This window comes from Manihot esculenta, chromosome 4 (assembly GCF_001659605.2).
Source record: "Manihot esculenta cultivar AM560-2 chromosome 4, M.esculenta_v8, whole genome shotgun sequence".
In the NCBI taxonomy this organism is placed as follows: domain Eukaryota; kingdom Viridiplantae; phylum Streptophyta; class Magnoliopsida; order Malpighiales; family Euphorbiaceae; genus Manihot; species Manihot esculenta.
In genome coordinates, this window is record NC_035164.2 from 10532990 (window position 1) to 10605078 (window position 72089).

Here is a 72089-nt window from a genome sequence, read left to right on the forward strand (position 1 = left end):
CCTGCCTAGCTTGTTGTTGGAAAGCTTGTTTGAGATGGACACTCATCTCATAGGCCTCAAGGTGCTCCAGATCCTTCTGAAGTTCTGGGCACATAGTTGCCAACATAAGACATCCAATGTCATTAGAATCATCCATATGCTTCTTATGCTTGTTCTTAACAGCATTAGTAGCATCAGCAGGAGGTGGTTCAGGGATAGCTTCATCAAGCACGTAGGACTTTTCTTTTGCTTTGAGAACAATTCTCAAATTTCTAAACCAATCAAAAAAAAATTAGTCCCATTTTCTTTCAGTTTATCCTTCTCAAGGATGGATCGCAGTGATAAGGTGGAATTGTTATTAGCAGCCATAATAATCTACAAAAATATGCAAATATAATTAATTTAATAAACAAATTAATATTGAGGTGATAATAATCTCCCACTAAAATATAACCCTCAGAATAATAATATTTTAGTGGGCTAAGATCCATATTTCACCTAATTCTAAGTCAGCTTTGGCATGACGCTTAGAATTAAGTTATTTAGGTAGGTAACCCCTTACCAATTACATCTAATGTAACTCTTAAATTATGAGGTATTGACATCATATGTCAAATGCATGTTATACCTCATCTAATGCCTTAGGCCCAAAACCGTTTTGATAGCCTAATTAAGCTCAACCAAAATTAAATAAATGAGTAACCATTACTCATCCTACCTTACTAGGATAATCCTAATGCACTTTGCTTTGGCAAAACCTGCATTTTGGTGATCTTAGTCTTGATAGGTTTTTAATATATGGGTGGCATTAAAACTTAAAATTTTAGAGTGAGGGTTTAACTTTTAATTTTAATTATTTTGTCTTGCATATATATATATTATAGTATCTCATACTAATATATGACAAAATAATAAAATTATTTTATATAGTCATTTAAATCTGATTTAAAGACTAAAATAATTTATTTTCTATTTTCTTATAATTATTTTGTCTTGCATACATATATTATAGCATCCTATATGCATATATATATATATAGACAATAATGCATAGTATCTCATACTAACACATGACAAAATATAGTCATTTAAATCTAATTTAAAGACTAAAAGAAAATAATAAAATATAGTCATTTAAATCTAATTTAAAGACTACAAATAATAATAATAAAATATAGTCTTTTAAATCTAATTTAAAGACTAAAAGAAAATAATTTTAAAATATTATTTTCTTATTATTATTATTATTATTTTTTTATTAATTATTTTCAGGGGCAAAATCGTAATTTTGGGGCATCATCTTCTTCCCCCAGCTTCTGCCCGAAGGTCCAGAAGCCCGCCGGACTTTCCGGCCGTTGCCCTCACCGTCGCGCGACTCATCGGCGGGCGATCCACAGATGCACGACCCACCGGCGCGCGAGGCACTGGTCGAGCGATCCCCGGGCGCGCTACCCCTTGGGTCGCGCGACCCACGGGAAGGCGCGACCCACTGGGAGGAGCGACCCTCCGGTCGTGCTACCCCTCGGGTTGCGCGACCCACCGGTCGCGCGACCTGCGGGGAGGCGCGATCCTCCGGGGCCGGCCTTCTCAGTCACTGCGTTCCAGGCAGTGACGCCGACTAGGCTATTGACGGCCGAAGAATCAGTCGTTCCTCGCCGGCGGCGGCAAAGAGCAGGTGGTCGCGAGCGTCACACGCCCTCCACGTCCGCCCATCAGCCTCGCCAATTTCTGGGTTCACGATGACTGTTCATCGTGAATCCAGTTGCAAATATTTTTATTTAATTAATTTAATTTTCTAACAAAATTAAAATTATTTAAATGATCTAATCATTTATCTGTAACTATCATGCCATTCTTATAAACATATATCACATATATAATATCAATCATAGCATAATTAATTTAAACGAAAAGCACAACCTGGCTCTGATACCACTGTTGGGAAATCCGGAGATTAATTGCAATCTAATTGCGCAGCGGAAAAATAAAATTTTGGATTTCCTTTCCCAGAATCCGAGTGCTCCGTTTAAATCATAAGAAAGATGTGAGACTAACCTGTTAATCTCGTAGTGAAGATACACTGGCGGACTGATGGTGCTGCCTTTTCAAACGAACACCCTCTATGGTATCCACACGAACGTCTTCTATCCTTCTAGAGTGCTAGCTCTTTTCAAGATGGATAGATTATGTGCTCTATGTTCTACAATCTTTTAGACTGAGTTTTCTCAAAACTTTTACAACCCAAAAAAAAACCCCACCTACTCAATCTGTAGAAGGAGTATTTATAGGCCTCAGTCTTTTTATTTTCCCACAACTCTTTTCCTAAAAGAGTTGTGCTTAGAACCCACTATCACAATCTCACAGATACTCAAATATCTTTATGTGATAGAGTCCTTTATCTGTAACACTTACAGATAGACTGCAGATCTTTTAAATATTATTATCTCATAATAATAAATTATTATTTTTAATAATAATAACACTTATTATTATTAATTATATTAATAATTAATATTAATAATAATATTAATAATAATAACATTTTATTATTATTAATTATACTAATGGGCTTTTAGCCCATTATATAGCACATCAACAACGTTCTTGTGTGTGACCCAATAGGCTCATATTAATTGGCAATAGGCCCAGTCCAACAAGGCCTATAAGTCATAAGTGGCCTCTAGCAAGACATTATGACTACCCAACTAATATGAGGATCAATAGTCCGATAAAGCCTATTAAATAGAACATGTATTAATCCCTTTGTCTCACGATATCTAGTTTGAACATAAGTCATGGTCAATGTCAAACTTATAATGTTCAAACTTATGATTTCTCGATCTCTAAGTAGACTGATAAATTCAAATGATATTGATCACACTATCAATTCATTTGAGCACGGCCATGCATTTCTCAGTCTCACTCATCGAGGGGCCCAGAAGATATCTCTCTCATAGAGAGGGACAAATCCTATCTTGATTGTTCATTTTCCTCTACATAATTTCTATTATGCTCAATCATAACCTTTATGATTGTCCGATTAAAGACAACGTTTGATTATGTCAAAACATAACAGTCCTTATGTTGGAAACTATGACAATCTCAAGTCAAAGGATTAAGACATAACTACTTTGAGATTCACTTATGACAATGACCCATGTAGTGATCTCAATGCGGGTCCATCCAATACTTTGTTCTCTAACAAGTATTTATGATTATTGATTTATATCAACATATACATAATCATCTCATGATTATCAATCAATAATCATACTAGTTATATTTTATTATTATCAACATAATAATAAGTAACCAGGGATGATAATCATTATTATGTAACATGCAAACAAATAATAATGATAAAAACCTCTTTTATTAATAACCAAAACGACATACAAAAAGGCCCAAGATAATGGCCTAGGGCATATACACTAACAACAAGTACAAAAGGTTTATAAAAAAATATAGACCAAAAGATAATTCTCAAACACATCTTTACAAAGATCCAAAAAAAGTAATTTATTTTGAGTATAACAAATCCAGTTATATTAGAGCTAATTGTCCAAAAAGCAAAAAGAAAAAAAAAAAAAGAAGATAAAAGAAAGAAAACTATAGCTGCAGTATGGGACGCAATATATAAAAGTTTAAGTAATGATTCAAAAGAAAACAATAAAATTGATCTCTGCTATATGGCTCTTAAAAAAGAAGTTGTTCAATCTTCAAAAGTAAAAGATATTAAGGTCTGTCTTAAACATAAAAATATAAAGAAGAAACAAATAAATAACATGTTAACAATAGATGCTCACATCACATTACTAGAAACAAGATCTTATTCAGCAAATTGATGATGAAATCAGAAGAATTTGTGAGATTTGGAGATAGAGATAGAGCACAAATTATTAAAAATGGAACGATTGGACTGAAACTATGTATTGATCACTTATCTTGGGACATCAAGATTAAATAGCAATTTATCTAAAATTATATACTCCTTTAGAAAGTATAAAAAAGTCTTATTTTTCTTTTTAATTCATATCAAATTATAGGCTATTACTAATATTAATTTAGTAATATGAATAATATAATTTTTAATAAAATAATATATTATATTATTTTTAAAATATGTAAATATTTAAATAAACCTATATTTATAAAATGGATAGACTTAGCTTTAGGAATTACTATGATTTCATATCGTGCCTTTTTTTCCTAATGAGGTGTATATATGTAAATGTAAGTATGTATTTTCCAAGTCAATTTTAAAAAAAAAAAAAAACAAAAAATCCCATAACGATACCAATACATTCACAAAGCCGATATCCTTGTACAATCAAAATACTAAAAAGTTTAATTAAATTAATAATTTTTAATGTAACTGAAAAAGAATAATTAAGTTAATAAAATTAAGAAATAATTTTCTTATCAATTAATATTTTATTTCAGTAGAAGAATTTTAAAATTATTTTTTGTCAATGTATAAATTTAATATAAAAATTCTTAAGGTTAATTGTTTGAAAAAATAACCTACTATCAATGCATTAAATTTGATAAAAAAAATATTTAATATTAAAAATTTTGTAACAATTGAATTAAATTCAATTATTTTTTTTATAAATTTTCAAATTTAACTTTTTTAACTTAAAACTTTTATTTTAAAGAAATTAAAATAATACATAATTGTTTAAGAATTAATTTAAATTATTTTTTAATAAAATAAATTATTTCAAATAAATGTAAAAATGGATAATTCATTGATGGAGTATATATATATATATATATGCTATAGTAAAAATCAAACACATTTATATCAAAAGATACGCGTGGTTTATGGATATGCATTTCATTAGTTTTCACTTCTTAATCAATAAATCAACTTGATGAACAAAAAAAATATATTTAATTTTATTTTATTTTTAAATCTTTTTAAATATCTCTTAATATTTAATAAAATTTAATATATTTAAAATAAATATAATTAAAAATATAATTAAAAAAATTATACGTTTTTAATAAGTATAAAAAAATAAAATAAACAAAAATTACGAAATAGATATTCTTCATTTTTTTGATAAAAATTATAATATTATTATAAATTTCTATTTAATTCTTGTGTTATGTATTTATATTTTTAGAAATATATTAAAAACTTCATGTGATTTTGAAAATTCAATTTTGTAATATTATTAAAAAATTATATATATATATATATATTAATTTTTTAAAAAATAAAATCAATAAATTAAAATATATTATTATAATGAAAATAAATATTTTATAATTAATATAATAAATATATTTTATTATAATATACAATAAATTAAATATAATATAATATATATTTAATATTATATTATAAAATATAAATTTATTATATTTACATGTCAATATTATAAAACGATATTCTTTAGTAACATATTTTTTAGCTGTTGCTATATTTTTTTATATATTGATGCTGAATCATTTTGTATCAAGTTACACTAAAAAATTAATACTAAGAAATTGTTACCGTAACATATTTACTACTAAACTGTTATCATATTTTTTAACAATATCTTTTATTTTTTATAATATAACATTAAGAATATTTAAAAAAATTAAATATAATAAATTTATATTTTATAGTAATATTAAATATATTTCATATTATATTTAATTTTAATAAAACAATATATTTAATTTATTTAAAAGAATAATGTATTTATTAATTAAAAAAACTTAATAATTTATAATTAATATATAATGGAGTGAAGAATATAAATTAATATTAAATAATAGAAAAATAAAAATATTTAAAAAAAAAAGGTTAGATGGAGTAACAAGTTTCCTTTATTTGATACGATGGAGAATAATTTTCATAAATTTCATAATTATGTACGAGCGTGGTTTTTAGATTTATTAAAGAAAAATTAATTAATTAATTAATTAAAAATCAAGACAACGTGTTTTTATTTATTTATTTATTTATTTATTTATTAATGATATAATTAAATATATTTTTTAATATATATAATAAAATGTATTACTATAATATATAATATAACTATTAAAAAAATTTTATATTAATATTAAATAGTAATATAATATATTTAATATTATATTATAAAAATAACGATTATAAAAAATATTATATAAGCTTGTATAAAAAATTATTCAAATACTATTTAATTCCTGTATGGTAATAGACCATTGAATTTAAATTTTGACATGTAAATATAATAAATTTATATTTTATAATATTAAATATATTTTATATTATATTTAATTTTATTAAAAAATATATTTAATTTATTATATATTATAATAAAATATATTTTATTATATTTATTATAAAAATATTTAATTTTATCATTAATATGGTCGAAAAAGAGTTGTGATTGGTTAATTATGCAAGAAAGAACGCAAGGTGGATAGAGCGTGTGGCCGCCACTCCAACGTTTAAATTAATAAACCGAAAAAAATGATAAATATAATGAATTGTTTAAAACTCTATATTAGTTATATAAGAAAAGTATATTTTGATCCTGTGATTATTAGTTTTTATATTATAAGAAAATAAAATTAATTATAACTTTTTTTGCAGAAATTTACTTTTATCTTTTGTGACTAGCACTCTTTGGTGGTTATCCACGTCGTAGCATTTTTTTTTTAGCAAAAACTTGCCTTTGGTTTTTGGAATTAGCACTCAAATACTTGCCTGATGGATGTTCGCCTTGTAACTTGGCATAAAATGCATTGTTTAACAAGACTAACACCCAGATTATAACTTGAGAAACCTGCTTTGTAGTCTTAGCGTCAAATGTCTTTTTCAGCAGGACTAACAATCGAATTATAGTTAGGCGGAACTCGCCTCCTATGGCTTAGTGGAATCCGCTTTGTGGCCTGACATAAGATGTCTTGTTTAGCGAAATTAACACCTAGATTATGGGCTGACAGAATCTGCCTTGTGACCTTGACATCAAATGCCTTTTTGGCGGGATTAACACTCGGATTATGGCATGACGGAACCCGCCTTGTAGCATGGTATAAGATGTCTTGTTTAGCGGGACTAACACCCAGATTATAGTCTGACAGAACCCGTCTTGTGTCCTTGGTATCAAATGCCCTTTTTGGCAGAACTAACACCCAGATTATGACTTGGCGGAACTCACCTTGCAGTCTGGTATAAGCTGCCTTGTTTAGAAGGACTAACACCCAGATTGTTGCCTGACGGAACCCGCCTTGTTGCCTTGTTGCCTTGTTCTTATCTTCACGCTTTCATCTATATCATTGCTTCTTTAGCTTTTGGTTTTTGTATTTAACTCCTGCTTTTATTCTCTCTTAATGCTTGGATTTCATCATCTAGGTTGATATACTTCTGGGTTTTATCCATTAGCTATCGGTATGTAGCGGTTGAGTTCTTGATTAGAGAATCCATTAACTTGATGTTGTGCGTTCCTTTTTTCAATACTTCACATGCTATCTCATGATTTAATTCTTTCACTTGTATTGTTTCTGCATTGAACCATGAGATAAAACTCCTTAAAAACTTGCTCTTTCCTTAATGTTGGACTCAGATGTTAGTACCATTTCAGAGCAAATCCTGTGAGTGTTGATGGAAACACTCAGCAGAACACAAAGTGGTTGACATCTTGGAGTTGCATGGTCTTCCTAAAAATCGCCAGGTGACTTGTACTATCTACTGTTCCATCATATTTGTCCAAACTAGGCAATTTCAACTTGGTTGGGAAGGTCTCTACTAAAATCTCTTCTAATAGGGGCGATGCATCGTCTAGGCCATAGTTCTTCTCTGGTTCCTTTTAGTACCTTTGAACAGCCGTACCATTTTTCAGTCGACGTCCCTTGGAGTATCGTCTAATGAGTCTTCCTTTTCAAACTCGGCCTTTCCTTTGGACCATGTCTAGGTCGCCTCTGTTTAAGTCATTGGGGTATCAATGGAATCGCCTCTGTTTAAGTCATTGGGGTATCAATGGAAGCTTTCTCCCTTTCCTTGGTAGCTATGAAGGATGTTTCCCTCTGAGTTTTGTATTGTTCGAGAGTAGCCTGCGATCTTTTGATGTACTGGAGCATTTTTTCATTGTTTAGATTATGGAGATCTGTTTCATTGAGTATAGAGAGTGTGTTTTGTCCACTTCCAAGAGTGAAAAAAATGACAGCACCCTCATTGATAGCAATCTTAATAGCAACTCGTAAATTGTCGACTATTTTGAGAGAAAGAAAGATTTCTTTTTAAAAAAAATGGAAATAAAAGACTAGTTTTAATCTAAATAAATAGAAAAAGAATTCAATAGAATTTCCAACATCAAAATCAAATGATGTTGTCAAAATAAAACTGTATTGCGATTGGTTAATCCTACAAAAAAGAGAATATGAGGTGGTTGACGTTTATAACCGCAAATCTAACACTTAAATCAATAAATCGAAGAAGATGACGAATATAATGAATTGTTTAGACTTAGAATAGTTGCGTAAGAAAAGTGTAATTTACTTTATGCGATTAAAACAAGGGTAAACTGTAATTTAGTCCCTCTGGTTTAGTGAAATGTAACATTTTGTCCCTCTGTTTTAAAAAATCTTCAATTTAGTCACTGTGATTTTTAAAAACTATGATATTAGTCCCTCCCGTTAGATTTTCAGTTAAATCACCGTTAATTTTAGTTAAAAAGACTAAAATACCCATTCTCTCTCCTTCCTCTTCCTCCTCTTCTTCTTCTCCTTCCCGATCTCCTTCTCCTTCTGCTTCTTCTTCTCCTTCCCGATCTCCTTCTTCTTCTTCTTCTTCTTCTTTTCCTACCAAAAAGATGAAGCAAGAACAGAACCCCGAGGTGAAGATGGTGGAGTGGTTGAAAATCTTTAATCTTTCTTGTTTTTGTTGGTTTCTCTCTCTTGTTTTTTCTTATTTGCAAAGGAAGCTGTGCTGGGTTGAGTTTTAAGATAAGAATCAGTTTAGAAAGAGAGAGAGAGAGAGAGAGGTTTGGGGATTTGAAGCATTAGATTTGTCACAAAATGCACTCACGGATAGCTTACCTCCAAGCCTGTTTCAGCTTCAGAACCTGACAAAGCTTCTCTTAATTGCTAACGACATTTTCGGTTCGATTCCTCCTGAGGTGGGAAACTGTGTCTCTCTTATTCGTCTTCGGCTTGTTAATAACAGAATCAGTGGAGAAATTCCAAAAGAAATCGGGCTCCTGAAAAACCTCAGTTTCCTCGACTTGTCTGAAAACCATATTGGTGGAACGCTGCCAGCAGAAATTGGCAATTGCAATGAGCTGCAGATGCTGAACTTAAGCAACAATACCTTTAGAGGCACTCTGCCTAGCTCTTTATCTTCTTTGAATTTGAGTTGGAATGCACTCACTGGGACGATTCCACCCCAGATTTCTGCTCTGAACAAATTATCCATTCTTGATCTCTCACACAATGAACTGGAAGGAGATCTGATGGCACTTGCAGGACTCGAAAATCTTATTTCTCTAAACATCTCTCACAATAATTTCACAGGCTATCTTCCCGACAACAAGCTTTTCCAACAGTTATCAGAAACAGAAATGGCAGGAAACCAGGGACTGTGTTCTAAGGGTCGAGACTCATGTTTCCTTAGAAAAGCCACATCGATGAGCATGTCAAATAACAGTAAATTGAAGAGATCACATAGAATTAAACTTGTCATTGCATTGCTTATCACCTTAACTATAGCAATGGCAATTTTTGGAGCAATTGCAGTTTTCAGAGCTCGGAAACTGATGAGAGATGATTGCGAATCCGAGATGGGAGGGGATTCATGGCCTTGGCACTTCACCCCATTTCAGAAGCTAAATTTTTCAGTAGAACAAGTTCTGAAATGCCTAGTGGAAGCCAATGTAATTGGGAAGGGATGTTCATGAATAGTGTATCGTGCAGAACTAGAAAATGGAGAAGTCATTGCAGTTAAGAAGCTGTGGCCAACAACAATGGCTGTAGAGAAAGACTCTCAAAATGACAGGTTAGACATTAGGGGAGTTCGGGATTCCTTCTCCACTGAAGTAAAAGCCCTAGGTTCTATCCGACACAAGAACATTGTCAAATTCTTGGGTTGCTGTTGGAATCGAAACACAAGATTGCTTATGTACAATTATATGCCAAATGGAAGCCTAGGCAGTCTCCTCCATGAAAGCAGTGGAGGTTGCTTGGAATGGGAAGCGAGGTACCGAATCATCCTGGAAGTAGCACAAGGCCTTGCTTATTTACACCATGCTTATTGGGAAGAAGAAGATCGGGAAGAAGAAGAAGAAGAAGGAGAAGAAGAAGAAGAAGAAGAAGAGAGAATGAGTATTTTAGTCTTTTTAACTAAAATTAACGGTGATTTAACTGAAAATCTAACGGGAGGGACTAATGTCATAGTTTTTAAAAATCATAGTGACTAAATTGAAGATTTTTTAAAACAGAGGGACAAAAGGTTATATTTCACTAAATCAGAGGGATTAAATTATAGTTTACCCTTAAAAAAATTAAGTTAATTTTATTGATTTATTTTTTTAAAAAATTAATATATATATATATAAAAATAAAATAAAATAAAAGCTTGCCACATGACATGTCGAGTAGCAGGCTTTTAAATTGCTATTTTTTAAAAAACTGAAAAAGAAAAAGAGAAAGTATATGTGTGACAGGCATCTCCTTACACAGATGCTGTGTAAAATTTGACGTCACGAAAGCATAGTAAAACTAAGTTTTGAATTAAACTTAAAAAGGTCTTTTTTTTTTTTTAACACTATAACCTATTCCAAACAAGGGATTAATATATAAACTAATGACAATAATGTTAAAAATTTTAACGAAAATTGCCTTTAATTGAATTCTTAAAATCACATAACTATTTAATATATTTTTAAAAATTTAAAACTAGCTTATTAATTTATTTTTCTACTGAGACTGAATAATAATTCTTTTCATATTATTATTGTTATTTGACATATAAAAATTCTACGTACAACGTTTTTTAAACTTAATTATTATAATATTAAAAAATCATCAATTTAGAAGAATTCATGATTAAAAAAGTGAAACTTATCTGTGGCTTCACCTTTATGAATGGAACAAGTCTTTTGTATATTCCCATGTATATACTTAAACAATTTATAAATGATGGATAAATTAAATTATAATGAAAAAAAAAAAAAAAAGAAGAAGCTAAAGCCACGAGGAAGAGCGAAGGTTGATTCAGTGGTTGGCTAGATAGATTTTGACTGTTTCCAGTTCTCAAGGCAATTTAGTGACATCAAATATTGAACTGTCCTCCATTCTTTTACTTCTTCCACTCTTCTTCCCCCTCTTCATATTTAAATACACTTCTCCTCCTGTCTATTTTCTTCATCCTCTTTCATAGCTAATACTCCCAAGTTACAAGGTCTTCATCTTCTTTCAGGTATGCTCTCTCTCTCATGGCTCTGCTTTCTTTTAAGCCGCTTTCTCCAATGGATTTTGTCCATCAACAATTACAACCGTGACTTTATCTCTCTTATATAATTATTTTCATATTTCTAATTTATCCATCAGATTAGCTTTTCACTTTTGTACAATTTCAATTGTGATTATTCATCTCATAATTTGAACTATAATCGATGGACAAAAAAAAAAATATCTCTGAAAGCAATTGAATTAGCACGTTAAATTTGAAAAATATCAAAATTCAACGCAGTGAGAAGTCGGCGAGTTCGAATTGTATTGCATTATTAGTTTTTAATTCGTTATGTTAATTACTTTTTGCTGTTTTGATCTTCTTAAACCTCGACGTTAAGCTAATTTCTTCAACCAAGGAACTTTTTATCTTGTCTTGTACTTTTGCCTGCAAATACTTTGCATGCTGACTGAGTCTTAGCTGTCACTGCCATGTCAGCGTTTCTTAAACGCCTACCACGTTGAATATTTATAACAAATAAATAAATATCTCAAACTTTTAATTTTTTGCTGAAAGTAAATTAAAAAGAAAATAATTATCCAGAAAAAAACAATAAAATTAAGATTTTTTTTTTGTTGTTGTTATGGACTTCTAGCAATAAAATTAAGAATAAGATTTTATCCAAAAATAAATAAATAAGAATTTTTGTTGTTCTTTTTATTGGATTTTATGATTTATTACATTCCAAGCGTATTTGATACTCTATTGTTTCTTCTTCCGTTACCTACTACTATTTCCACTAAATACAAATACACATTATCATTCCATATTTGCCCCTGAGTCGTGTGAGCTCTCTAACGCGGATTTCACACTGACGCCGGCCTACTTAAAACCCTCACAGTCTGAGACCTCGTCTCTCTCATTATTCTTTCAAAAACAAATAACTTTTAAAACAAAAATAAAAAATCACTACCAGTGATTAACTTGTGTTTCCCTTTTTCCATTTCCTTTTACAGGTTCTACTTTTTTCTACAATGGCTGATCGAGTCCACCCCCGTGACTCGTCCCCATCATCTTCCGAGTTCAAGCCTCCGGCACCTTCCTCTCCGGAACACCATCCTCGGCCGCCTCAGTCTCCCATGAAACCTCCAGATTCTTTGCCTGACAAATCTGTTCCTCCAATTCCTGGAACTTACGTTATCAAAATCCCCAAGGACCAGGTCTACCGTGTTCCTCCTCCAGAAAACGCCAAGCGCTTTGAGAAACTCTCTCGCAAGAAGCCAAGACGCAGCGCTTTCTGCTGCTGCTTTTGCTGGTTCCTCGGCCTCCTTCTTACCCTCATTATCCTCGCCGGCATCGCCGCTGCTGTCTTATATCTTGTTTTCCGCCCCAAAGCTCCTAAATACTCGATTGATTCTATATCCATTAAAGGTTTCAATCTGTCATCATCAGTCCCTCTCTCGCCGGAATTTGATGTCACTGTTAGAGCCGACAACCCCAACGGAAAAATAGGGATTGATTACCGGTCAGGAAGCTCAGTTAATATCTTTTACGATGACGTTAAGCTCTGTAACGGTAAACTGCCAGTATTTTATCAGCCAAGCAATAACGTGACTCTGTTTGTAACGGCGTTGAAAGGGTCGGGGATTGAGTTAGCAAGTGGGGTACATAAGGCGTTGGTTGACGGCGAAAATAAAGGAACGGTGCGGTTTAAAGTGAAAATCAGGGCGCCGGTGAAGATTAAGGTGGGGTCTGTTAAGACATGGAAGATGACCGTTAAAGTTAACTGTGATGTATCAGTGGATAAGTTGAAGTCTAACGCTCAAATTTTGTCCAAGGACTGTGATTATGGTGTTGATCTATGGTAGGAAATAGGAATTTTGTTTTGTTTTCTTTATTTTTTAGAAATTGTTGTTTCATAAGTGATAAGACAAGGATGAAATACATGAATATACATTTTAGATTATATGTTGATTGTAATTCGAGCGTTCCATAGTAGGAGGATGTAAAGTATTAAAAAAACTGCTAATTAATTATTATTTTTTAAAATTTCACTTATGTATTTGTAAAGTATTATATTATAAAAAAATTAACAAAATTATTAATAAACTATTAAAAAATGTCAATAAAATAAACTACAGACAGTTTAAATGACGATTCAAAATGCTAATAATAAATAATAAAGTATTATTTTATGTGTGTAGTTGTTATCAGTTTGGTGTTGAATATAGAATTAACTATATAAAATCATAATTATACACTATAATGTGTGTCACAAAATAAATGGTCATGGTGGGACTAATTCAATATTTGGAAGATAATAAATTATCACTAGGTTTTTATTTTTTTAAAAGAAAAATTTTATTAATTAAAAAATTGATTTTTTTATCTCAAATAATAAATTAAATTAAATTAAATTTTTATAAAATTCGCTATTTTTTATAAAATTTATTTGAGATAAATATTTTATATAAAATTTATGATTTGAAATAAAGAGATAAATATTTTATTTTAACTAGGATTGCCAACGTAAACAGATTATATGAATAGAAAAAAAAAAAAAATTCAACAACTCTTGCGACTCGGTCTGCCTAAGTTGTTTAAATAAATAAACAAATAATATTAGGCTTAGTCATGATATTTCCTATAATTTCCACTAATTAATATACCTAATCCACCTGTCGTTCTTAAGCTACGCAAAAGATTTGAAGGACTTGGCTTCTTTTTGTTTTTTTTTTTAATAGTAAGGACTAAGTTATTTGTCATAAATGATGATTCAGGATAATTTTGTCTTTTTAAATTTATTTGTTCAGAAGTAAACTTAGAACCAAATGTGAAATTTTATATTTTTGAAGACAAATTTAAGTTTTTAACTCAATTTTACATTTTAAACTCTGTTCATTTCAAAAACAAAGATATATTTTTAACCTTTGAAACAGAAAAATTAATTAATAAAAAATATTTTATTTGTAAATGAAAAAATTTATTTATTTAAAAAAAAATAAATATTTTTCTGAATGTTGAGAATTATATCAATACGTCCTTATTTTTCATTATTTAGCACTTAAAATTTATCTACATGATTCTAAAAAGAGAATATTTTTGGTTTATGAAGTTTGTTTAATTGGGTTTAGGCTCACTCAGTAACTTAAATTACTGTCTGGTCAAGAAAGTGAGTTTTTTGGACAATTACTAAATATGCCCAACAGAACAAACTATAATACTTTTCTAAGTCAAAGATATTGATCTAAACTAACCCAATCAACCATCTGTTTGTGCCAAGACTTTACAACAATTTTATTTTATTTATTTATTTTTTATTTTAAATAAAAAAATCTAATTATTTAAAAAATAATTAAAATAAAATATAATTTTATAAATATTTATTTAAATTGTTTTCTTTATTATAAAACGAAATGTTTCGAATGGAAATAGAGACAACAATAATTTTTTGGACTATTGAATAAAAATATTTAAATATGTAATTATTTACGGTAATCACTTTTATATATTTATACTTCAAATTTTGAATGATAAAATTAAATATGTTTAATTATTGTTCAATAGAACTAAATTAAATCTGAAAAATTAATGATAAATTATAATATAATTTTTAAAAATTTATATTATTAATAAAATATATAATTATTTAATTTAAATTTTATATTAAAATTAAATATATTTTATATTTATTATATGTAATAAATTTTTATTATGTATTAAAATATTTCTATGAATATTTATATTCAATATTATAAATTATATATATTTTTTATATTTAAAAAATTTTACTTCCTACCAGATAATATTTTAAATGAAATGAAATATTTATATATATTTTAAGTTTTATTAATAATTAGTGACGGATTCAGAAAATTTATTTAGCAAATCCGATTTTAATGAACGATGAATAAAAATAAAATATATAAAATAAATATATATTTAAAAAATTAATAAAATATTATAATTAAATTATAATTTATCTATTTTTTATTAATTAAAATATATTAATAATAATTTTATTGAAAGTAATATAATAATTTAATATAATATTTATTATAAAATTTATTTTTTTAAATTAAATTATCCAACCCATCAGTTATAGAAATAATATTTTTATTTCATTAGTCTAAATTTAAATAATCTAACCTATTACCTATTAAATTTATATTTTTAAAATTAAATTATTTTTTAATTTTAAATAGTTCATATAACTCATTAATTAATAAAATATTAATTACAAAACACTTTTATTTATAAAATTTTAAAATTTATTTCTCTAAATTTAAATAGTTTAATAAATAATTTTAATTATATAAATAAATTAAAAATTAATTAAGTGAAATAATTATTTTTTAATAATAAAAATAGCGTATAAAATTAAATTATGCATGAATAATTTTAAATAAAAATTTATATATTGAAATTGAAATTTTAAAAATAAAAAATAAATTTTTTGAATGGAAAAGATAAAAAATAAGAAATAAAAAATAAAATGAACTAAATAATATTGAAGGTGAATAAAGAATTATTTGATAAAAATATTTAAAAATTTAATTTTATAAAATAAAAAATATTTTACTTAGGTAAATTTGAAATAAAAACTAACTAATAAATTTTTTAGTTTTTAAATTTTTTAAATATATAGTAATTTAATCATATTTTTTTCCTCCTATATGTAAAATTATCCAAATACTCCTATATAATTTGAAAACTTTCAGAAGGCCTATAACTCTACCGTGGCTTTGTCTCTATCTATCATATTATATAAAAATGGAAATAGATAATAAATAATAAAATTTATAATTTACAGGTTTAAACCGAAGTAAGTATAATCTAAGTAAGTCTGAGAGGTCTTAAGTTCTATTATTTAACTCTCAATTCGCAGTCAAAAAAAAATTTATAAAAAATAATATTATTATAATAAAATATATATTTAAAAATTATTTTACTATTTAAATAAAACTTTAAAAATTATATTATAATTCACCATTAATTTACACCAATTCAATTTAAATTTTATATAACAAATCGAAAAAATTTACTTTTCCATATAAGATTTATACAAATTTAAAGTGTTATATATAAATATAAATTATAGTAAATATTTAAAATGTTTTTAATAGATATATCAATTCTAAAGTGGTTAGAGAGTTACTTTCCAGGATTAGACTAAGAAATTCATTTGCTGATTTGGTCAAATAAATCATTAATGTAAATAAATTTTCAAGAACTTTACATAATAATTTTAATACAAGAGTAAAAAAAAAAAACTATTTGACGGGGTAATAGCGATGTCTACTGGCTAATCAGTTGACTCCTCAAGTTAAGTTGATTTTTTTCTTTTTAAAAAAAAATACATTGACATATTGAACATAAATTTTCTACGATCTGCTGCTAAAAGAAAAGACCTTTCTGCTCTGCTGTATGTTACATTGATAATCCTACGGATTTTTTAAAATATATAATTTCTATATTTAATTGATTTATATGGCAAAAATAAAATCAAATATATTACTACGTTATTTCAATATATATATATATATATATATATATATATTTGACATAACAAAATTAAGGTTTATTGATTAAAAAATTTAAACATTTATTAATTTTTACATTTATATTCTAAATTTAGAATGCGTGGATAATAAAATTAATCCTTTTACATTTGAATCAATTTTAGTCAATAGTATTAATTAATTTTGACTAATTTTTTTTTAATTCACATGTCATATTATAAATTATTATTAAAAGGCCATTTGGATAAATCTAAATATGTATATTAATTTATATTTCTATATATGCTTCATTCTTTCATGAAAGATAAGATTCTCTGCGACGATAATAATTGCCTTGTTGTCATGGTATAATATGAAAGTCTTTAAGTAAATATGTAATCCATTGGAGCTCATAACCCACTGTGCTATGTTTTAGTATTCTACTTCAATTGAAAATTTGCTGATGGTGATTTTTTTATTTATTTCTAAGAAATATGTACTATACTAAGAAAGATACAATAACAGTTAAGGATCTTCGATTTATAAGGCAATTCAGCCAATCTACATCAAAATAGACTTATAAAAGGCAACTTTTTTTAAGCAGGGAAGAATAACGTTTTTGCAAAAACACCTTTAAGATTCTTAAGAAGATGAATGGCTACATCCCAATATGGAACTCGAGGTTATTGGAGAAACTGACTCAGAAATTGAACAACATATGTGATATCTGGTCTGGTTAAGTTCATATGTACAAACTTGCCCACCAATCTTCTATATTTTAGTTCATTGAAAATATAACCAATTTCATCATATAACTTTACATTTTTAACCATGAGGATAAGTACTTGTGTCCTTAAGAATTTCTAGAGTGTATTTTCTTTAGTTTAAGAATAATCTTTTTTCAGATCTTGCTAGTTCTACTCCAAGAAAGTATATGGCTTCTCCCATGTCTTAAATAGTGAAAGTATTACAGAGAAAACTTTTGACTTCATTTATAAAATTCTTACTTGTTACAGAGATCAACAAATCATCCACACATATAAGCAACATGATAAATCTGACATTCTTTGCCCTCGTAAAAAGAAAAGTGTCATTGAGAGACTGCTTGAAGTCAAAATTAAGAAGCTTAGAAGTCAACTCCTTCTACTACTTTCTAACTCCATATAGGGACTTGATAAACTTGCATACTTGTCCAGGTTCTACTTTATTATATCCCTCAAGAGGATGCATATATAAATCTTCATCACTTATGCCATGAAGGTAAGCATCATTGACATTAATTTGATATATGGGCCAAGACTTTGCAGCTGCTAAGGCAAGAAACAATCTAACAGTAACAATTTTAGCCACTAGTCAGAAACTTATTGTGAAATTCAATCTTGGTACTTGGTTATACCCCTTGGCCACTACTATGAACTTAAATATGTTAAGACTACCATCTACATTGAACTTCACTCTATAGACCCATTTGGATTTGTTAGGTTTCTTTTTCTTTAGTAGAGTGGTCAATTGCCAGGTACCATTAGATTTCAATGTATTAAGCTTTTCATTCTTCATCTCGAGCTACCTATGATGTTGTTTTCGCTTGGTGAAAAAAAAAACGAAGTTCATGAACATGGAAAATATTGACAATAAAAGAAAGACTGGTAGGTGTAAAAAATATATTTTGCATAACCAAGTCCATACCTAGGACAGAAGATGACTAACTAGTAGTAGTGATTGCCAATGGAAGATTATAAGTACTATCAAATTGGATAGAAGCAACAAAATTATTGAGCCAAGTTGGTTTGTTTATTTGTCTAGTACTCCTTAGCGGTAACTCATCTATTGGAGGTGTTGCTAGACCAACTTTAATGCTTTCATACATAGGTTTAGAATAAGGAATAGGTACTGGTATATGGTAGGTATTTATTATGTTAGGGTTATAAAAACATACATGATCTTTAAAAATCACATCCCTTGAAATGTAAACACAATTTGTGTCTAAGTTATACAGTTTGTATGCCTTGAACCTTATTGAATATCGTAGTAATACACATTTATATGCTCTTTGGTCAAACTTGAACTTTTATGGTTGGATATATGGCATAGCATAAGGAGCCAAATGCTTTCATTCTTGAATAATCATGCTTGTTTCCATTAAGCACCTCATGTGGACTTTTCCACTTTAGCAACTTTATGGGTAATCTGTTCACAATGTAAGTAGCAGTAACCAATGAGTCACTCCAGAACTTCTTTGGCATTTTAGATTGAAATAAGAGGGATCTTGCTATTTGTAGTAGTTACTTATACTTTCTTTCCATCCTGCCATTTTGTTGGGGTAAATAATTGCATGATCTTTGATAGAGAATATCTTTTTCAGCAAAAAAAATATTTGCACAATGAGTTTATGAATTATGTGCTATTATCACTCCTTACGATCTAAACATTCTCGCCATACTGTGTGGTTATCATTTTCAAAAATTTCTCTAAGATCCTTAGTGTTTGTACCTTATTATTCATCATATAAGTACAAGTTGACCTACTGCAATCATTTAGTACTATGAACATGTATTGTCCACCATCAATTGACTGCTACCTATATGGTCTCCACATATTAATATATATCAATTAAAACAACTAAGCATCATGTGCACTACTTTTATTAAAAGGCAATCTTTGTTACTTGGATACATTGCATATATCACAATCACGAAAATGATTACATTGACCAAAACTTCTACTATATGACTTATAACTCCTTTAGAGGAGGCATATGCTCAAGTCTACAATACACAAGTAAGATTCTAGACACATCTTATTATAATTATTGCATATACATGCCTGTTGTGACACTGGTAAGGGTATTGAGGTAGGAGGTTTGCAAGAAAAATAGTCTTCGTCTAATCTGTATTGTCCACCATGCATTCTTTCATATACAATCATTTCCTTAGTCAATAGGTCCTATAATGCACAATATGTAGGATAGAAATGAATAGTTATATTTGATGAATTGGTAAGTTTACTAACAGATATAAGATTGTGTTTGAAGGTAGTTATTTTAGGACAATTGTTAATTCTGGCTTAGGACTGGGACTAATCTTGACATTTCATGTGTGCTTGACATTGTCTACATAACAATCAAGTAAGAAAATCGACATGATAGTATCAATTTTGGTCATATTTTCAAACAAGTTCAAGTTATATATCATGTGAAAGGTGGCCCAAATGTTAATTATCTGCGTACCTTAGGTTGAAGATTGGCTCCTAAAGAGACCGTGTGTAGTACCTGCAAATCTAGAGAAGTTGGAGCAGCTTCGATCAGAGACAGACTTGTTTTTCAAGTACTTAGCTATTTCCTGTTGCACTACAGAAGCAATACTAGAATTCCAGTCTTCTACTTTCAAGCTCTCAGCATGAATAACCTTATGTAAGGGCCTATCTTATATATGAGTAACAACATTCACCATTGTCTTGCTTTTCTTCTGTTTAAACTCTTAATACCATTATAGAAAACCATTAAGCTTGAAGCATGTCTCTTTCACATGTTCGCTCTTTCTACAATAAGTGGATTGACGATCTTCCTTCCTTCACATTTCTTTTGTGATTTTCCCCTTCCAAATTCTCATTTTAAATTAAAATTCTTCACTGCCATTGTTGTTTGGCCTCTTTGCCTCTCAACTCTTTGTACCATTGAGAAAACCTTTCTTATGTTTGGTAATGGATCAATTATCAAATTATGATTTTTCATGTTATCATAATGATCACCTAGCCCCATCAGGAACTGTATAACCATGCCATTTATTATCCCTTTTTGCCAAGGGCTTAGCTACTTCACAACTGATGCAGAACCCATGATTAACATGTGATAAAAAATCCTGTCATACAACTTGACAACAAGCAAGGCAAAGATATCTTCCAGAGATTGCTCTATCACACTCCTAACAAATCAATGTGATTAAAAACGAAAATTATGGAGCGAAGGTTACTCTACTACACCTCTGATCAACCATGTAATTAGAAAACATAGATAATCAAGCGATTTTAGCTTGAGAATGCCACAAGAAATTCTTAATAAGTTAACTAAGAATGGAGGAGATTCATATTAGAATGCCACAAGGTTGAACCTTGATAAGTTGCTAAATAATAAAGAAGAACCAAAATATTATTCATAACATAATCTCTATTCATTGTCTATTGTGGTTGCCACCTTAAGGGTGTTTTTATAACCTCCAAACCCTAATTCTAGTGTAGAAAGGTATAATTATAATATAGGAAGAGTATCTAGTCAAATAGCCAAACCTAGATTACATTAAATATCTTTTTCCTAAATTTTCTTGGAGAAATCTCCTTCCTAAATGGGCTGCACGAATTTGGCTTCTAATTTAGACCAAATTAATTTAAAATAAATCCCATAAAATACTAAGATACCAAAATAATAAAATTGGCCTAAGTGCAATTCGGCCATACATGCATTACGTAATCTGAAATTGTGTTCCGTGTCTACATGTGCTGAAGAGTGTATTGCTTATTTTCTTATTTTTTCATGCTTCTCAAATATAGTTCTCATCTCATAAGTCTTGAATTAAACGATTGTAATTTGACTTATCATAATTTGGAGCTTCCCATATTAACTCTTTGAAGAGTGTAAATACTTTAGTCCACAACTTGTGGTTGATGAATCGTGTTATTTTTGTGCTCATATCACAACGGCTATAGAACCTTGTATCAGCTTTTGCAACTTTTGATGTACCTTGTGATAGAAGTAGGATGGAACAAAATTGCTTTCGCATGATGCGCTTCATCTCTTTCTAAGTTATTATTGGCTCTTCTTGATTTCTTTACCTAGCTAAAAGCAATTGAATCCACTAAACCAATGTGTAGTCAGTAAATTCAACTGCAACTAATTTTATCCTTTTATCTTCGAAGTAGTTGTGACATTAAAAAATTAGCTCCACCTTTCTCTTCCATTCAAGATAAGCTTCAACATCATTTCGTTCCTTGAATTAAGGAATTTTCATCTTGATAGAATTAATATTGCTATCTTTACTTTCAGTTCTCTCTTCCTTCCTTTGCCTTCTTCTCATAGACTGTGTCCTCTCGTGTTTAAAAGCTGAATTACCTACTTCTTCAAGAGGAGGTCTGTTTTGTCTATTTCTTTTGTTACCGGTGTTCCTAGTGTTATTGACTCTAGCTTGCTGCAACTCTTCAATTATCCAAATTACATTTCCATATTGCCGTGGAAGTTATTTAGCACCACATTCAAGCGATTATCGGCCTGCTCAACTTCTTTGTCTTTATTTGTCATCTTGAAATTTGATCTTAAAAAAATCAAAAAACAAAAGTTGGACCTTACGGGCTTCCTCATGTGTTTCTCTCAAAAAAGTGTTTCACTCTTGTATTTTGATAACAAGTTAACTTTTACTCTTTTATGAACTCACTACTCAAGCCTTTTACCTCTTAATTGTTCAACTTATGAGTTTTGCATTTTGAAACTAACACATGACACAAAACTAATAAAATCACAATTAAACAATGATATTCTATACAATAAAGAAACGAATAGCAAAAACTAGAAGCAAAAATATACACAATAAAATATTAGCACACAATGACAACTACTATACTAAAGATGCATTTTAACGAGTAACATGCGGTAACTCTGTCACTCTATGTGTATGGAATATCAATAAATAAAATAAAACAAACCATAAAATAATAAAATTGGAGTTTGCACAATTTGGTCACATATGCTACGTAGCTAAAGGATGGGCCGCAACCAAGCCGCGATATATTCTTTTTTCAACTCCGTTATTCATTTGCTTCAATTATGTTCATAAACACTTCATCTCCTGGATTTTCATATGTCAATAACTTGGCCTTTTCCTCGCTTGCATCAATTCCTTCGCAAACAACTTATTGTTGTTGTAAGGGTTGAAGCGATGCTTTGAATTTCTTTGCAAGTTTTCCGAATCAAATCACTCTCATTTATACTTCTAAAAAAAAATTCAATCTTTATAGGATAATGGCATACAAATACTATTAAGAAAGCTTGAGAAATTCTAACAGTAGACTATGAGGAAAGTAATAAAACTAAACAAATGCAAATTTAAAAGGGATCGAGTCTTAAAGCATGCAAGAAGATGAATTCATCATCAAATATTTTTATAGATTTTCATTTTTATTAATTAAATTAAATAATAGAATTGTTGAAAAGGTAGTTATGACATTTGTAGAAAGGTTTGAGTCCGCCCCTTGAAGAATCAAGGATCTTTCCTCTATTTCAATTGAATTAATGAGTGCTCTTCAAGCACAATAGCAACGAAGGACCCTGAGGGAAAACGATATGCACAAAATCAACAAACAAACAAAGGTGAAAATTAATGAAGTATGCCCTACAATGAAGGCTTCAAACATGAGAAATATCCAACTTCGGTGGAGTCATCATTGTATGGCAATTGTAAGCAACATCACTAAGGCATGCAAATAAAAGAACAATGGACCTCAAAGTAGGGCATACTTCATTAATTTTCACCTTTGTTTGTTTGTTATGAAGTTTTTTTTTTTTTTTTTAATTTTTTATTTTAATCATAGAGTTAAAACATTAGATGTTATGCGTGACACAGGAGCAGTCTGAGCAAGAATCGAAGAAGCAAGATTAGTTAGTTGAAGCATGACTCCAGGGAGAACAATATGATTCAGCTTTTGTTAGTTGGTTTACTATAGTGTCATGCACTTATATTTGACTGTAAGTGTAATTTGATCCGAGTTGCTGCAGATACTACGAAAAATTGATAAGGTCTAGGGGAAACTATACAGGACCTGTTAAATATTCTTTTCTTTTTTTTACTCTATTTTAACACCACCAAAAACAACTCCCCTCCCAAATTATTATCAGCTCCTTCATTTCATTTGTATCATGAATGGCTTCCATATGCTCTTTTATTACTTTCCTCGTGTATAAAATGCCACATCCAACTGAACTCTGCAAAATCCTTCATGTATCATAATTCTGCATACTGCTGCACCAATGAAATTCTGCCCTTTCTGCAACCATTTTTTTTCAGTTAAACTACTTGTGGTTCTAGTGGATATTGGGGTGGGGGATTCTTAGCGTCTCGGATGGCTTTCTGGAGTTCTCCATACATTCTCACAGAACACTCTGCAAAGTTATTCAACTGACCAAGAAATCCCTCCAAGCTTGATTGAAAATGTTCAAAACCTGAAATACAGTCTTCTGAAGCTTCATCTCTCAACATATTAATTCCTGAATCACTGCCGTTATCAGCCTTCCATGATCCTAGGTTTGCATTCTTCCCTTGGTTCTTTTCTTGGCGAGGTAAAAGGTGAGCAGTTTCTCCTACCAAACCCTTCATTGCATCCCCAACCTGCTTTGCAGGCAAGGCCTCGAGTTTCTCCAACCAGGCACCACAGGTGACATATATTGGAGGGCCATTTCTTCTCAAAGTCAACGAAGGGTTTGGTTGTTTCCTTTTCTTCTTTGTTGGTTTCTCTGGAAGCAATACGCATTTGAAAAGCCATTCATTTATAGCCTGGAGATAAGACTTCTGAGAACCAATCCACTTTGCAAAACATGATGACAGAGAATCAAGTTCATTCTCTAGAAGAATGGTAACTTGCCGATGCGACTCTGACTGTATAGAGATTTTGGCGGTCCCATTGGTGTATGCTACCGATATAATGTTGAACTGAAGCTTGTGGCACTCAAACATCACCTCCCACATCCGGCTTAGCCTGCCATTGGCAGAAAATGTGTGAAGTTAAGAAGCATTCACCTGATATGTTCAAATTTTAAATGCTGCTGCTTCTCAAAACTAAAGAACAAAATATCAAAGCATATCAAAAACATCTTAGTAATTACTAAAAAATAATTATCACAACAGTAGGTTAAGAACATAGCATACAGAGTTAGAGAGAGGCTAAAGCCTGCAAACCATGCAATTAATTACAGGAAAATTAGGTCAGGAGACTCAATACTATATAATAGTTTACTAAAAACGCCAATACTATATAATAGTTTACTAAAAACGCCAGACTGGAGATGCAATCATGCAAGCGGTGCTTCAGATGCATACAAAAATGACACAGGAAATCCAATTGGTATAATTACTAGCATTGAACAGCAGAGTCAGAAATTAGGATAATATTCCCCCCCTAAAACATGAGAAAATTTTGCTTTTGCAAGAAAGAGTAAGCATATTAATCTCTAATAACTTGGGGGTCATGTATACCACGCAAACTCTTTCAATATATATGATTTTTTATGGAGGCTACCATATCTTATTGAAGCATCTTAAGGAAGGACACGAAAACAAGTAAATAGACAGGCTATTGTGTTCAATCATATATAAATACAAATAAGCATAAGATCATGAAACTAGTAAAAGAAGGGGTAGGGAAATTCTTTTCAAATCACAGCTAGAGCTACAACTAGGGGTGTGCAGTTTTGTTCTAGTTCAAGGCATGGTTTTAAATCATGATCATGGTTGTGTTAGTCATAGAAAATAGAAACAGGCTTGTAATGGCCATAACATAACGGTAACAGCATATTGCTATGCAATTTTTTTAAAGAATTTACAAAGTTCATAAAATGAATAAATATTCAAAGATAAATTAAAATTAATATATACAACTAAGTAATAAACATAAATATATCAAATAAAACAAATTAAAAAGTTTCTCTTTCTTATATATCATTAGTAGTCAATAGACATCAATTTAAACCCAAAATAATTATGTAGATATTAAAGGAAAATTTATTACTTAGTCCCTGTGAAATGGTGAAACTAACAGGTTAATCCCTGTATTTTCAAAAATACAATAAATAGTCACTACAATCTTGAAAATTTAACCAAAAAGTCCATTCTATTAAAATTTAACACTATTACCATTAGTCCATACGGTAAAAGGTTAGAGAAAAGCTATCAATAACAGTGCAAAACTATAGTAACAGTGTTAAAACTTAACAGGAGGGACATTTTAGTTGAGTTTTCAAAACCAGAGGGGACTATTTAGTGCATTTCTTAAAACACAAGGACTAACAAGTTTAGCCATATCACAAGGACTAAATAGTAATTTTTCCATATTAAAAACTACTTATTTTACTTGTGAAAATTAAATAATTAGAAACCCATAATATTTAAAATATTAACTTCAAGATTATTTAATTTTCTTTGATTTTATCTTGCCAGAGCTTAAATTTACATTTAACAAATATTATTAAGAGTAAATTATACTTTAATCTCTGAGTTTTAGTGTAATTAACGGATCTATTTTTAAAATCGAACACTTAAATCCCTGTATATTTATTCCGTCCAATAAATAGTCCTTCCATCTACTTTTTCAGAAAGGCTGCTATTACGTGAATAAGAAAAGTCTTTATTACCTTTACTTAATTTTGAGATGTTAAAGAAACATAAATTGCATCATTTAATTAAATTCAACAAATTTTAGACACTTTACTTCTTCAATTATTATTTTATAGTACAATTCAAACCCTAATAATAACTAAAATCCAGATTATTAGTGAAAGGAAATCCTTCACAATGTTAATATTTTCCCTACTGAAATCGTTTAGCGAAAGCCTCATCTTTCCAATATTTTCTAATCTCCATACGTTGTCAAACAAAGATGGAAGGAGGGTGCTTCTTGTACAATTCTCCTTCAAATCAAAAGCACCAGTAAACACTTAAAGAGCAATAATACATAATAATTATGGAGCAACTAAATGACAAAAAACCAACACCTTAATGACATCAATAACAGTCCAATTAGTTTTTTCATCGGTCTGAAACTGCTCAACAACAACTGGAATCTTTTTCCTCTCAACATCACCAATTCTATGGTCTGATAATCAAATCCTTTTCCTCTCAACACTGATTTCCTTCTCTCGCTACTCAAATATCCATATACAAATATAATTTCCACAACCACAAATAAGGGTGCAAGATTCGGTGTTTCATCTCATTTTTCAATTTTTTTGCCCATAATAGAGAAAAAGATGATGCTAACTGTGCTCTGTGCTGCCCTTGTGGCTAGATCTGTTACATTAGACATCATCATCAAGTGAAAAATTAGGAAGCATGGTAAGTGGGCTAGAGCAATATAAACAGTCAAAGACATGGAGGAGAAATGAGAATAAGATATTTGAGAATCGGGATTGGTGATTGAGAATAAACGATATAAAGATTGAGAAATTTATTTTTTCAGAGAAAGTCCAAGAAAATAAGAGAATGGGAAACCAATTTGAAATGGGAAGTGTTAAGAGTTGTGAAGGAAAGGGTATTTTTGAGAAAAAAATATTCTCTCCTTTGACCAAGTTTTAAAACATTGAACTAGAGATTAATCAACGGAGGGACCTCTAATTTGAACAGTTTTAAAATACAAAGATTTAAGTGTTTAATTTTAAAAATAGAGAAACTGATCCGTTAATTACGCTAAAAGTCAGAGACTAAAATGTAATTTACCCTATTATTAAAGCTTAAAGCTTCCTTTATATTATTTTCTATTTATTTGTGTTTGTTCTCCTTCAATTTCAAACCAAAATCACCTTGTTTATTTGATGATTTATACTCTTGAGCTCGAAAATTGTAGAGAAATGAGTACTTCACTTGAGTTGATTGTGGAGAAATCAGAGGAAGCTGAGAGAAAATGAAGAGGAGCTAAAATAGATGGGCCAAGATAGTTTTCTTCTCAAAAAATCCCTCTACCACCTTTGTGAAAAATTAAGAAAATAAAAACAAAGATAAAAATTTATCAATTGAATGATAAACAATTAAACATTAAAACCAAGCAAGTAGCAACATATTAATCAAGTAATAATAAACTAAAAATTAAAAATAATGAAAAAGAAAAAAAAAACCTTCTGGTGGTGAGGACAATAGGACAACAAGAACTCAAGAAGGGAGAAAAGAGGAGGATAAGGGAAATGGAAAAAGAAAAAAAATTGTTCAGCTCAGCTTAGTGTTTAGATCAACTAGAGACAGTGAGAGAGGAGAATAAAGAGAGGGAAGGGAGGAGAAGAAGAAGGAGAAGGTTGGGTCAGATATGGAGAGTGTAGAGGAAGGGAGGAGAAGGAAGAAGAAGAAAGAGTACATACCTGTTCTTAGTGCTTTTGTTGGCTGGCTGCTGTTTGGAATGGAGAAGGAATTAGGAGCTACTTTAAAGGTTTAATTTTAAAATCCTTTAACATAATTTGAAAAAAAAAGGCAAGTTAGCGAGCCAGGGGATTTTATCCTTCCAAGTTGCTTATTCTGCTGGCAAATTAGCTCACTGGATAAGCCCTTGCAGCACTGGCTTAGTATCATGTAGTATTTTTCTAGTCTTAAGCACTGCTTGAGGTTGAATAATCACTGAATCCTCCTAAAAAGAAGGATGGTTCTGAATGATTACTGCTTGATCCCCTACCTTCTTTTTCAAGAAAGACACATGAAAAACATGATGAATAGTAATTTCTGGAGGCAGCTGCAACTTGTATGCCACAGCACCCACTCTAGCCAACACTTGATAAGAGCCACAGAACCTGGCACAGAGTTTAAAATTTTTTATTATAGATAGGGAAGATTGTCTGTAAGGTTTCAGTCTTAAGTACACCCAATTCCCAACTTTAAATTGCCTTTCAGACCTCCTTTTATCTGCATGTTGTTTCATCCTGTTTTGAGCTGGCAACAAATTTTCTCGAATGATATGAGATAAATGCTGCCTAGATCGTAGAAAATCCATCACAACTTCCACTGCACAATCTTGTAATGGTACAGCAGCCAAAGGAGGAGGCTTATACCCATATATATAAAGCTTCGAAGAGAGACATCTGTAAGCTACTATGTTGGCTAGTGTTATACTGCCACTCAACCATAGGCAACCACTTCACTGAAGAATGGAGCTGTTGAAAAGAAAGACATCTCAAATAGCCTTCCAAACACTGGGTTTATCTCTCAGAATGCCCATCAGACTGCGGGTGATAGGCAAAACTGTGAGCTAGGAAGGTTCCCAACCTTTTGAACGTCTCCTTCCAAAATAAACTAGTAAAAATTTTATCCTGATCAGAGACAATTATAGAAGACAACCCATGCAGCTTAAAGATGGAATCAAGGAAAGTTTGAGCAACTCCAGAGGCAGTAAAAGGATTTTGTAATGGTAAGAAATGAGCATATTTGGTGTACCTAAGATGACCACTAGAATTGTGTCCTTGCCGAAGGATTTTGGAAGTTGCTTAATAAAATCCATGGTAACATGCTGCCAAGCCTAAGAGGGAACTGGTAGAGGCTGTAAGAGACTAGTAGAAGGGCAGTGTTCAGCGTTACATCGAGCACACACATCACATTTTTGTATCCAATCCATAACTACCTTCAACATTCCAGGCCAATAGAAATGTCTAGCCAACCTAACATAGGTGGCAGCCTGAATGTCCTCCTAAATAGGAGTTGTGATAGAGGCTCAACAAATGAGTCCTCAAGTCTCTCTTAGTGCCCACATACAATCTGCTTTTATGGAATAAGAGCCCATTCTTAAAAGAATATCCGAGATGTGCATGTTCATCTAAGGATAGATGAGAAATAAAATCAGCAGCCTGAGTATCTCCTTCATAACTATCAATGAGCTGGTGCATCCAAGTTGGCTGGACCACAGAAATAGCCATCATCAAAGTAGCATTACCTCCCTTTCATAAACAAAGAGAGCCTTCGACACCCATTCTGTAAATAATTTTATACTGTAGCCTCAAAAGCTTAGAAATGCCCTTCAACTGTAGATTAGTATGTAATTTTTGCTCTAGAAGATGCTTGATACTTTTATGATCAGTCTTAATGAAGAAAAGCCCATGCTCCAAATAGTGTCTCCACTTGGAGACTGCAAATGTAATGGCCAATAACTCCCTTTCATAAACAGAGAGAGCCCTTGATCTAGGTCTAAAAGCCTTGGAAATATAAGCAATAGGATAGTTATCCGGCTGCAAAAATGCTCCCATAACCATCCCGCTTGCTTCAGTCTCCACTGTAAATGGCTTAGAAAAAATCAGGCATGGCCAAAACAGGAGTTGCAACCATTACATCCCTTAATTGGCAGAAAGCCTATTGTGCTTCAACAGACCATCGGAATTTTATTTTATTTTTTTTAAAGTAGGTCCATCAAAGGTCTACTGATCATTCCATAATTCTTGACAAATTTCCGATAATACCCTATCAAACCCAAGAAACTTCGCAACTCTTTGACTGATTGAGGGTAAGGCCAATTCGTGGACACTCACTCTTGTTGAGATAATATAGCCTAAATAGTCAATTTCAGTTTTGCAAAAAGAGCATTTACTGAGTTTAATTAGCAATTGCTGCTGCTGTAACACCTTAAAGACTTGCTCTAAATGTTTAAGATGCTCTTGCAAGCTATATATAAGGATGTCATCAAAGAAAACCCACACAAACTTTCTTAGAAAGGGCTAGAATATATAGTTCATTAGAACTTGAAAAGTGACAGGTGCATTAGTAAGCCCAAAGGCATCACAGCGAACTCATAGTGTCCGTGATGAGTCCTAAAAGCAGTTTAACATCAGGAGGTGACATCCGGATCTGATGATATCCTGCCCTTAAATCAATTTTAAAAAAAAAAACTACTCCGTGCAACTCATCGAAGAGATCATCAATAATAGGGATAGAAAATTTATTTTTTACTGGCATATCATTCAGCCTTCTATAGTCGACACAAAATCTCCATGTACCATCTTTCTTCTTAACCAATAACACAAGGGAAGCATAAGGACCGGTACTTGGCTGTATGACTTTGTTACTCAGCATCTCCTGCACCAATTTCTCAATCTCTTCATTCTGAAAGTGTGGATATCTACAAGGTTTGATGTTTATAGGTTAGGCATTAGGCAAAAGAGGAATAGAGTGGTTATGGGATCTCAAAGGAGGAAGTTCTTGCGGTTCCTTAAATAACCCTTCATACTGAACCAATAATACTTGTAATGCCTGCTGAAAAGCATCAGGGGCTGATGTAGTTGCTGAACATTCAACTAACTCCATCTCTACCTCTTGTGAAAATGTTGCTTTAACACAAAACATAGGCTGCTCAAAATCTGCCCCTTGTTTATGAAACAACTTGTCTCCGGAAACATGATTCACCTCCTCCACTTCTAACCCTCCTTCACCAACTCCTCGCAGTGATACAATCTTCCCATGCACCTGGAAACTGATGTTGAAATTCTCAAAGTCAAATAAGACTGGATTGTGTAGTTTCATCCAATCAACCCCTAAAATCATTACAAAACCACCCAGTGGTAACAATCTAACATCAAGGGTGAAAGAATGCTCCTGAATCTTCCATGTAAACCCTAGTGACCTATTCGAGCTAAAAATCTTTCTCCCATCAACTACTGTGACAACAACCGCTGGAGCTGTAACAATTGGCACCTTCATCTCCTTAGCCACCTGCTCATCCAGAAAACTATGAGTGCTCCCACTATTTATCAAAATTAGTAACTCCCTGTTCTTATAATGCCCTATCATCCTTATAGTATCATCCCCTTGACTCCCTTCTAATGCATGAATTGAAAAGGTTGCCTCTTCATGTGTTTCATTTCCCTCCCCCTCCATAACATCATGCCACTCCTCTTCACCTTCCTCCACAGTCTACCCACTGTCTTCTTGCAGTGCCATTACAGTCTTGACTTTACAAACATGCCCAGGAAAATATCTATCTCCACATCTATAGCAAGGTTCAGGTGGTCGCATAGCAACAGGGTTATTTGTAGTCTTGTTTATTGAGGTTTGGCTGGTTGGGGGTGAGTTCTTTTGTGAAAGACTTGATTTATTTATAATGGTGGTATTCTCTATATTTGGGGGCTTGGTTGCTGAAGAATTAGTTTGGCTGAGAAGTGTAGTTTTATAGGAATAGTTGGTAGAAGAAACTGGATTAGTTTGTTTGAAATTGGCTTGAACAGGTTTAGTTTGGATATGGTCTTTTTGGTGCTGTTAAGAAGTTGCTTCTGAAATTTGGCTATTTGGAAAGCGTTAGTAAGGGTGTTTGGCTTGAGCATTCTCAATACAAGTCTAATATCATCTTTCAACCCTCCGATAAACTATGATAGAAAATAGGCTTCTCCCCAACTAAATATTATCCATTCCACCCTAATTCTTATATCTTCAAACTTATCTTGGTATTCCCTTATAGTCCTTTCCTGTCTAATTCTCATTAATTTCTCAATCACATCTTCCAGCCCTTCTTTCCCAAACCTTGCACAAAAATCCCTCTCAAAATTTGTCCAAGTATGACCTGCTTCTTCTTTGATCCAATTATGAAACCACGCATCAACCCTATCCACCAAAAATAAGCTAGCTACCGATACCATTTGCTCTCTAGAAATATTATAGATCTCAAAATATTTGAGGCATTTCCTAATCCAAGCTCTAGGTTCTTTACCATCACTTGTCACCAATTTCATTTTAGGAATGAATCTAGTCATACCTTGAGCATCGAGCATCAGTCACAAAACCCATGCTATTGGAGTCTTGCACCGAAGAAGGATGACTAGGACCTCTCGGCCTAGGGAAAAGACCTCGACCCCCAAAGGACCCAATTGGAATGCCCGCTGCTGCAGCAGGCTCTTCTGCGCCTTCACTACTCTCGCCGACCACTCCTTTCCCTTTATTTGGGATATTAGCCCCAAATATGCTTCGCAGCTCTTCCAATATAACATTCTTAGTTTCCACTGTATTCTTCTTAATTTCTTCCCACAATTCTTCTGTCTTTCTTAACGCTCTCTTGCAACAATCGGATCTATTCCTCCACTTCCACCAACCTAGACTCCTGATTCACTGCTGTGGATCTAGTCATCGCAAAATTGGATCGTATTTCTCGCCGTGGCATAGATATGGAATCGAGACACCAATCTTACAACCTTGGCAATTGGGCTTTGATACCAAATTGTTAGGAACTAGAAGAGAAACTAGGATGAGAAGAAGAAGAGATTAGATGAGAATAGAAAAGGAAGCAGAAATAGAGATGAGGAAGAATTTATTATCTCATTTTCATATCATGGCTGATTACAATCTTCCTGTGGGCCTCATAACAAACTTGTAGCAACTTTGCAACAAACTTGTATTTAGCTAATCCCAATTCCCTCCAAAACTTACAGCTGAGCTGTCATCTAATTATTTTCTATTCCTTCAAGAATATGTAACACTGTACTTTCAGTATGATTCCTGATCACTTTGATTTTCAATTACGGTTCGGTGCTTTAGTTCTGGCCCAATCCAATTCAAATAATTAAGCTTAAATTACCATTTAAATTTTATAGTTGCTGATATGCAGATATATATATAACATGCCTTTTAACTATTTATTAATTATGTAGTCTTGATATTGAGCACTTAGGATTGTTCTACTTCTAGCAGAAATGGCACTTTTGACAGAGCAATACACGATCTGGGCATGTACCAGGCCAGAAAAATATATATAGAAACATATTGTATTAAAAGGTTATAATATATCTAAAAAATCATAGAAACATATATGAATAAAATCTTGTTCAGTTTGATACAGTTTCAGTTTGTTTCTCAGTGAAGAACCAGATACGAACCAAAATAATAAAATAATCTTGGATCCAATACGATTCTTCAGTCCGGTTCAAAACTCCCAACCATACACATACTCCCAACAGCAAGATTCAAGACTAAAATTCAAAAATGCTCAACCTAGATGAAAAATCCTTGACAAAACCTTAGGATCTATCCAGCTTACTCGTTTACATAGCAAACCTCATTGGCACCTAGATTAACATCTCTTACAATATCCAAAAACAGGCCTTGTGCACAGATTTGCATTTCTATTAGTAAAAGGATATTAATCCAGGCCCTCAATGAACAAGTCTTCAAACAAAGTGGTAGCCCAAGACATCCAGCTCCACCAAACTCACCACTCCACAATTAGATAACACAACTTTGAATATGAAAGAAACATATCATAATTAAAATCCTTAATTCTTTTTCCTAAAACAATAATTCCATTTTCCAGCATTTTAAAATGAATCACAATTTAGTTAGTGACTTGCACATAGTTTTGGACTTTTGGGAAAATCCAATTTTATCTCATTCCACTTGATGGTTATATTTTGGTTAATAATCTGGTAGACTGTTGAACCAATCAGACATCCAAAATAAATCATGTGTAGCAGTTATGATATATTGTTGATTTCATCAGCATGTGAAATAAAACATAAAAAGTCTCTTAAAACTACTGACTTGCACAAAGTGCATCCAGGATTCGATGCTGAACACTGTCATGCAAATCATGGATGCAACATGATTAAAGAAACATAAAGGAAGCACTTACCCATCAATTAATTCCTCAAGTTGTGGCTGAAGCTCTTTGTCCCGCAATTCCTCAATCCTCTTTGATATGGAATCAATTCTGTGAATTGCAACTCTGATTCTAGAGTGTAGATCCTTAACAACAGCCCGAGTTTTATCAATTTTGTTGCTGTTTTCTCCTTTTGATTCCAGTTGTCTAAGGATTGTGCGTTTGACATCATATTCCCTTCTGACCATCCAACTAGCCTGAAAGAGAAGTTATTTAAACATATTGGAATTGAAGGGAATACATAAGGTATGTACTCAGTATTAACTTACAAGACATTTTGAGAGTCATCATGAACTTTGTACTCTTTGGCAGTTCAAAATTTTGAAAGATGGTTAGCCATTAAAGCCAACCACATTTACTAAATGTCACATGCTTCTAGATATGCTAAGCAATAACGCCTTCTAGTGAATCTTGATTGCCACAGTATTCATAGATTTCAGTCAGCAGATGCAAAAATAAATACTGAATAATAGCATCCTTCAAAGGGTTTACTTGACAAATTACAATATTTAGGGGAAAAATAACGCAGTGATAACATACACCTATTATATTTTCATTTTTGTTAATTCTCCAGGCTTAACTAGTGCTCAAGTGAGATGATAGAGTCTTATTATTTGGGACCTCTGCGTACCAACATCAAAATTACTACATAAAATTTAAAACAAAAAACTTGACAGCATTGATGCTCCAAGAAATATTCATCAAGTAAATAAATTGTAACATTAATTATAAGCTGCTCCCAAATCTGGTGATGTCACCTCAATCACCACCATGAACTGGTCATGTTCTTCAAACTCATATACACCATTACATAATCATGCAAATCAATTAACACCCACTACTAAAGTCACTTTCTCCAGCACAGGTCAATATTCTCCTTGAACACAATTAAGAATTAAGGATAGACAATAAGAACCAGAAATTCTCATCAAGATAAGCAAACTCATCATGTATTTCTAAGGGCATAGCAATCTAATGGATGATTCAAAAGGTACTGATATTCCTCTCCAGGCAGACAGCCAATGCTTCTCTCCTTTCTGACATTGTTTAAACAGTTTGTCATTCTATGACTATTTTATGTGGATATTTTAGTAACTTTACCACCAAATATGAGAGTTCCACCTGAATGCTAGTACAAGTATCAATAATAAAGAATAATTTAGCAAATTTAATATTCATAATTCTTTGACAATATGTGATTCTGCTTTATTGACACACACAGCATGTCTTCACTTGAAAGAAACTCAGATAAGCCTTAAACCCATTCCTACTGGGCATAACTAGATGGGTCATTTTCTCAATTCTACTTGGTTTAGGGTACTACATCTACAGCCCACCCTAGTATTGTTAAACTCTTTTGCACTACATCAGCCAAGTTATTTTACATCAACCTTGTTTTATCATCTCATTTTATTAAAATCGGGTCTTACTAATTTTCATTTCAAGTTCATATGCCATGTGAATAAACCAACAAGCAATGCATCACACAACCCCTTGAAGGAAAAATAACCAATCAAGCAACACGTTAATTATACCGGCTAAATAGATAGAAAAGGAACATAAAATATGAGCAATTAAAGGACATTTGACCACTGAAAAAGTTAATAACCTAATAGGTAAGGAAGCCAGGAAAGATCCACATAGTTAATTTTCTACTGAAAAAAAAAAAAAAAAAAAAAAAAGCAAAAGTCTTGCCAAATCATTTCCACCTGATTTCCACTTCTCCTTTCAAATGAAGAAATAAGCAAAACACGTAAAATACCTTTACTTCATCATAAAGTTTCCTCTCCCAAGCATATAGCCTATCCAACGTCGAAGCATGACTGCCCGAGATCATGCAAAAATTTTCAAAAATATTAGCAGTGAGATCCGCAGATGCAGAGTCGTCCTTAGCATTTGATCCAAGAGGATTTCTGGATGAAGATGATCGTGAAGATGTTGTCCTATGCCAAGTTAAGTATTTCACAGAATTTTGAGCAGGTTCTGAGAAAACATTAAAAATAATTAGCAGAATGAACGAAGCATATTTGAAGTGCAAATAATGGAACAAAATTACAATTAAGATATGCTAGTTAAACAAGTAACTCAGCTTCTCACTTATTCATGTCTGTAGCCATATTCTTTTTATACTGTTGTGATACTTCACCTCTGAATTATACTTAGAATGTACAGATCCCCAAGTAAGAATATTTACATGAGCTATTGTTACAGAGTCGTCCCTCCAGTAAGAATAATTACATGTGCTGCTCTTGCAATGTATTTCATAGTGAATATTAACTAATCTACACAATATTGTAGTTGCAAAAAGAAAAAAGAAAAAAAAAAGTTGTTATTGCTAAACTTGAAAAAACATGCATCAAAAGTGTTTTACTGAGGAAACAAGTTAAACATGGGAATCATTTTTATTTTATTGAACAAGGCACAAGAAAGTACCAAAAAAGTTCAACATTTGAAGAAACATAATTAGGAAAATTTCAAACACTAAAGCTGATGGAATCATTCATAGATAGTTCTCTTATCAACATTTGTATTCATGTAGTATTACTTCCATGCAAATAGACATTTTGTAGTTCATCCTTATGTGTACCTAGTTCTGTGAGAAAACATTTAGCTAGGTCAATTATCACAGAGGAATCGACATCTATAGTGGCTACCATTTTTAAGGTTTGGGGTGGGATACTGTTGTGTTATTGATCCAAAAATAACAAGTATTTTCAAGTCATTCAGGAGTGCCTATAATTATAGAACAGGACAATGTTTTCCAAAAATTATAACCCCATCTTATCATTAGTAGAAATAGCGATAATGTTCAAAATGTTTTGAAAATAAGCTAAGCCAAACTAAGCTTTTAAAGAATCAAACCTCGAACAGCTCAAATCAATTATAACCTTAATAAATTTTAGGTTTAAAGTGACAAGACTAAATAATTTTAGTTAATTGAGCGTATTCAAAAGCCACGTCACAAAATTAATAAACAAATGAGTTCACGAGCCTTGACGAATCGAATATCCAGAAGCTTGAGTGTAGCTCGTTCATTAAACTTATGCTCGAGTTTAGTATAATCCAAAGTGAGCATTAATCGGTTTTTAAGAAAAACCAAACCAATTTAATTCAGTTTTTCAGTTTTGGTTCTGAATTTTTCAGAAAATCGGTTTAGTCTTGTTTGTTCAATTCAGTAAAAAGCCCAAATTAACCAAACCGAATCAATTTTGGCCACTACTTAAAATGTCACCATTTTCTGTGTGTGTGTGTGTGTGTGTGTGTGTGTGTACATATACATATAACCTTAGCATCTTTCATTATTTGTTTCCAGCAGCCACGCCACCTAGCAAATCTCCTCCTCTCAAGACTCCTTCATCTTCTTCTTTCAAGTTTGTTCTCGCTGATTTATTCCTCTTTGATCGTCATCTTTTTCTTTTGTCTTTCATTCTTATAATGCCTCCTTCAAATATTATTTGCTTTGATTTATTCTTCTTCTATCTGCTGCCAACACTCGATAGTTTCACAACCTATGAGATTTTTCTTTTATTTTTTCCCATTGGAGATGACAAGAGCACTGCCATTCTCATGCCGATCGTCCTTGTCACCCCTTCTTTTGCCTTGCTCTTCTGAGATCATTTTGTCACAGTTCTGCCATTGCATGTTATATTGATTGTTGAGGTATATTAATTTGTTATCATGTGGGTTTGGAGATATGTATAAATGATTTTATTTCTGTTTGATGGACTCATTTAATTACAGTTTATTTTATGTACAACTTCAACTTTGGTTACAATTTAAGTTTTTGTTGAAATTGGGGTAATGTTGAGTTTGATGTTGATTCACAAATCACAGTTGTTTGTGAAAGTGTAAGGACAGTAGCCAAACCAATGAACTGAATCAAACCAAAACGAACTTTTTTGGTTCAGTTCAATTTGGTTTTTCTTAGATTTCAGTTCAATTCAGTTCTCTTTATTTTTGAAGTTTGATTTTTGGTTAACTTAGTCCCGTTTGGTTCAAAAACGAACTGACCAATTGCACACCCCAGATTTAAAAGCCAAACCGAGCATCAAACAGCTCACGAACAGTTTAGTTCTTTAACAGCCCTATACAACAGGAAGTATATGATTTACTTCCATCCCAAACAATTTATATGTTAAAAAAAATTATTTCAATCTTTCAGAACTATAAATTATGGACAGTTATATTAGATAGAATTGCCTTTGGGGATTGAAAGTTTGAAACTAAAAAGATAACTAAAAGCTGCATCACTGAAACTGAATGGCAAACAGTCAAAAGTTCACATTGATAGCAATATAGCATCTTTATGATGAAAGCAATGAAGGAACTTACCACTGATAGCAGTATAGCATCTTTATGATGAAAGGAACTTACCTTCTTGAACTTGACTAGGGTCTTCCCCACACGAGAAACAAGCCTTGAGGAACGTTGATGCCAGTGATCCATCTGCAAAAGAAGAAAATATAGTATATACTGAGCAAATCCTACAATCGTTCATATTAAAAGCAACCTCTAAATTTAATTTTCCAATGGCATGAGATAAAATAGAAAATGTTCCTTCATCATGTTATGTATCAAGAACAAAGCATTGTCAGAGATAAGGGTCCAGGTCCGCTTAATCTACTGCAGAAAAAAGAAGAATAAGAAGGAAAGGTCCAGTCGGTCAATTGCAAACAGAAAGGTGAAAGATAATCCAAAAGATATCCAAATCCAATAACAGAGAATATGACATTCAGTTGGTTAGAAAGGATAACAACTGACACTCTATTAAACTTGAAGAGTACTGGGCATTTTAGACATTAATTTTAATTTTAATGTGGACTTAAATAAGTGATCAAATTGTTTTACACATAAAAAATGACTACCCAATTTAATGCTCCAACCCAACCACTTATATTTAGCCCTTTCCCAATATGGGACAATGAATCTCAATATAGTCCAAGTCATTAAGTGAAGAAGCCTACAAATATGGGAAGAGGGGAACTATAGAGGCATCAAAGAAATTTCATTGTGTTCTGGCTGCAGTGACTGGGAGCACCAGAGCAGTGACTGAGGTCCTGCTATCTTTCGTTACAGTTTATTGTAATTGGGTCTGAGAGTTGTGCTCTCCCATTTTAGTCTTTGTTTTCCTTTCTGAAAACTATTTTGGACTTTTATAGCTTGGAATAAAGAACTTTGAAGTCATTTTATCATTCTTGATTTCTTAGATTCCTATATCTATCAGAGGAAGATGATATGCAAGCAAACCAATCTAGTCTGTTTTAATATTATGGTTCACAAGAAAAAGCATCAAGAATTATCATTCTTAAGCGTCAAACAAAAACGAGGTCATAAGTAGGATGGTACATTCTAAGAATGAGGATAGAATCCAAAAACAAACTTCGCAAAAAAAATCCTCAAACATTAATTTAACACAAAGAAAAGAGGGAGGCAAGAGAGAGAAAGATCATACTTTCTTTTCCTGGGAATATTGGACGGAAATGCAACTTATTTGCTTCAAGCATCCTCGGAACTTCTTTCCCAGCCTCTGAAGCTTTTATGAAGAGATATTCAATGTCTTTTATGCTTGAAAAGAAGTCCTTTGGGGAAACCTTGCTTTCAGATCGCTCTTCTTTTACAGGTTTTTTCTTTGTTTCAGATGAAACAGCCACAGCTGGGGATGGAGTTCTCAGCGGTGACAAATCTGGAGAGTTACTTTTCTCCCCATTTACTAACTCAGTTTCAGAATTTACACTTCCAGCAGGCATGGCAGGAGATGCACTAGGTGCAACATGATCTTGTACCCTATTAAGATTTTCAAAACTTCGAACTAAAGTATCTGCAGGAGGGTCATCAAATTCATCTTCTGAATCCTCAAATTCTTCACTTGCATGAAATGAATGTTCCCCTTCTTCATCTTCCAGCTCAGGAATTCCCTCCTCTTCCCTAAGCTGTCTTATGTCATCAACATTCTCTAAACCTGACTTCATTTCTCTTCCTTCTTGAGATGAAAACTGATGATCAATTGGATGAAAAAGTCCAAAGTAATCCCATGGTGGAGTTCCTGGTGGGACAGAAGAAGCTTCAAATGGCGATGATTCAGGTTTTTCAGTGGAACGAGGTGTGATGTTCTGTGGAGTACTGGAAGAGGTTACAGTCCCTGTAACAACTACAGGAGGGGCCTCTTCAACCTTTTTCGAAGAAAACCCCCTAAATTTCATGTAATTTGCTTGAAACCGACTGGAGCTAGGGGGAGATGGTGAGGGAGAAAGGTTTTCTGTTGCATCCACAGGATGTGATAGAGACCTAGAAGAGATTGAGAAATGTGAAATGGACTTCTCAGTTAAAGCAAGAGGCTCAGGTGTTGCATTAGTGGAAGTGTACAATGAAGATTCAAGTGGAGCTTCAGGTTCAATAAACTTCCTTAGAGCAGTTCCTGTATTTTTCAGTGACTGCACATATGAAACATGAGCTGCTGCCAGTGAGCACCTCCCATCAAGTGCCTGCCTTACAAATTTCTTTCTTTCACGACAAAGCTGCAAAGCTTTATCTTCTTCTATTTTAGAACTCTGGACCCCCATATTCCCTAATCTGGATGTTTAATATCCCACTAACTGAGCAATTAAGGCATGGGGTTCTTCCTGAAAATTAACCAACTTCAGATAAAACCAGAGAAACTTCAATGTATATATATAGAGAGAGAGAGAGTAAGAGATAGAGAGAGAGAGAGAGAGCAGTTGTATTTTTTTTTTCCGCTGTATACTTTATATAGCACTGTTGTCTAATTAGTCCAAAGTTCAAACTGAAGTAAGACAGCACACCCAGTTTGTGTTCGTCAATAAACCAACATACACAATGTAGTAATTGGAGTGGAAGAATAATTCAAAAATAAGTAGGCATAAAAAAATGAAACCAATATGAAACTCATGACCGTGAGCTGTGAGTTTTAACAGTCAGACTCCAAGGACTTGCTTTATTTCAAGATCTATGAACCTACACTTCTTCTACTAAAGAAATCATATAACAAATCTCCAGACATCTTTAATCTAATTTGAAACCAAAAAGAAGCAACAACTAAAAAGTTACTAAATTCAAAACACACTCATAAAAGAAGGGGAAAAAAAGGAATCTCTATGAATATTCATTTGCCTAAGCTCCAAAGTGAAACTAATACTAGTCTACTACTGTAACACACAATAGCCATCAAAACACATAATCTCCGGATGATCAGTTTCTTTAACATCATAAATCATACACCCCAACCGCCAAATCCACCTAACACCCACATCCCAGTAGTTAAAAAACATTAAAAAAAAAAAAAAAGAGGTTCATTTGCATATCCTATAGCCCTCTGTTCCTGCATCTAAGTTTATCAAATAAAATTGGAATAAACTAAAATTTAAAATTAAAGAATTAGAAAAATAAAATAAAGAGAGAAAGGAGATGAATAGTAGTATAGTAGTACCTCAAGACAGAAGAAAACCCAGTTGAGTGAACAAAAGATGCATAGAAAACACCAAAAAAATAAATGCCTGGAACTCAGAAGATCAAATAACCTCTGAAAAATGAACAAAAGCACAACAGTAAGACGAGATAAGGCCCAGAAAGAGACAATAACAAAACTATCTAAAGCGAGAGAGAGAGAGAGAGAGAGACACGAGCAAGAAAAAAAAATTCCCAAACCCACAAACTAAACCAATAAAAGAAATTAACCAACTATCAAAAATGAAATTAAAATCGAACTCATCAATCATCCAGTATAAACCAATTGAAGTAAAGAAAACAGCAGAAAAGGTGGTGGATGCTTTGGTTCACCTGAGAAATTTAAGTTTCAGTGGTGAATGCGAGCAGAGAGACGGTGTGGAATTCAGGGAAGACTCACGAGCAGAATCATTCCTTTTCTTCCTGGCGTATAGAGAGAGAGAAGGAGAATTTGAGAGAGAGAAGAGTCAGGGAAGTGATTCGATAAAAAGAAGAGAATCCGATCGAGGCAATGGCGGAAGAGAAGGGGGCTGCGGGCTTCTTTTATGCAAAATGGCAATTTGGAAACACACACACCAACAAAACAAACTGTGTACTGTGGACCCCAGACCTCCATCTCCATTAAGGACGCGTCTTCGGCACGCGCTAACTCAACGAACAACTCGGTCTTGCCAAAGCCCAGTTCGAAAATTTGACGGGTAATTTCACCTCTTAGTAAACGTCCCTCAATTTGGATTTATATCATAAAATCCTTCTAATTTAACTTATTTTTTTACCAGCAATGAAAATTACATTTTATGACAGTCTTTGAGTGAAATAATTTTTCATGTGGAGTTTTCCAATTTAAAATAGCAGTAGGGATTTTGTTAATGAGATATGTAGTTTTTAAAATTGATTATCTCCAAAAGTATTTACTTGCAATATGTATTTATGTTTTCTTTCGACTATTTCATTTTATTGGGGTGAATAGAGGTAGAATTTTTAATGTAAAATTTCCTTTGCTTTGAAAATTTTGCTATAAAGAAGTTGATGAATTCAGTTCCATTATCAGATCCTATTCACTTCATAGATGTGTTAAATTGATTTTCAATCATTTGAACAAAATCTTTTAGTCTCAAAAACTTTAGTTTTATCATGTAGAAGAAAAGTCTAGACAACCCTTGAAAAGTCATCAACAACAGTTAGGAAATATTTGACCCCAGTTATTGTAGGTTGTAAAAATGGCCCTTATAGGTCTATATGCAGAAGCTCAACCACAGAGGTAGATGTAATAGAAGTCTTGTAAAAAGGCTTCCTTTCTTGTTTGGCTAAATGGCAAACACTACAAACTTTAGAATTACTTTCATTAACATGTGAGTCAATCATGTATGACATGACTTGATATGAAGGATGATCTAATCTAAGGTGCCAAACATTATTGATTACATTTAAGGACACTGAGTGAGATCTATTTATTATAAATGACTGCTCTTTAGATTTACAATCAGGATTAATACCTCCAACAGCCTTATTTAGTATGTGGAGGTCATTATCTAGGCTCCCTGTTGCCACTACCTCTCTAGTGACTTGGTCTGCAAGATACAAGAATTATGAGAAAACTCAATATTTATATTTGTATGTTTGGTTAGGACACTCACAGATAGAAGGTTGAATTTTAAAATCAGGTGTATATAGGACATTGTATATGGTTAAATTTGGATTAAGGCATATTGATCCAAAGTGAGTTATAGGTCTAGTTATTTCATCTGGAAAGGTAATAGGGTTATTTTGTTTTAGTCTAATCAACGCAACAAATAGATCTAGGCTGTGGCACATGGCAGAAGTTGCTCTTATATCTACCACCCATAGACTCTTAGTATTACAATGTAACCTAAAAGAGTAGCAATTAAGAATAATACCTGCAAAATCACTGTAAATCACACGACCTACTGTTTCATTATCCCCTCATGAATTTCAACAGTTCTTATTGTATTATATTAGACTGTTGAATGACATTTGACAAGCCATTGTTCTAAACTTCATGCCTTGAAAAACTATCAAGGTTTGAGTCTAAAAGGCTATTAGTAGTACAGTCCACAGCTGCAACAATAACATATTTACCTTTATTCTTCTTTTGTTTTAGACCAGTATACCACTCTGAATAATCATGCTGTTAGAAGCATGTATCCTTAGTGTAGCCTGTGATATTATAATAATTGCATGTCCTATCATTCCTTCTCCCATTGAATTTTTTCTTGCCTTGGTATTTCATATTTCCTATCTTAATAATTACTTTGTGAGAGGTAACGGCTAAGGTTGTATTGAGATCATCAATGGATACATTATGCACATCTCTCTACTTTTAAACCTTTAGAACCATAGAATAGGCTTTATTTACACTAGGTAAGGGCTCAGTAATGAGGATTTGATTCCTCATATTGTCACTGAGTCCCATGAGAAACTGAATTAGTTTATCATCACCATCAATTTCTATCATTAATTTTACAGCTCCACAGTTGCACACAGGAAGAGGTTTTAAACAGACAATTCCCAAAGCTTTTTAAGCTTGGTGAAAAATAAGCTATAACAAGCAAGTTTGATTGGTTAAGAGTACTTATCTATCTTTTAATTTGAAACAAGAGATGACCATTGCTTTTTTCAAAAGTTGGCCTATTTCATCCCAGAGTTCCTTATGGAGGATTCATATAAGAAGGTTTAAGCTAGATCCTTTGGTAGGAAGTTTAGAATCTAAGAGGTCCCTATATAGTCTACCTTTTGCCATTTCTTAAACAAGTTAGAATTTGCTTCAGGTATAGTAATTTTACCATTAATAAATCATACCTTGTCTTTTGCTTTTAATGTTATGATCATGGATCTACTCTATGACAGGTAATTATTTCCATTTAAATATGCAAAAACCAAGACTATATCAGGATGATAAGAGTTGGATAAAGCCAAGGTATCAGTGGTTGATTTGTTGGCTGTATCTTAGTTATTATCGCTAAGATTCGGGGAGGATTCTCCAAATTGAATGTCTTTAGCCATTAAAGGAAGGGTGTGGAAGAGAAGAGGTTGTTTTTAGATTTGAAAGAGAAAAAAAAAAAGGCCGAAACTACTGCTCTGGTACCATGAGAAATATGTATGAGAGGATTGAGAAGGTGAACAAGATAATTTTATTTGATAAATAAGGGGTATATATACATATGTGCATAACTGAATTATCGGCTGTAGGAATATTCTAGAAAGAAAACTATTGAGCTAACGAACTTCTGTACCGTTATAATACACTTAACAAACTAATCTAATTATCTTTATCACAAAAATGCATCATTTCATTTATTTCTTTTCCTTTTTTCTTTTGTGTACCGTTTTATTATTTCTTCTTTCTTTTCTGCTCACCGTTTCATCACTTAATGCGGAACGTTTGGATATTTTTTAATTTATTGATCCAACCAGCTGATTCTATTGGAATTTAATAACATAGCAACAAATTAACAAATTGTATAATTATGTTTCCATTTTCATTATATAACATATTCTTAATCCACATAAAAATAATATTTCTTCTCTAATAAAATATGAATATTCTTTTGGTTAAAGACATTGCTTAGTTACCTTTCAGAAAAAGTCATTTTATCCTAATTTTATATTCATCTTGTTTCCCTCCTAAATCTAGAAGAACACTTTTTAATATGATGATTGAGGGTTGATGATCTGAGATCCAGTAGAATAGGGTTTTACAAGGGTTGTTGTATTCAAGAATAAAGCTTCTCCTATCTCTCTAAAGGGATACCCCTTTTATCCTTTCTTTCTGCTTGCTGGTGACGTATAACGGCTCTCCCCTGATTGGGTCACGCGTCTCTGCCCTGCAGCCAGTAACGGCCTCTGATTCTCCCCGTGCGTACGCTCGAGCGGATCTGCCAGGCTGTATGACGAGTCTCGTTCTGAATTCTGGGCTAGGCCGAGAGCTGGGTTGGACGCTGAACCCGGGAGGAGAAGGAATCCATGGGAAGGTTATATGGGCTGGGCCGATCTTGATGAGGAAGAATCTGGTGGAGTCCGGCCTCAGGGGTCTGATGATCTGGGCTTGTTTTGAGAGGGCGTACGGGCCTTCCTTTCATGGGCCGTGGCCGTAATCTAGGCCCAGGATTGGGGTAGGAAAATCCAGCGGTCATCAAGGGTTATTTTTTTTAATATCATTTTAAATGTTATTTAAATAATTAAAAATTACTGTAAAATTTCTGAATTTTTTTAAAAATTATTAGCTGATCTCTATTTTAAAATCATTTATTTATATTTAGATTCGTTATGATAAACCGAGTCGAAATATTTTAATATTTCATATTTACCTCAGGACATAAAATTCTTATGATAAAGACCATTTCTTTCCATTTCCTTTTAATTTAGTTCATTTTTTAGTATGTCAATTTAATGGTGAAAATTATGATAAATCTTACTTATAAAATTATATTAATGATTTTGAATTAAATAAGTATGTAAACATCCGATACGAATAAGAATTTTCCTATAGCACATATTTTCGAGGCTATCATATGGCCACCATTTCTTCCATTGGTACTGAACTCCTTACCCATCATAATCACCAATCTAGAACTTGTCCTTCTCCTCACAATTACACAATTTTCCTCTTATCATCCATTTCCTTTCATTCAATACTCATTTAGCTAAAATAGTATATTTCCTTCTACTCATAAGTTTTGTTTTGAACGCCATTTTCTACTACATTATATACGAAATTAAACCATCAATAAGATTTAATTCATTATGCTGACTAAGAGATTTCAAATTCGAATACTAAAAAATATACATAAAATCAAATTATAAGATTTATATGGTCTCTCTATTGCTTTACATATTCTTAGTATGGACAACTTTGGTCCACTCCTCCAACGTCATTGCTAAATCCTACTGCTATCCTTTTTCATCTCTAAATTTATTATTGCAATGAAATTTATTAAAGATTTATTTATTGCATTTTCACTTGTTTTGAAAATAAATATTGAGTTGCTATTTTTTTTTTTTTTTTGACTCCCCATTGGGAGATGGAAGCCAGAACAAATTTTTGAGTTATTGACTGTTGATTTATTTCAGCATATTTAATGAGTTTACTTGCCTACCCAAGTATTAAACCAACGATAATTAATTTTAGATGATAAATTATTTCTAAATTCAGAAGATGAAGAAAACAAGATAGAACTAATGAATAAATTTACATTTTGTAAAAAAGTAAGGACTAAAATGCAATTTGTATATACTAGCTACATAATTTTTCTATATTATATCTATAGTTAACGATTTTATAGTTAAATTTGACATTGCATGAAAAATAGAAAACGATTTTTGAATTTATGGCCAAAAACAAAGAATTTATTATACAAATTTATTAATAGATTAATATAGTTATTTTATGTGTAATGAATAATTGCTATGCTTGGCAATAAAGCAAATGGCTAAATAAACCATGTTCTTTTTTAGCAAAACAGTTTAAATACTCACTTTTTCGTACTCACAGATTTAGTTCGGTAGTAAATGTATCTGTATAAATCTGAAAAAATCTCACATTCTACTCCTTCAATTTTCAATTTAAAAAAAATAATAAAAAATACTCACTTTTCCACTTATGTCTTTTAGATATTATGTATGTAGCCTTTTTTTATTATTATTATTATTTTAATAATTCTTATCTTATATATATAATGCATCGTTTGTAATCTTTATATAAAAAGTTAGCATCCGATCTGTTTTTATTTTTAATATTTAATATATAACTTTAAACTAAATACATTAATTTTTCTTTGACCTTTATGTAAAAAATGAGTTGATATGCTCACCTTTTGTTGTTAATTTTTTGCCAATAATTCTTATAAAAGTATCACTATTTTATATAAATTTTATAAATTATAACTATTTATTTTTTAAATTTCATAAAATATAATTATTTAATTATTAAAAATTTAAAGCACAATGTATGCAAGTGAAAATTAAATAGTTACAATTTTATAATTATCAAATCTTAAAAAGTTAACGACGAAAATTGATAATATTATGTATCAATTGACTTGTCAAATTATATATTTATCTTAATTTTTATAAATTTTAATTATTTAACTCTTATACCTAAATATGAATGAACACTCTAATTTTTAAGAGATTAAATAGTTATATTTTATAAAATTTAATAATTTAATTATTATACTTTATAATGTTTAAAAGTTAAATACTTGCGCATTTATAAAAATTAATAATTTTTTATTGTGTATTGCACGTTATTTATATTTATTTTACATATATATATAATTATCTATCTATTATTAGTTTTTATATGTAATATAATATCATTATAATATTTTATTTTGAATAATTTTTTTTTCTCAAAAATAAAATTTCATTGAAAAAATTATTGAAGCATGCTGCCAAGTAAAAATCTTAAATTCTTTTACAACTCTTCTATATTCTTGATCAACTTTAAACAGAAAGGAAAATAGTACGATCATTATTAAAAAGTCTCTTTCAAAAATTATCTCTAAGAATATGGTTAGAGACCAATAAAAAGGTTTCTCAACAAGTTGGGCATTTCAAAACTAAGGGGTCAACAATATTAATAAAGATCCTACAATTCTAAAACCAACTTTTAGCCCCAAATCCCTAGCAACCACAACAATTGAGGCTCTAAGGCTATTCTTCTTAGCAATTGCATTAAATTTCACCTATATAGCAAAGAAGGAATCCATACAAAAGGGGAGGGATCAACTCGACTAGGTAGAGTTATTGCATAGTGGCCTCATTATTAAAAGCACGTTAATATCCTGTTGTCTCCTAGTACAAACCCTAGTTTTGTCTGGACTAGCATTCGTGCATCGCAGGTTCTCCTTCGTCAAGGAATTTCATGGCGCATTGGTAGTGGTTCGGCGGTGCCCATTTGGATTGAGCCTAGGTTGCCTAATAGAGCGAACCCTTTCATTACATCAGATTTTGAAACTTCTGTTAGAGTCCATTATGTTAATGATCTCATTCAAGATGGCACATGGAATAGGGAAGTGCTTTCACAAGTTTTCAATGACAGAGATAGAAATCTTATTTTATCATTACCGCTGCCTAGTATTTCGAAGCCAGATTCTCTATATTGGAGGTTATCTACTAATGATTTCTATTCTATAAAAAGTGCTTACAAAGCACTAACATGGGATGAATCCCTTGTGGCAATGAACGATCAGCAGTAGTTATAGAAGAAGATCTGATCACTTCAGCTAATCCCCAAAGTTAAGAATTTCATTTGGCATACTTGTAGTAATATCTTGTCGGTCCGGTCAGTTTTGGTATCGAGGGATGTACCTATTCAGGATGTCTACCCCTTTTGTTTGGTTGAATCAAAAACAATGTTTCATGCATTGATTTCTTGCCCGTTCGCTAGGGCTTCGTATCTTGGCTGGTTTTCTCCTCCCTCTGCTATGTTTATTGAATGGTTATGGAAGGTTTTAAATCTGTTTAATGGTAGTGATGTTGCGTTGGCCTTAGTATTGTACTAGTATTTGTGGGAAGCACATAATAAATGTGTATGGCAACAACAAACTTCTGCAGCTGTTCAAATTTGGAGTAATGCCTAGCTATTGTTTCGGCAATGGACTGCAACTTTTAACGCCCCTATAATGCTGATTCAGTCTCAACCTCGACAAAGAGCGTAGTCTGCTCCTCCTGTTGGATGGGTAAAGGCTAATGTTAATGCCTCAACATAGAGTGCAGGACAGATATGTAATACTCGGCTAGACTTTGGCGTCGGAATTTCAATCTTCCGACGGAATCTCTGTTGGAACCTGGAATCCCGAAGCTGGAATCTCCTTAGGAAGGGTAAAATATAGTTTTTATAAAATGAATTTTGAAAATTTTAAGGTTTTAAGAAAGAAAGAAAAGAGTTTTAAAGAAAATAGTTTTGGAAGGAAAACCTAGGTTCGGCCGCCGAAGGTGATGCCGTTGCAGGACCTCCTCTTTCGGCCACCGAAGGTGGTTTATCCAGCCACCTATAAGACGCCTTTAGCCCGAAAATGAGAGAGTTTTTCTCTCCATTTTCTGGTAGAGGTGAGTTCTTGCCATCCTTTGATGTTTTTGTTGTTTTTCCTTCAAATCATTTAGAAATTCATAAGTTTTCTCTTGTTTTTGAAGATTTGAACTTGAATCCAAGTTTTTAAACCTTGGAGACCTCCGGAGACCATTTTACCTCATCTCCAAGTTTGGGTTGCTGCTACCCTTAGATCTCCAAGAGGTAAGCCTAGATCCTTACTTTTGTTATGTTTTAATCAAGTTTTAAGAAGGGATAAAGGGTTAAAAATGTATGAAATGGTTAGATATAAAGTTTTATGGTTTGTGTTAGTTTTGATGATGAATGTTTGCTCTTATGAGTTTTTATTGTTGTTTGTTGGGGTTTAAGCTAGTTTTTATATCCCTTATGCATGATTGAGTGAATATGTATGTTTTTTAGTTGTTGGGTATGAGGATTGAAGAGTTGGGTGGCTATATGCATAGGGTAGAATCGGGTTCTGCCTTGCTGGAGAACCCAGGTTCGGCCGCCGAACCTGCTTGTGGAGGCAGCCTTTTGGCCGCCTAATCTGCCCCCAAAAGCATGACTTTTGGATCTGTGATGGGGTTTCGGCCGCCGAATCCGCCCCCGAAAGTCCCTGACTTTCGGATCTGTGAAGGGCTTAGGCCACCGAACCTGCCTCCGAAAGCCATGACTTTCGGATCTGTGAGGGACCTTCGACCGCTGAACCTGCCGCCGAAAGTCCCTTGCCCAGCCTTCTTTTGCTTGTTTTGTATGCATGCTTTGGTATGTTTTAGAGGTTTTTTGGGGAGTTGTTTAGAGTCATGTAATGGTTATGTTTGGTCCCTCATTTGAGTCCATCTGTGTAGGATCGGACCTGGAAGACCGTAGAGGCCTTCAGTGAGTTAACTGCGTCATTATTAGGCGAGCGTCAGCCAGAGGTAAGTAGAACTGAACTAATCTATGGTTTTAAAGTAATCAAACTTTTTAAGCATGTTCATTCATCACGAATGCCATGTTTATATAATAGGATGTTTGCATTAGAATTCACGAATATGATACATTGCATAATTTACTGTTGATGTGGATGGATATTGGATGACCCACTAGCCCTCGAGATGTTATGATATGATATGATACAGAAAGACCAGGGCTTGTCCATTCTATGCCTCTAGCACGATGTAAGGGAAAGACCAGGGCTTGCCCATTCTACACCTCTGGCGTTATGGATATGTTATGTTATGTTTAAGCGAAAGTCCTGAGGAGCCCGTCGAGGGCCGGGCATATTAGAATATGTAGAGGGTTACTAGTGACAAGTCCATCTTGATGTGAATTGTTTGTATTGTGACACATTTCATACGAGCATATGTTTATTAAATTGTTTTTATGTTCTGCTCACTAGATTCTTGTAGCTTATCCCTTTCCCCTAACCCTAGGTTTGCAGGGTCAAAGATAGCATCGGGAAGTCGGCATAGTAGCTGGTATAGTTTAATGTAATAGAATAGTTGTGGACATGTATTATTTAATGGATTAGATGTAACGACCCCAAAATGAACCGTCACCGGCGCTAGGATTCAGGTCGGCTTAAGGCCGCCAGAACCCGTAGCAAGCCTGCTATACTTTCTGTGTACCTGTAAAACTCATACATGATCATACATTTTCTGTGAAAAATAAAAACTCTTTGCTCTGTACCAAGGCTTAACCTGTGCATGCACTATCTCTGTACTATGTACTCTGTACTCTATACTCTGTACCCCTGACTAGAGCTTGCTCTAGATGGGTTAACTCATACCTGTTAAGCCTGGTTTTTCACATACTCTGTAAAACATATACATATACAGATCATGTACATAACAACAGATTTACAGCACAAACTACTAAGTCAAGCACATCTGTAACTGAAAACATATCTATTACATCTCGTTAACAGTACATGTCCACTCTACACTATTACACATCTCTTTACTCTTTCTGTATCCTGCTAGACTGTCCCTGTACACTGTATATTGAACCTGCAAAACTGGGGTTAAGGGAGTGGGATGAGCTTTATAGCCCAGTGAGTAGAACAGTAAAACATCTCAGTAAAACATGATCTCATGGAATGCGTCATAACACAGACAAGCCACATCAAGAGTAAACCTGTCACCACATAGTCCCAGTAACTCTGTGCCAGGGCGTAGAATCGAGCACCTGGTCTTCCTGTCATATATGTATATGTGTATATAACACCTCTGTACTTACCATTGCCAGGGCGTAGTCAAAGGCTCCTGGACTTTGCTATACCTGCCAGGGCGTAGTCAAAGGCTTCTGGACTTCGCTATACCTGCCAGGGCGTAGTCAAAGGCTCCTGGACTTCCTGTCTGCGACTATGGGATCATTCAGCATTTACCCACATCAACAAATAACTATGCAATGCAACATATTCGTGGTTCCTAATGCACTCAACCTATGGCATAATCATGATGCATGAGATATGCTAAAACATTCCATTAGTCAATTAAAAACATTAAGTTTAGTTCCACTCACCTCTGGCTAACTGGACTGACTCTGCAGGCTCTGGAGCAGAACTCACTGCTGCTCTCTCTGGTTCCTCTGGTCTGTACCTAAACAGATAGACTGAAATGAGGGACCAAACTAGCTTATGACCAACTCTATTAAACTCCTCAAGAATCCCCTTAAACTCACTCTAACATCCATGCAAAGCATGCAAAAGAAAGCTGGACAGAACACTTTCGGCGGCAGGTTCGGCGGCTGAAAGTCCTCTCCAGAGACGAAACTCAAGCACCTTCGGCGGCCGAATCTCAAGCTTCGGCGGCCGAACCCTTTCGGGGGCAAGTTTCGGGGGCCAAAAGGCACTCCAGAGACGAAAGTCTCTAACCTTCGGCGACCGAACTTCCCTCCAGTGACGAAAGTCCAAAAGCTCGGGGGCAAGCTTGGGCAGCCGAAGCCACCTCCTCTCTCCTCCTCAGGGGTTCGGCGGCCGAATGTACCTTCGGCTGCCGAACCTGAGTTCATCAGCAGGGCAGAAACTTGCCCTGCCTCTCACCAAATGCACAAAACCCTCACCAAATGCACAAAACCCTCTCCAACTCAAACACCTCACTTCCTCCACTTGCATACACTCATGTATATGCTCAAAGGGGTCAAAAACTAGCTAACAACCCCAAACACACAACACAAACAACACAAAAACAAGCTGTCCACATAAATCATCAAAAACTCACAACTAACCCTATTCATGCAACTCTCTTCATAAACCCCATAAAACCTTCAGAAAACATAAAAACAAGCTCAGGATCTTCACTTACCTTGTGAAAACAAGTAGATGAATGACCCTAACGTGGAGTTTTGGAGTAACTTGCCTTCAAACTCTCCAAACTTCAAAACTTTGAGTGTTTAGCTTAAAACCTTCAAAGAATCATGAAAACTTATCAAATCTTTGCATGATTGAATGAAAACATGAAAGAAACCTCACAAAGGACAGGTTTCACCTCAGAAGACAAAAGAAACGGTGCTCTGACCGCTTCAACCGACTGAGGGCCATTTATAGGTGGCTGGCCAGACCACCTTCGGCGGCCACACGTGAAACCGAAAGCCATGCATGTTCGGCGGCCGAACCTGTCTTTTCTGCCTTGGTTCATTTCACTCAAACACTCATTTCCTTATGCTTAAAACTTCATGAACATAGCAAAACATTATAGAAAAACATAAATCTAACCCTTCTAGAGACTTCCGACATCCCGGACTCCACCGGAAAGTAGAATTCCGATGCCGGACTCTAGCCGGGTATTACATTCTCCCCCCCTTAAGAACATTCGTCCTCGAATGATCCGAAAACAAATAACACATGAACCGGAGGAAACTAACCTCAAAACAAATATGGATACTGCTGAAGCATCGACTCTCGCGTCTCCCAGGTGCACTCTTCTAGATTATGGTGGTTCCATAGACCTTTTACCATCGGAATCTCCTTGTTTCTTAGCTGTCTGATCTGCATGTCCAGAATCCGCACTGGCTGCTCTATATAGGTGAGATCTGTATGAATCTCCACCTCAGGCTCACTCAGAACCTGATTCGGATCTGACACAAACTGCCGTAGCATAGAAACATGAAATACCGGGTGAATTCTCGCCATAGAAGCAGGTAAATCCAGCTTATACGACACATTTCTGAGCCTCTGCAAAATCTCAAAGGGTCCAATGTATCGTGGGGCTAACTTACCCTTCTTTCCAAACCGAACCACTCCTTTCATTGGAGACACTTTCAGTAATACCATATTACCCTCCTGAAACTCTAACTGTTTTCTGCGAACGTCTGCGTAACTTTTCTGTCTGCTCTGCGCTGTTCTGATTCTCTCTCTGATCATGGGCACTACTCTACTGGTGACTTCTACTAACTCTGGCCCTGCAAGAGCCTTCTCTCCTATCTCTTCCCAGCAAACAGGGGATCTGCACTTCCTCCCATACAAAGCTTCATAAGGAGCCATCCCTATGCTAGCATGATGGCTGTTATTGTAGGCAAACTCCACCAAAGGTAGATGCTGCCTCCAAGAACCGCCAAAGTCTAACACACACAGTCGAAGCATATCCTCTATGGTCTGGATGGTCCTCTCTGACTATCCATCAGTCTGTGGGTGGAAAGCAGTGCTAAACTCTAATCTCGTGCCCAATGCACTCTGTAGACTTCGCCAAAAGCGGAAGGTAAACTGAGGTCCTCTATCTGAGACTATCGACACTGGAACACCATGTAATCTCACTATCTCATCCAAATAGACCTGTGCCAACTTATCCACAGAATAGTTACTTCGAACTGGAAGAAAATGAGCAGATTTCGTGAGTCTGTCCACAATCACCTATATAGAGTCTATCCTGTTGGACGTAGCCGGTAAACCCACTACAAAATCCATGGCTATGTTCTCCCATTTCCACTCTGGAATCGGTAATGGGTTAAGCATTCCTGCAGGTTTCTGATGCTCTAGTTTCACCCTCTGGCAAACCTCACAGGCTGTCACAAACTGCGCCACTTCTTTCTTCATGGCTGGCCACCAATAGACCCTTTTCAGATCCTGATACATCTTGGTGGCTCCTGGGTGAACACTATACCTTGCATTATGAGCTTCCCTCATAATGTCTTCCTTCACACTGCCCCTATCTGGCACACAAAGTCGACTCCCATAGCGAAGGATCCCTTTGCTGTCACATCTGAACTCTGCACTGTTGCCTGACTGAACAGTCCTGGCAATGTTCATCAACTTAGGGTCCTCATGCTGTCTCTGAGCTATCTGCTCCAGAAACACAGGTGTCACTCTCATCTGTGCTATCAATGCACCTGTACCAGATAACTCTAGCTGTAATCCCTCTTCTAAGAGCTTGTAAAGCTCCATCACAACTGATCTCCGCTCTGCTGCTATATGGGATAAACTGCCTAGTGACCAACTGCTCGTCCTCCTGCATTGCCGAGGGCAAGGTCGCAAAGATCTAGCAGGGAAGGTACGTCAATAGACCCTAGAAGGTCTGTCGACGAGAGCAGAAGAGGAACAGCGAGGGGAGGAAGATCAGAGGAAAGGAGGGAAGCGATGGAGATTGATCAGTCTAGAGATGACAGCATGGGTATAGGCAGATTTGAGGAAGGTATGGGAGAGTCGCAAGGAGGTGCTCAGACCTCAGGTTTTGGCTACCCAGAGTATCCGATGGGAGGTATGTCGGAGTACTCTAGTTTTGTGCCATATCCTCCTTACATGCCTTATATGCCTTATCCTCCTTACTATCCACCATATCCTATGTATCCATCTTCCCCTACCCATCCAAGTGCAGCACACCCAGAGCCAAATGAACCAGTACCACCACCAGAACCAGTAGCCCCTGTTATTGACAGACATCAACCTAGCTCATCTGGAGGTAAAGTACAAATGACGGAGTACTTGAAATTGGATGCTCCTAAATACAACACGGGAGATGATCCCTTTGATTACCTCAGAGCAGTTAGGATGATAACCAGTGAATTGGGAGCAGATGATAGGAGAGCCATTGAGATGGCAGGTTTCACATTAAAATGCAAGAAAGCCAGAGAATGGTTTAAGAATTATGTGGAGCCTAGAATGGACAGCATGTCATGGGGAGAGTTCGCCAATGAGTTTGCAGGGTGGGCTTTTCCTGATAGTTCCAGGGAGATGAAAGTAATAGAGTTCGAACAGTTGAGACAGACAGATGAGATGAGTGTTGATGAATTTACAGATAAGTTCCTGGATTTGCTTCAGTACGTGGGTCAAGCCTATGATACTGATCAGAAGAAGGCAAGGAGATATACTATGAGATTGCATCCCAGGTATGCTTCCTTGATTCTTCCAGCAGAAAAGGAGAGTTTCCACACCATAGTGGACGCAGCCAGGAAAATGGAAGCTAGTGCCAATATTCAGAAACAATCAAAGGCACAGGCTTCGGGTTCTAAGGCCCCCAATGCAGGCATTTCAGGCAGCAAGAGATGGGACAGAGCAAAAGGAACAAAGAATAAGTTCTGGAGTAAAGTGAAGTCAGGTCTGGGAATAGGTAGTGGCTCAAGCTCTGGCACAGCTCCAGTCTGCAGACGATGCGGAAAACCACATGGAGGAGTTTGTCAGTTGGGATCTACAGCTTGTTTTCGCTGTGGACAGGAAGGGCATATTGCTCGGAATTTTCCTCAGGTGACATTTGCACCATCCCAGCAGATGAGTTCAGGCAGTGTGGTACAGCCAGTTGTACAGCCAGCAGCTCCAGTCATGCCTCAGAGTAGTGGCAGAGGTAGAGGGAGAGGGGCAGCCTCTACTTCAGCAGCAGGTTCCCGAGGTGGAAATCCGGTAGCCCCAGCACGGATTTTCACAGTGACACAGGAGGAGGCGAACACGTCGAACACGTCGAACACAGTGGTGTCAGGTAATCTCATCATTGGATGTTCAGATGTGTATGCTTTGATGGACCCCGATGCTTCTCATTCCTTTATTGCTTCGAGAGCCATAGAGAGATTGGGGTTGATCAGTTCTGAGTTAGAGTATCCTCTCTGGGTCAGTGGACCTAAATGTGACCCATCAGTGGCAGTGTCAGTCTGTCGTTTCAGTCCAGTGTTTATAGAGGGTAGATACCTTCCAGCTGACCTTGTGGTTCTAGAGTTGACGGATTTTAATGTCATTATAGGGATGGATTGGTTATCTACATATAGTGCTACTTTGGACTGTAGAGAGAAGCTAGTGAGTCTCAGAGACCAGGATGGGTCAGAGTGTGTCTTCAGAGGAGACAGGAGAGGTACACCCAGAGGTATGATTTCAGCCCTTCAGGCTCGTCGTTTGCTTAGGAGGGGTTGTCAGGGGTTTCTAGCTCATGTGAGAGAGCTAGACAGTCAGGTTAGGGAACCAGCCACAGTACCAGTAGTCCGAGAGTTTCTCGATGTGTTCCCAGACGATTTGCCAGGACTACCACCTGATAGGGAGATAGGGTTTGAAATCGAATTGCTGCCAGGTACCAGACCTATCTCTATTCCTCCCTACAGGATGGCGCCAGCAGAGTTAAAAGAGTTGAAAGAACAGTTGCAGGACTTGGTAGATAAGGGTTTCATCCGCCCTAGTACCTCACCTTGGGGTGCTCCAGTGCTCTTTGTCAGAAAGAAGGATGGATCCCTCAGACTTTGTATTGACTACAGACAGTTGAACAAGGTCACTATCAAGAATAGGTATCCTCTACCTCGGATTGATGATCTATTTGACCAGCTAGCTGGAGCAGATTGTTTCTCGAAAATAGATCTGAGATCCGGGTATCATCAGTTGAGAGTCAGAGAGGCAGATGTGCCTAAGACAGCTTTCAGGACCAGATATAGGCATTATGAGTTCTTAGTGATGCCGTTCGGGTTGACTAACGCCCCTGCAGCATTCATGGATCTTATGAACAGAGTTTTCAGTGAGTTTCTGGATCACTTTGTCATTGTTTTCATAGATGATATTTTAGTGTATTCCAGAGATGCAGAGGAGCATGTCCAGCATCTGAGGATAATTGTGCAGACACTGAGAGAGCATGGTTTGTATGCCAAGTTCTCGAAGTGTGAGTTTTGGTTGAGGAGCATTGCCTTCTTGGGACACGTGGTATCCGCAGAGGGTATTGAGGTAGACCCCAAGAAGATAGAGGCTGTAGCTAACTGGCCCAGACCCACAACAGTGACTGAGATTAAAAGCTTTCTGGGACTGGCAGGTTACTACAGGAGGTTCGTTCAGAACTTCTCAAAGATAGCAGCTCCGATGACCAAACTGACTCAGAAGAACCAGAAGTTTGTCTGGTCAGACCAGTGTGAAGAGAGCTTTGAGGAGCTCAAGCGGAGATTAACCACAGCACTAGTGTTAGCTCTGCCTGTCAGTAATGAGGATTTCACAGTGTTCTGTGATGCATCTCGAGTGGGATTGGGTTGTGTATTAATGCAGAGTGATAGGGTGATAGCTTATGCTTCTAGACAGTTGAAGAAGCACGAGTTGAATTACCCTACCCATGACCTAGAGATGGCAGCAGTTATCTTTGCACTTAAGATGTGGCGGCATTACCTCTACGGGGTGAAATGCGAGATCTTCACTGATCACAAGAGTTTACAGTACATCTTGAGTCAGAGAGAGCTGAATTTGAGGCAGAGGAGATGGGTAGAATTGCTCAGTGATTATGATTGTAAGATCCAGTATCATCCGAGTAAGGCGAATGTTGTAGCAGACGCCCTTAGCCGGAAGTCACTCACTCTCTGGTGGGACTCCAGTCAATCGAGCTGATCGACTAGTTCATCTCATCTTTACTCTCTGAAACAACACATAGCACTTTAGCACATAGCACAAAACATCAAGAAAGCACATGCATAACTCATAGCATGAAACAGATAGGACTCAAGACCCTATCCTAGTGGACATGATTTCCTATTGTGCTTGACCACTTTTACCCTCTATGAGCCCGACACTGTCTCTATAGGTCCGATCATGTGAACCTAGGGCTCTGATACCAATCTGTAACGACCCCAAAATGGACCGTCACCGGCGCTAGGATTCAGGTCGGCTTAAGGCCGCCAGAACCCGTAGCAAGCCTGCTATACTTTCTGTGTACCTGTAAAACTCATACATGATCATACATTTTCTGTGAAAAATAAAAACTCTTTGCTCTGTACCAAGGCTTAACCTGTGCATGCACTATCTCTGTACTATGTACTCTGTACTCTGTACTTTGTACCCCTGACTAGAGCTTGCTCTAGATGGGTTAACTCATACCTGTTAAGCCTGGTTTTTCACATACTCTGTAAAACATATACATATACAGATCATGTACATAACAACAGATTTACAGCACAAACTACTAAGTCAAGCACATCTGTAACTGAAAACATATCTATTACATCTCGTTAACAGTACATGTCCACTCTACACTATTACACATCTCTTTACTCTTTCTGTATCCTGCTGGACTGTCCCTGTACACTGTATACTGAACCTGCAAAACTGGGGTTAAGGGAGTGGGATGAGCTCTATAGCCCAGTGAGTAGAACAGTAAAACATCTCAGTAAAACATGATCTCATGGAATGCGTCATAACACAGACAAGCCACATCAAGAGTAAACCTGTCACCACATAGTCCCAGTAACTCTGTGCCAGGGCGTAGAATCGAGCACCTGGTCTTCCTGTCATATATGTATATGTGTATATAACACCTCGGTACTTACCATTGTCAGGGCGTAGTCAAAGGCTCCTGGACTTTGCTATACCTGCCAGGGCGTAGTCAAAGGCTCCTGGACTTCGCTATACCTGCCAGGGCGTAGTCAAAGGCTCCTGGACTTCCTGTCTGCGACTATGGGATCATTCAGCATTTACCCACATCAACAAATAACTATGCAATGCAACATATTCGTGGTTCCTAATGCACTCAACCTATGGCATAATCATGATGCATGAGATATGCTAAAACATTCCATTAGTCAATTAAAAACATTAAGTTTAGTTCCACTCACCTCTGGCTAACTGGACTGACTCTGCAGGCTCTGGAGCAGAACTCACTGCTGCTCTCTCTGGTTCCTCTGGTCTGTACCTAAACAGATAGACTGAAATGAGGGACCAAACTAGCTTATGACCAACTCTATTAAACTCCCCAAGAATCCCCTTAAACTCACTCTAACATCCATGCAAAGCATGTAAAAGAAAGCTGGACAGAACACTTTCGGCGGCAGGTTCGGCGGCCGAAAGTCCTCTCCAGAGACGAAACTCAAGCACCTTCGGCGGCCGAATCTCAAGCTTCGGCGGCCGAACCCTTTCGGGGGCAAGTTTCGGGGGCCAAAAGGCACTCTAGAGACGAAAGTCTCTAACCTTCGGCGGCACCTTCGGCGGCCGAACTTCCCTCCAGAGCCGAAAGTCCAAAAGCTCGGGGGCAAGCTTGGGCAGCCGAAGCCACCTCCTCTCTCCTCCTCAGGGGTTCGGCGGCCGAATGTACCTTCGGCTGCCGAACCTGAGTTCATCAGCAGGGCAGAAACTTGCCCTGCCTCTCACCAAATGCACAAAACCCTCTCCAACTCAAACACCTCACTTCCTCCACTTGCATACACTCATGTATATGCTCAAAGGGGTCAAAAACTAGCTAACAACCCCAAACACACAACACAAACAACACAAAAACAAGCTGTCCACATAAATCATCAAAAACTCACAACTAACCCTATTCATGCAACTCTCTTCATAAACCCCATAAAACCTTCAGAAAACATAAAAACAAGCTCAGGATCTTCACTTACCTTGTGAAAACAAGTAGATGAATGACCCTAACGTGGAGTTTTGGAGTAACTTGCCTTCAAACTCTCCAAACTTCAAAACTTTGAGTGTTTAGCTTAAAACTTTCAAAGAATCATGAAAACTCATCAAATCTTTGCATGATTGAATGAAAACATGAAAGAAACCTCACAAAGGACAGGGTTTCACCTCAGAAGACAAAAGAAACGGTGCTCTGACCGCTTCAACCGACTGAGGGCCATTTATAGGTGGCTGGCCAGACCACCTTCGGCGGCCACACGTGAAACCGAAAGCCATGCATGTTTGGCGGCCGAACCTCAACTTCGGCGGCCGAACCTGGCTTTTCTGCCTTGGTTCATTTCACTCAAACACTCATTTTCTTATGCTTAAAACTTCATGAACATAGCAAAACATTATAGAAAAACATAAATCTAACCCTTCTAGAGACTTCCGACATCCCAGACTCCACCGGAAAGTAGAATTTTGATGCCGGACTCTAGCCGGGTATTACATTAGAATTGTGCTTTGCCCTAGTTTTTACCTTTACAATCCCTGTTAACATGATCTTTATGTAAAAGTTTTTAATTATGAGTTATGTTTTAACCAAGCTTGAGACATGTGATGTTAACCATACTAGAGCATTTGATGAGAGCTCTAGTATGGGTTTTATGTTTTCAGTATGATACATGTACAGGTTGAGCTTAGTTTCAATGTTTAAGTTTTTTGGATGATGTATGATCATGTATGGGATTTTATTAGGTACCCAGAATGTATAGTAGGTTTGCTACAGGTTCCGGCGACCTTAAGTCGATCTAAATCCTAACCCCGGTAGGGGTCCGGTTTCCGAATCGTTACAAGATAGGTATTGGGGGAGTTGTTAGAGGTCATAATGGTGAGTTCTTGGCATGCAAAATGGTTGTGATACCTTAGTCTTTAAGCCTCGAGATGCTGAGCTGGTAGCTATAAGGGAGGTCCTTAGCTGGTTGAAGTCTACCCCTTGGAGAAATATTGTGATTGAAACAGATTGTACTGTTGCAGTTAAGGTGTTGACATCAAATTTGGCTCTAGATATGTCAAGTACTGATTTTATAATTCAAGATTGTAAGTCTCTAGTTAATGAGACTGGTTTTGTTGTGAGATTTATTCATATAAGTCGTAGTGGTAATGAGCTTGCTTATGAGATTGCTAGATTTGCTTCTAGTACTTCACAGGAGGGTGTTTGGTTTGATGTACCTCCTCCATTTGTAAGTTCTTTCTTTACATGAATAACATCTCCTTTTATTTCAGAAAAAAAAACTATTAAAAATTTAAAACACATTGCTTGCACGTAAAAATTAAATAGTTACAATTTTATAATTATGGAGTGTTAAAAGTTAATAACGAAAAATATTATGATGTGAATCGATTTTACTAAAAAATTAGAGTCAAATTATATATTAATCTTATTTTTTATAAATTTTAATTATTTAACTCTTATATGTAAATATAATTGACACGCTCTAAAGAGATTAAATAGTTATATTTTATAAAATTTAATAATTTAATTATTAAAAAGTTAAATACTTACACATTTATAAAAATTAGTAATTTTTTATTGTGTATTGCACGTTATTTATATTTGTTTTACATATATAATATTATATATATATATATATATATATTATTAGTTTTTATATGTAATATAATATCATTATAATATTTTATCTTGAATAACTTTTTTTTTTCTCAAAGATGAAATTTCATTGAAAAAATTATTGAGGCATGCTGCCAAGTAAAAACCTTAAATTCTTTGACAACTCTTCTATATCCTTGATCAACCTTAAACAGTAAGGAAAATAGTACGACCATTATCAAAAAGTCACTTTGAAAAATTATATTTCTAAGAATATGGTCAGAGACCAATAAAAGAGTTTCTCAATAAGTTGGGCATTTCAAAACTAAGGGGTCTACAATATTAATACAGATCCTACAATTCTAAAACCAACTTTTAGCCTTAAATCCCTAGCAACCACAACAATTGAGGCTCTAAGACTATTCTTCTTAGCAGTTGCGTTAAAGTTCACCTATATAGCAAAAAAGGAATCCATACAAAAGGGGAGGGATCAACTCGACTATGTAGAGTTATTGCACGGTGCCAAACCTTAATAGCTAACATAAACACTTCTAAATGAGATAAGATTGTTGATATAAAACAATTGATTTTGAATATTACGATAAATTTAGACCGGATTTAACTTTTGTTGTCGACGTCCGATAAAAACTCATGATAGATTTTCAAAAAGAGAATTTTGAGACGCATAACTTTCAAAAGTGTGACGAGATCCGTGGACCTGTTATAGAATTTAATATAAAAATTCATCGTTTAAGAGGTTAATTTTGTATTTTAATTATTTATTTGGATATTTTGGATATTTTTCTAATTTTACATATTAAGATTTTATTTTTATTATAAATAATCTATCTTAACTATAACAAACTCACTTTTCAATTTTTAAGAAATTTTAATAAAACTTTTATTTTTTAATTTTTTTTTCTTATTTCGTTTTAGTGAAATGATATTAATTAAAATTTCTGACGGAATCTAAATAATCATTTATCAATCTCTTATACTTTCTAGTTGAAGATTTAAACAAAGGAACACATTCGCTCAACAATCCCCAGCATTTCAATGGACAAGAAAGATAGAACGAAATCTCAAAAGGGAATCAAACCAGAGAGCAACGGTCCTTGAGCACATGAAAGAAAAGATAATTTAGAATTTTACGCTCACCACACCATCTACAAGTGGAAATCTATATAAGACAAACTGTTATTAAAGAGATTAATACTTTTTTTCATTCTTCTGCCTATATTTTACTCCAAACTTAAATATGATTTTGAGCAATTTTTTATAAGAAAAATCATATTTACTTTTGATAAATTATTAAGAACCTTATAAGATAAAAAAAACTAATTTAAAAAATATAAATTTCAATTGATTTTTTTATTTTTAATAAATTATTAATGAGTTAATGAGATAAAAGTAATTTAAAAATAAAAGTCGTTTGAAATAAATTATTTTGTTGTATTGTATCCACATAATTTCGATTTAAATAAAAATTTATTATTTGAAAGTTATTATTGTGATTTATATGATGAAAATTTCAATTCCTTTAACTTTTAAGAATTTAATTTACAAATTAAACTTTGACTTTTTTTTTATTTTAAAAAAATTACTGATCATAAAAAAAGTAAATTAATCTGTAAAGTAGAATGTAAGTGATCAAAAGAAAAGAGTGCAAATGACGAATTGAATATTTGTATTAAGCTTCTTAATTACAAAGGTTGCATGTGATTAGGATCTAAACACAATATTAAATTTACTTTTTCTTTTTCTTACCATTTTCTATTACTACAATATCTCATTTCTGATCCCTTAAAGGTCTGACACTGTGTTCCACAAGGTCTCATGGCTTTTTTAAAAAAAATATTAATTCCAAAAGTTTATTTTATATAATTTAAAGTTAGTAATAGCATGAAGAATTAATTTTCTATTAATTCCAATTTCAATATATTATTATTATTATTATTATTATTTTTATATTTGAAAAAAAAATCGTTAAATGAATATTTTAATTCTGTTTAACACTTTCATTTTTATTATATTTAGTTGTTAATACTCGAAGAAAAAGACTAAAATACTTTTTAAAAGCCAAAAATTATGGGTGCGTTTGATATTACTGTAAAATTTCTATTTTTTGTTTTTTCTTAAATTAAAAGTAGTTTTTTTATTTAATTTTTAAAAATATATTTTAAAAATAAGTATAAATTTTTATATAAAAGTAAGAAATAAAATATTTTTTAAAATATGATATTTAATATTAAAATAATGATATAAATAATTATACATAAAATAATAATAAATTATGTTTACATAGTATATAATATTATAATTAAAAAAATATTATTTAATATCAATTATTGGTTAATCTTTTAATTTTAAAAATATATTAAAATATTTTTAAACTTTTAAAAAATCAACTGTTTATTTTCTATTAATTTTAGTTATTATATATTATAAAAATAAAAATTTATTATTTAATTTTTATGATATAGAACTTAATTAATCGTGATAACAAAGCATTAGTTCCATTTGCTGGCACTCAAACGCTGTTCATCTCCAAAATATTTTGGAGTCCGATTAGGTATCGCTCCATCCATCCATCCATCCATCCATCCGTCCGTCCATCCATCCATTCCCTATTAAAAAAACAAATAACAAAATACTCATCCATACAATCACCATAATATTTCTATCAAGATAGCAGCTGCTCTATTTGTCTTTTTTTCAAATTTGTTTTTTTTTTTTAAAAAAAACAAATTAATAATGGTATTTAAAAATAAATATTGTGAAAATATTAATAATGGTATTTAAAAATATTTTAATATTCGTTATTTATAAAATAAATATTTATATTTAGTTTAGAAATAATAAATCAATTTAAATTTATTATTAATTTGTTTAAAATAAATAAATTCAATTAAATTTTGTTATTTTAAGATTTATTTCAAACATATGAATTCTTTTATGAATTGAATTATATTAATAGAATTCAAATTCTTTTGTTGTAAATACATTTTAATCAAGGGCTAAAAGAGTGAATCATGTAATGATTTTTTATCAGATGCTTTTTATCTTAACTAATCTTAATTAACATACATTACACGTTTAATACTCATTATAATATCAACAAATTATATTTATAGATATATAATTAATATTGATTATCTGAGATACACATAATGGGATTTTTACAAGAGTTTTGTGATAATAGAGAAAGCTTAGACCTAGAGAAGAATATTTCTCCTTTTATATGTTTCCTTTTGTCCACTAGTGACGTGTAATAGAATGTGTGTCATTGGGCCACCTGTTCCTACTATGTTGATACGGACGTACGAGGGGATCAGATCTCTGTCCCATGCGTAACGGCCCCTGATTCTCCTGGATGCGCATGCGGGTGGTCCCACAAGGCGGATGGGCTGAATTCCTTCCTGGTTCTGAGCTGGACCGGAAGATAAGGTTAAAACTAGGCCCAGAAGGAGTCTGTTTATTGGGCCGAAAGAGTTAGGCCGGCCTGTTTGAAGAAAAAGACTGGAACCCAGTCTTTGAGCTGGGCTGGTTGGACCTGGTTCTTGGAGGAGGCTTAGAAGCCTTCAGATTATGGGTTGCCCTAATGGGCTTGGCCTTAGTCGGGGGCGAAGAAACCCAGCGGTCATCAATTGCCCCTTTACCTTCTCGTTAGTTATTGCCTCAACTGACGAGGGGGTAAATCCCAAGAATCATTATGACCGCGTCTGTTTATGTACTGCTTTCCTCATAACACCCTTTCATCTTTTTGTCACTTTGACTTTCGAATCCCTTCTGCCTCTTTTCACTTCGGGCTTTCCTCTGTTCTTCGTGCATACTGCCATCTCCACTTCCCGCTCTTATTTTCAAGGTACGCTTTCCTTCTTTTCTCATGAATATCTTTTAAAGATCCTGGTATTGCTGACCAAGAGTCTAGCATCCTCCCGCTCAGCATAAAAGCCTCATTCTTAGGGTACATCTTGATATTACCCCCATTGCCACCTTCAGGACCCTCATCGGAATGAAAAGATCTTCCTTTTTAATCTGCGTACTTCTGTCTTCAGAAGGATGTGAGCTTAGTCTTCCCTGTTAAACAGAAAGAGTATGGTTTATCTCTTCCCTTAACTTCTTCCTTTCACAGCGAGGTTGCTTCTCGAACGCTGACCCTTAATTTTATTCTCTTCATGTCTTCTTTCGAATCTGTCTGTCTGAGCGGGGGTTTTACATCCACAAGGTGTCTGTTTGATATTCCTCTCTCCTTTTGTTTTGCTGGCCAAGGCGAGCCAAAAATCTTATTACTTTGTCTCTCGTGGAGGTCTGTTTTAATCTTGCTTTTGTAATGTTTATTGAGAGTCATTCTGACTTGCCCCGGTTCTGGATTTTTTGCAGCTTCTAAGATGAAGATAGATCAAGTTGAGCCCCCTAAAATTCTTACGCTGCCCAAGGAGAGCCTGAACGCCGCCTCGGATGCCCTCCTAGTAGGACGATCGGCGAGGGGGTTTACCCAACAAGTGGCCGAAGTCATATCATTCACATCGTCCAGCCGACCTCCTCTTCCTGCCCTTGCTCGAGCTCCGGAGCCAAGCTTTCGAGGTGTCGAGTTTTCAAGGCTGCCAAGTATCGACAGGTCGGTCTCAGCCGCTCTAGCTGTTCAAGCTCTCAGGTCCCTTCGGATTTCAAAGCCGAGCGAGGACTCTGGGTTGACGGGAGCGAAGCCTGCCCCGTCCTTCGGCAATGCTTCTGGAGAGAGGCTTGAGGCCCATAGCTGAGATGGGGGCCCTTGCAAGCGGCGCTGCGATCGCCTTTGTGAGGAATGTTTATGGGGTCCTTTCCGAGGTCGGCCCAACTGCCGAGGATAGGGAACTCAGCTTTGTGGATGACGGGGGTGTAGCAGAGAAGGTTGGGGGCAAGCGTCTCATCCCTATCAAAGTGCTTTTCCTGGTTCGCGTTTCAAAGAAGTCTTGGGCTTCTAGAAGATCGGCTCCTGCTTTTCTTCCTCTCGGGAAGAAGGGGAAGGTTCTCGTGGTGTCCCTGATGTCTGCTCCTGACTCAAACTCATGGGATAACATGGTTTCTGAGGTTTATTGTGGGATACAAGATGTTGTTCGCACATGTAACATAAGCAAGGGTAATATGCTAAAATTAGTCCAACATAGTATATGTGTAGGTTTGCAACATTCACTTGTTCCATTGCTCTTCAAAATGCCTCGTCAATCTTCCCGTGGAATGTTTTGTTCATTCAGTAACCAGTCGACAAGGCTGATCTTCCTGGGACTTTAACTTGAAGACTTATGTTTTTCATGCGTGATATACACACAGCATATGATGGAACAGTGAGAGATGCTCATGGGTATCAACTTGTTCAGTTCTCCTATAATATTGAGACAGAGTTCAACTGGAATGTAAGGAGCGTCTAGAGGAGTGTAGGAAGTATAGGGAGTCTGCCGAGCTAAAAAAAGGGGGAATCCAACAGACTCGTGAAGCTCATCTTCCAAACTGTAAGGATTCTCCTTCATTGAAAGCTAAGATAATAGTGTAGGTGATAGTGATGTAGACGTAGATGATAATGTACCTGTAATACCCGGCTAGTTCAGGCATCAGAATTCTTACCATCTGGTGGAATTCCGGCATGTCAGAGGTTCTAGAAGGGTAAGAGTGAAGGTGTGCTAAAAGGAGGTTTGATTCAGAAAAGAGTTAAGTTTTGAGGAGAAGTGGCCTAAGGAGTTTCTGTCATGTTCGGCCCCCGAATGGTAAGTTCGGCCGCCGAAAGTGCCCAATGTTCGGCCCCCGAAGGTTATGTTCGGCCCCCGAACGTTGCATGGTTTTGCATGCAGTTTCGGCTGCCGAAGCTGGGGTGGTCGGTTAGTTGTGCACACTCCGCAGTCCGTGATTTGGCCAGGTGTTCACCTCCAGATCATGACCAGAGGTTTGGCCACGTCTCCCTTGACTCATCTGCAAGCTTTAATCAGCTTATGCAAAGGGTTGGTCTTTTGCAAAGGGGTTGAACGTTTTTGAGAGAAAAGAAGAGTTGTGAGGGTTTGAAGCTTTGGAGGAGGAGTTGCTGAGTTGGCTGTTCCTCTTCTGGTTTCAAGAGGTAAGGGAAGTCTTTAAACTTGTTTTATGATGTATAACAGCTTTGAAAGAGGTTAAGGGGAGAGTTATGTATCTAGGTTTAGTTTTGATGTTTTAATGGTGGAAGTATGTATATGTGTTATAGTTGCTGTTTTGTTGGGGTTAGTAGGTAGTTTTGGACCCCTTGGTTCATATACCTGAGTATATGTGAGTGAAGGAGGAGGTATGCATGTATGGAGTGGGGTTGGTGCTTGGCAGGCTTGTTCATGCTCGAAGCTGAGTTCTGGATGAACTCAGGTTCGGCCGCCGAAGGGAGGATTCGGCCGCCGAACCCCTTGTGGAGGCAGGTTCGGCTGCCTACCGAAAGAATGGACTTTCGGCTCTGTCATGCACATTCGGCCGCCGAAGGTGCCGCCGAAGGTGCTCTGTCCAGCCTTCTTTTGCATGTTTATGTGCTTGTTTTCAGAGGTTCAGAGGGGATTATAGGGGATTGTTTAAGAGTTGATAAGATTATGTTTGACACCTCATTCGAGTCCATTTGTGTAGGCTTGGACCCGACAGTCCAGGGAGGTTGTCAGGATTAGCAGTTGCAGCGTCAGTCAGGTGAGTAGAACTAAACTTAATCTATTAAAGAAACATAATGCTTTAGCATAGTTCATGCATCATGATATGTATTAGGGTGATTGCATTAGAATCACGAATGTGAAGCATTGCATATTATGTGATCAGAGATTAGGTGGACCCAGGCGACTCCAATAGCCTAAGCTTCGGCTCCTGTCATTGTGTCAGGTCAGTTGGGCAAGTACATGTTGGAATGCCCTGTGTAGCTCCTTTGGGGGGGCCAGTGTTGACAGAGGGTATTTTTGGGGTCATGTCTACCTTAGTGGGGATTGGACCAAGGCGACTTCAATAGCCCGTCGAGGGAGTTTTGGGGTCATGTCTAATCCAAGATATATTGAGATGTTTGTGTTGTGATGCATTTTCATATATAGTGCGTATGAATGAACTGTTTTCAGTGTTTCTACTCACTGGGCTTTAGAAGCTCATCCCTTTCCCTTAATCCCAGTTTTGCAGGTTCAGTATAGCAGGGAAAGTCAGCAACAGCAGAGTGGTGACTAGAAGACTGCATGTGTAATAGCCTAGTATGAACATGATGTAAATTAAAGAAATATATATGTAAAGGCATGTAATAGCTAGTAAGTCAGTATGATATGGTTTAGAATGTGCTTTTGCCTATTGTCTAGTGGAAACATGCATAACTCCAAACCTCAACTTACATATACTCAAGTATATGCTCCAAGGGGTCCAAAACTACCTATCAACCCCAACAATCAACACACATAACACATAATCATGCATAAACCATTAAAACATCAAAACTAAACCTATAAACATCACTCTACCCTTAACCTCTTTTAAAAGCTGTTATAAATCATTAAAACAAACTTAAAGACTTCCCTTACCTCGTGAAAACAGAAGAGGAACAACCTGAACACTGAACTCAGCCACTCCTCTTCCAATATTACCAAAACCTCACTTTTCTCTCTTTTTCTCCAAAACGTTCAAACCCTTTGCAAATGACCAAACCTTCTGCATGAGCTGATTAAAGCTTGCAGATGAGTCATGGGAGACGTGGCCTAATCCTATAGCCATGATCTGGAGGCAACAGCTGGCCAAACCACGGACTGAGGAGCATGCACAGCTTAGCCGACCATCCCAGTTTCGACTGCCGAAACTGCATGCAAAACCATGCAACTTTCGGGGGCCGAACTTCACATTCGGGGGCCGAACATTGGGCACTTTCGGCGGCCGAACTTCACATTCGGGGGCCGAACATGACAGAAACTCCTTTGGCCATTTCTCCCAAAAACTCAGCTATTTTCTAATCAAACCATTCAAATACGTTAAAACATTTTAGAAAACCTTCACTCTTACCCTTCTAGAACCTCTGACATTCCGGAATTCCACCGGACGGTAAGAATTCCGATGCCGGGTTTAGCCGGATATTACAATCTACCCCCCTTACAAAAACATTCGTCCTCGAATGTTAACAATAACAAAGAAACCATCAAGACCTCAACCTATTCCTGAATTCCACAGCTTTCGCTGCGCTACGCTGATCCTTACTCCTCTTTCTCTTTATTTTTTATTTGTTTTGTTTTTGTTACCTTTCACTTTCTCACTCTCAATAAGTGATACTCCAATCTCTGAGCACATCAAAATAAGAATCAACTCTTTTATCAAATCAGCTAGGAGATCATCATGCGTCACTAACCTAATCTCTTGGTGATTTTGAACTCTCTCTTTCTCTGCAGGTGCCATCCTATAGGGTAGAAGGAAAGAAATGATTCTGTGGCCAGATATCATTCTCATTCCAAACTCTAAGTCCCTAACAGATGGTAAACCTGACAGCTATTCGGGGAAACATCTAGACCTCTCTTCTAGTAAAGGGCACTGAGGCTGATTCCCTGTCCTGACAAACTTGCTCACAACCCTCTGATAACCTTTCCTGAATAACCATGAGCTTGATGGACTGACATCAACTTCTAGGCACCACTAGACACTGTCCCACTAAAGGACTGCCTAATCCATCCAATTCCCCTACCTTGTCTCTATGGACACAGGTAGTACCATGAGTAATGCATCAATCCGCCCTAGAATGACATCATACAGTCACTTCTAGAACCATAAGGTCAGCTGGATTGCATCTACGCACCATAACCTCTGAACTGAACTGACTGACTCTACCTCAGATGGATCACACTCCGGTCCACTGACCCAGAGAAAACACGCTAAGCCCAGAAGTCATCAAACCCATCCTATCAACAGCTCACAACAACAGGAAAAGCGAAACACTAGGGTCCAACACAAACAGCATACACATCCGAATACGTACAAACGAACGTACCTAACGTCGCCGTCTTCGATGTGTTAGCCTCCTATTACGTCAGGGTAAAGATCCAGGCTAAAGCTACTGGAACTTCTCTCGGGAATCTGCTGAAGAAAAGGCTCACCTTTTTCCTTGCCTCACTACCACCCAATCCCAGACTAAGTCTAATCTCTTTCTAAGATCACTGTTACTTTTTCTTTTCCTCTTTTTTCTTTTTCTGATCTATCCCACTAGGGTCCACAAAAGAACCATACACATCACAACTCTCAAAAGGAGCATACCTGGCACCACGGAATCTGATGGGACTATCCCCTGCTGAACCTTTCTACCTGAAAAAGTCCGCTGGGACCGAACCATCCAAGGCATCACACGACACTCACGAATCACATGCCCCTTCTGTCCACACCGATAACATCCTATTGTTCCTGCCAGACAGATTCCCTCATGCAATCTACCACACCTCAAACATTGTGGCTTGCCTATACCTGAACTTGGACCAACACCACTAGTCCCTATTGTCTTCTTCTTTGACCCTGTAAGGCCCCTAACCTTTTTCTTTGTAGCTTTCCCCCACTTTGCTCCTTTCCAGGAAGCTGTACTCCATAAGGAAGGATCATTCTCTCCTATCCTAGAGTCCTTGGTCTGATCAACTGTGACAGACTCATCCATATTTACCTGTATACCAACATCCCTTCTTTGCACATCTACTTCTATCTCTCTTCTATTTTCTGATTCTCGATTCATTCCTTCGCTACTATCATCAAAAGACCCTTCAGACGGATCTGATTCCATAGATCTACTCATCTAGCTTTCCTGAGGAACAACACATAAGAACAAACATTAGCAAACATAGAGTTCATATGAAAACACATGAACTTACAATATATACATGCATACATAACATTAATATATACATGGGCATTTCACATCAGCATGCAACACAAAACTTAACATCTTAGCCTAGTGGACATGATTTTACTTATTGTGCTTTGCCTTACTATGACTTGAAAGCAACCTCTTTCCGATGTGGGATCACCAATCCTTGTCTGAACCGCTCGGCACTAGG

The 72089-nt window shown here is 34.8% G+C and overlaps 2 protein-coding genes and 1 pseudogene across 4 annotated transcripts; 2 read left to right on the forward strand and 1 right to left on the reverse strand.

Moving 5' to 3' along the window:
- Nucleotides 1-8064: 8064 nt before the first annotated feature.
- Nucleotides 8065-11244, forward strand: LOC122723440 (annotated as a pseudogene).
- A 12-nt stretch (nucleotides 11245-11256) lies between these two features.
- On the forward strand, nucleotides 11257-13333 carry LOC110613196 (NDR1/HIN1-like protein 13). The gene is made up of 2 exons (XM_021754212.2): nucleotides 11257-11380; nucleotides 12370-13333. Exon 2 carries the CDS (start codon nucleotides 12388-12390, stop codon nucleotides 13219-13221), a length of 834 nt encoding a protein of 277 aa, XP_021609904.1. The 5' UTR covers nucleotides 11257-11380; nucleotides 12370-12387; the 3' UTR covers nucleotides 13222-13333.
- A 10056-nt stretch (nucleotides 13334-23389) lies between these two features.
- LOC110612809 (protein ROLLING AND ERECT LEAF 2) lies at nucleotides 23390-42228 on the reverse strand. 3 transcript variants are annotated; one of them, XM_021753615.2, is made up of 7 exons: nucleotides 41998-42228; nucleotides 41648-41740; nucleotides 39656-40823; nucleotides 38578-38649; nucleotides 35966-36186; nucleotides 34177-34400; nucleotides 23390-24588 (listed from the first exon to the last, which is right to left on the reverse strand). In XM_021753615.2, exons 3-7 carry the CDS (start codon nucleotides 40761-40763, stop codon nucleotides 23901-23903), a joined length of 2313 nt encoding a protein of 770 aa, XP_021609307.1. In that variant the 5' UTR covers nucleotides 40764-40823; nucleotides 41648-41740; nucleotides 41998-42228; the 3' UTR covers nucleotides 23390-23900. The 3 variants fall into 3 exon arrangements, with proteins under 3 accessions (XP_021609307.1, XP_021609308.1, XP_021609309.1); XM_021753616.2 differs by having other exon boundaries at nucleotides 39656-40838; XM_021753617.2 differs by lacking the exon at nucleotides 41648-41740.
- Nucleotides 42229-72089: the final 29861 nt, after the last annotated feature.

Coding starts and splice junctions, on each gene's coding strand:
- LOC110613196 (XM_021754212.2), top strand. CDS start 12,388: ATGGCTGATCGAGTCCACCCCCGTGACTCGTCCCCATCATCTTCCGAG.
- LOC110612809 (XM_021753617.2), bottom strand. CDS start 40,763: ATGGGGGTCCAGAGTTCTAAAATAGAAGAAGATAAAGCTTTGCAGCTT. Junction 34,401..35,965: donor AACTTTATGATGAAGTAAAG/GTATTTTACGTG, acceptor CTTCTCTTTCAG/GCTAGTTGGATGGTCAGAAG. Junction 24,589..34,176: donor CTTGAGGAATTAATTGATGG/GTAAGTGCTTCC, acceptor TGCCAATGGCAG/GCTAAGCCGGATGTGGGAGG.